Source organism: Carcharodon carcharias, chromosome 9 (assembly GCF_017639515.1).
Source record: "Carcharodon carcharias isolate sCarCar2 chromosome 9, sCarCar2.pri, whole genome shotgun sequence".
Classification (NCBI taxonomy): Eukaryota; Metazoa; Chordata; class Chondrichthyes; order Lamniformes; family Lamnidae; genus Carcharodon; species Carcharodon carcharias.
This window is the reverse complement of record NC_054475.1, coordinates 43,776,480-43,848,568: the sequence shown is the minus strand read 5'-3', so window position 1 is coordinate 43,848,568 and position 72,089 is coordinate 43,776,480. Positions and strand designations below refer to the sequence as shown.

At 44.5% G+C, this 72,089-nt stretch overlaps 1 long non-coding RNA gene across 1 annotated transcript; it reads right to left on the bottom strand.

Annotated features, from left to right (window-relative positions):
• Positions 1-19,181: 19,181 nt before the first annotated feature.
• On the bottom strand, positions 19,182-58,124 carry LOC121282496. Its single transcript, XR_005944051.1, has 3 exons — positions 58,104-58,124; positions 54,622-54,711; positions 19,182-19,488 (listed from the first exon to the last, which is right to left on the bottom strand). It is a non-coding gene; the product is annotated as an uncharacterized LOC121282496 (long non-coding RNA).
• Positions 58,125-72,089: the final 13,965 nt, after the last annotated feature.

The window sequence follows — 72,089 nt, the reverse complement described above, 5'->3', positions numbered from 1 at the left end:
CATGCTGAACACACACCAGCATCACACCCTCTCTGTCAAACAGGCACCAGCGCAGATACCAGCACCTCAGTGGAAGTAAGATTACTGTCTAATAGCTCTGCACATTGGTGAGGTCACTTCACACTCACTTGGGGTGCAGGCGGAGGCAGAGAGCGCGGCAGTCGGAGGACTGCTGGGGACCAGGTCAATGCTCAGCCGAAGGCTGATAATGGTCCTCTGGAGTCATCCATGAGGCAGCAGATGCTGGATGTCCAGCAGGGTGTGCGGGGGGACCTGGCAGAGATACATGAGGGAATACGTGCCATGGTGTGCACAGTGGAGGAGTCCATGTGGATCATGACCACTGTATTGACCCTCATGGCCAAGTGCAATGATCCTCCATGGAGAGAGGGGTGACTCTCATGGAGCGGCTGCTCCAGGGACTCAATCAGAGCTTCCTGGGGATGTGCTCGGACCTGCAAACCCACAAACAGGCAATGACCTCAGCTGGTCATTGTCAGTGTGAGTGATGGATTGGGCACCCAGTATCCCAGCCAGGTGCCCATCCATCAGTGGCGAGCAGGAAGGTGGGGAGCGACCTCACACTGGCACATAAGCTGTTTGTTGTCCATGCGGGTTCCTCTCAGGGCGTTCTGGATGATGCCTGCAGCCCCTCCGCCTCTCTGCCAGTGACTGTGGCATCTGATGAGGCTGCGGCCACTGGGGAGATGCCAGCCATCGAACTGGGCACTACCTCCCAGGCAGGGCCAGCACAGGCTCCACAGGCCAGAGGATGACTGCCAAGGTCATCAAGGACAACAGAACAGCTGAGTGAGCAGGCTGTCTCTAATGCCAGTGCCAGCGAATGGGGAGCACCTAGACATTGCATCCACAAATGTAAATGTAGAGCACTTTAAGCACAAGACAGACTTATCACGGGTGATAATTTGCTTCCCCATTTTGGTTTGAACTTTTTAATGGTGTGATTAGAAACACCGGTTAATGTTCATTTCAGCTATGTTTCACATTCACAATTAAATGAGATGTTATTTTGTGCTATTGGCCTGAGTATGATTCATTTGTTCTGTAGGTGCAGGGTAGGCCATTATGAAATGTTATTGCACAGGCGTGGAGTGTATGTTGGTGGCCAAGGAAATGGCCCTCTCTGGGATTGAGCATGGAGCCTTCAGCCCTGGCATGTGGTGGTTCTTATTTGGTAGGCTAGCTGAAGGAGCATTGGATCAAAGCTTCTTGGGTGTCTCTGCCTCCCTGTAGATTGCCCAGTCAGCATCCATGCCCTCAGCATTCTTCTCACCATGCTTGTCCTCGGACTCACTACTGGAATCATCATCTGTTGCCTGTGCAGCTGCGTCAAGATCTTCTTCCTCCACTGCCAGTGCCAGATTGTGGTGAGTGCAGCATGCAATCACCTTCAGTGACACCCGCTCTGGGGTTATTGGAGTGCGCCCCCTGAATGGTCCAGGCATTGGAAGTGTATCTTGAGAAGACCAATAGTTTTCTCCACCACAGCCCTTGTGGAGGCGTGGCCCCTGTTGTACAGCTGCTTGGCCTCTGTTCTAGGCTGGCGGAGAGGTGTCATGAGCCACCTTATGAGGGGCTAGCCCTTGTCATCCAGCAGCCATCCATCCAGCCAGGCTGGAGCACTGAAGAGCTTCAGCATCTGGGAGTGCCCCAGGATATAAGTGTCATGGGAGCTGCCTGGGTACCTTGCACAGACTTGCTGAATTTGCACCTTGCGATCACACACTATCTGCATGTTCATGGAGTGGAATCCCTTCCTGTTGATGAAGGCTCCTGGCTCACCTGCTGGTGCCTTGAAGGCCACATGTATGCAGTCGATTGCACCCTGGATGCTGGGGAAGCCAGCAATCACTGCATAGCCTCTGGCTTGCTCTACCTGGCTGGCCTCGTCTGTACGGTAATGAACAAAAGTCAATACACAACTGAACAGAGCGTCTGTCACCAGCTTGATGCAACTGTGGACAGCTGATTGGGAGACTCCTCAGAGATCACCCACTGACCCCCGGAAAGAGCTGGAGGGATATAAGTTGAGGGCCATTGTGATTTTCAGTGCTACTGGCATGGGGTGTCCACCCACAGTCAGAGCTGATCTCAGGCCCGATCCTCTGACAGATGGAGGTCACCCTCTCCCTTGAGAGACAGAGCCTGCTTTGGCATTGCACCTCAGACATATCGAGGTAGCTGCATCACCGCCGGTAAACCCTGGCGGCAGGATAGTGATGTCTTCTGCGGCCCCTTCTGCCTTGGACTTCCTGCTGGCCCTGCGCCCCTTGTGCCTGCGCCTCTCCTCCCACAGGTCGCTCCCCTGGAAGTTGCATTGGGACACCTGACCTCCTCACCCTTCTGCCCATCTCTTCCTCAGAGGAGGAGGTGCCTCCAGCAGAGACCACAATCTCCATTCCCAGTGTTATGGAAGGCTGTCTGACACCTGGAAGGGCCCATGTGATCTGAATCCTCCAGGGACTGGAAGACAACAATGAGTCCAGAAATGAAGCCTAGAAATGCTCCGAATGCAGCTCTGAAGCAAGATGAAGTCGTCCAGTTCACAGAAGCAACCAGCAGCAAGTTTGATCCAAAACTTCTCACTTCTCACGTTGACAATGCCATTGACCCTTCTTATTCCACCCGTTGATGAGCTTTTGCAAAATGTGGGCTGCCCGACTGCCTGTTTTGCCCATGTGACGTCCGAAAGATTGCACGGGCTACGCAAAGTCAGAGACAATTGGTGTGTCAAGGGCCTTAACTGGCTTCTTAATTAATGGCAGGCGCGCCTCCGTCTCCATCTCCATCGCATGCCTGCCTAGCGAAATATCGCGCAAGTGCGCGTTAATGTCGGCACACTCGGCCGGCGTCATTGCGCATTATTTCACGCTTGAGTGGGTTGGGCGCACGAGTGCAGCCACCAAGCGGAACATTCTGCCCCATGTTTCTACTGATTACAGACTCTCATTCAAGTGGTTAGACGTTTATGAGGTTAAGTTGCCAACGTCAGGCGCTGCTATAGAAAAAGCTTCCAAAGCTTTTCTATCCATGGGTTGCCAGAAGTAATTGTCTCAGCTAATGGTACTGCATTTACTAGCACTGAATTTCAAAGATTTGTCAGCCTACATGGTATCAACCACGTGAAGACTGCACCGTATCATCCATTATCTAACAGGCTGGCGGGAAAAGCAGTACAAACTTTTAAGGTGGTAATGAAAAAGTTAACAAGTGAATCGTTGGAAACCAAACTTGCTTGTTTCTTATTTCACTACAGAACACCACCCCGCGCCCCCCCCACCCCCCACCCCCCCCACCCCCCGACACTACGACAGGTGCGACACTTGCAGAATTACCGATAAGGCGTCGTCTTCAAACAAGCCTGAGCCTGATACTTCCCAATTTGGAGGGGAAGGTGAAGAAAAGTCAAGGGAACCAAAAAACGACTTATGATTGTATAGTCATGAGCAACAATTTACTGTCGGAGAAGCAGCATATGTAAGGAATTTCAGTGCAGGACCAAAGTGGTTACCTAGCAAAGTAAGTTCTCTGACCAGACCATTGTCATACCATGTGGCAGTTGAGGGCCGGATCACCCATAAGCACGTGGATCATTTAAGAAGAAGACAGATACCCCAACAAAATGATAATCCACCAGTAACCATTGCTGAACCTGTGGTTCCTGTTGAAGTTGCTCAGCCAAGGAGAGACATGCCCGATGTCTCTGTTGGAGTGGACGCCACTGAACTGCCTGTGCCAAATGAAGTATCTGATATTCATGCTGTTGCTAAAGAATCAAAAGTTACGGAGCTACGACATTCCACACGGATCAGGAAACCGCCTGAAAGACTGAACTTGTAATTTCATGACCTGTGTAAATATTGTAATGTCATGAGATGGATATCCTTGTAAATGCAAAATATACAGAAAAGTTAAAGCGGGGGGGGGGGGTGGGGAAATGTAGTAATTATAGTTCTGATAATCGTAGAACTGTAGCTTTAAGAATAATCCTATGTTGTAAGATCACATGACCTGTGTAAACCAATGAGTTAGCAGTATGGGGAACCTATAGGAGAGAGTTCTTTTTTAGTTATAGAGATGGATGCACACATGTAGCTGCTGCTGCTGTCTTGTAAGTAAAGTTCAATGGTTCTACCAAGAAAAGTTGCCTGGAAAATCAAGTCTACAACAATTCCTTTGAGTTTAGGCAGTGGAAGGGAGGTCTAATCCAGGCATTTAAACTGATGAAGGGATTTCATAAGCTAGATACAGAGAAATGAATTCGACTGGTTGTGGGGGGTGGGGGGAAGGGTAGAATCCACGATAAGGGTATCAAGAGATATGAAGCAAAGACTGGAAAATGGAATTGAGGTACAGATTAGCCATGATACAACTGAAGGATGGGAAAGGGCTGAGAGGTTGAATGGCCTACATGTGCTCCTGAACACAATGCGTGTGATCAATCTGTGGGGCATTTTTGGTTGAACCGCCATGTGGGTCACTATTGTGCAGCAGCAAAACTTTCATACCATCCATCATCCCAATGGATACAAAGTGCCCCATTCATTTGCAAAATATCATCAATACTTTCACAGAATCACAGAGCTTTAATGGCACAGAAGGAGGCCATTCGGCCCATCATGTCTGTACCAGCTCTCCAAATGAACATTATGACCTAGTGCCATTTCCCTGTACCCCTACACATTGTTTCCATTCAAATAATCATCTAATGCTTTCTTGAATGCCTCGATTGAACCTTCCTCCACCACACTTCCAGGCAATACACTCCAGACCTGAACCACTCGTTGTGTAAAAAAGTTTCCCCTCACATCACATTTGCTTCTTTTGCAAATCATTTAAATCTGTGCCCTCTCATTCTTGATCCTTTTACAAGCAGGAACAGCTTCTCCTTATCTACTCTGTCCAGCCCCCTCATGATTTTGAATGTCTCTATCAAATCTCCTCTTAGTCTTCTCTCCAAGGAGAACAGTCCCAACCTCTCCAATCTATCCTCATAGCTGAAGTCTCTCATCCCTGGAACCATTCTTGTAAACCTCTTCTGTACTCACTCCAATGTGTTCACATCCTTCCTATAATGTGGTGCCCAGAACTATACATAATATTCCAGCTGAGGTCTAATAAATTCAGCATAACCTTGCTGCTCTTGTACTCTATGCCCCTATTAATAAAGCCCAGGATAGTATATGCTTTATTAACTGCTCTCTCCACTGTCCTGCCACGTTAGTGATCTATGCACAAATACAGCCAAGTCTTTCTGCTCCTGCACATCCTTCAAAATTTCACCCCCTATTTTAAACTGTCTGCCCATGTCCTTTCTACTAAATTGCATCACCTCACACTTCTCCGCATTGAACTTCACCTTCCACCTACCTGCCCACTCCACCAACATGTCTATGTCCTCTTGAAGCTCCACACCATCCCCCTTGCAGTTCACAACACTCCCAAGTTTCATATTGCCCCCTGAACACCAAGATCTAGATCATTAATATATATAAGCAAGGGTCCCAATACTAACCACTGGGGAACTCCACTACAAACCTTCCTCTAGCCCAAAAAATATCCTCCGCTTCCTATTTTTCAGCCAATTTTGTATCCATGTTGCTACTGTCCCTTTTATTCCATGAACATTAACTTTTTTCCCAAGTCTGTTGTGTATTGTATCAAATGCCTTTTGAAAGTCCATGTACACCACATCAACAACATTACCCTCATCAACTTTTTCTGTTACCTCTTCAAAAAGCTCCAGCAAGTTAGTTAAATATGATTTCCCCTTTAGAAATCCATGCTGGCTCTTCCTTATTAACACATATTTTTCCATGTGACTACTAATTCTATCCCAAATAATTGTTTCTAGAACCTTGCCCACCACTGAAGTTAAACTGACTGGTTTGTAGTTGCTGGACTTATCTTTACAATCTTTTTTGAACAAGAGCGTAATGTTTGCAATTCTCCAGTCCTCTGGCACCTCCCCTGAGTCTAGGGAAAACTGAAAAATTATGGCCAGTGCCCCTGCAATTTCTACTGTCATTCCGTTCAATATCCTTGGATGCATCTCATCCGGTCCCAGTACCTTGTCAACTTTAGGTACTGACAGTCTATTCAACACTTCCTCCTTAGCAATTTTGAACCCTTCTAGTGTTTCCTCATCTGTCACCAAGGCGTGGGTAGCAAATACTTCCTTGGTAAAGACTGATGCAAAGTATTCACTTAATATCTCAGCCATGGCCTTTGTCCATGTGTAAAATCCCTTTTTGGTTCCTAATCGGCCCTACTCCTCCTTTTACCACACTTTTAGTATTTATATGCCTATAGAAGACTTTGGGATTCCCCTTTATGTTGGCTGCCAGTCTTTTCTCATAATCCCTCTTCATTTCTCTAATCTGCTTTTTCACCTCCCCTCTGAACCTTCTGTATTCCTCTTGGTTCTCAATTGTATTTTCTACCTGATACCTGCTATAAGCGCACTTTTTCTTCTTTATCTTAATTTCAATCTCCTTTTTCATCCAGTGAGCTCTGGACTTGTTTGCCCTACTTTTCCCTTTTGATGGAATATACCTTGACTGTGCCCAAACCAATTCTTTTTTAAAGGTAGCCCATTGTTCAGCTACACTTTTTCCTGCCAATCTTTTGTTCCAGTCCTGCTCCGTTCTTGTCCCATTGAAGTTGTCTCTTGTCCAGTTAATTATTCTTACTCTGGATTCCCTATCGTCCTTTTCCATCATCATCCTAAAAAATACAATACAATGATCACTGTCTCCTAAATGTTCCTCCAATGACACTTGATCTACTTGGCCCACCTAATTTCCAAGAACCAGGCCCAACTGTGCATCTTTTCTTGTTGTATTTGAAACATACTGCAGTAGAAAATCCTCCTGAAGCCAATCTAGGAGCTTTTGCCCCTCTCCGCCATTTACAGCACCACTGTCCCAGTCTACATTCAGGTAATTAAAGTCACCCATGATAACTACTCCATAATGCTTGCATCCCTCTGTAGTTTCCCTGTTGGTTTGTTCTTCTACGTCCTTCTCACTACAGACTACTCCGAGCAATGTAATTGCACCTTTTTTTGTTCCTTAGCCCTAGCCAAATTGATTCTGACCTTGAACCCTCTGGGATATCCTCTTTCTCCAGCACTGCCATGCTCTTCTTAACCAATACCGCCACCCTTCCTCCTTTCCTTCCTTTCCTATCTTTTTTGAACATCATGTACCTGGGAATATTTAACACCCAGCTCTGCCCTTCCTTGAACCAGGTCTGTGTTATTGCCACAATATCATATTTCCACATAGCAATCTGCGCCAATAGCTCCCCAATCTTATTTACTATACTCCATGCATTCGCATACATGCATAATAACCCTGATTTAGATTTTGTTACTTTCTCCCTTTCCCGGCTTTACCTAAACTATCGGTCCCTCCCAGTATTTTCTAAGTAACATGGGCAAAACCAAATTATATGCAAGTGCTCAAGCTGCCACAATACAAATTCACTGTGTTAGGCCAAACTAAAAAACCTTGCCAATGTCTACAATGAAGGGGGGAATGGGAAAGCATTAAAAACAACCTTGGTCATACAAGCAAGCTTCGCTATTAATCCATTGCAACATGGTCAGCAGTGAGGGACAGGAGGATGTGACTGTCAATGAGGCAGGTAATGGGGCTGAGCAGACAATAGTGCAAGAGCCTCAGACTTTGCAATTGTCAAACAAGTTTGAGGTGCTCACAACCTGTGTGGATGAAAGCGAAGTCTGCAAGGTGGATGAGCTGGCTGGCCATGGCATTGTGGTACAGGAAGTCGCTCAAGTGGGGGGAGCAAAAAGGAATGTAATGGTAGCAGGGGGTAGCATAGTGAGGGGGATTTACACTGTTCTCTGCAGTGAAGAGCAAGAGTCCAGACGGCTGTGTTGCCTGCCTGGTGCTAGGGTTTGGGATATTTGCTCAAGGCTGGAGACAAACTTGCAGTGAGAGGGGGAGGATCTAATTATTGTGGTCCATGTGGGTACCAATGACATAGGTAGAACTAAGATAGACGTTCTGCAAAGTCAGTATAAGGAGCTAGGCACCAAATTAAGAAGCAGAACCTCAAAGGTAATAACCTCTGGATTGCGTGGCTCAAAGACCGGTATGGGAGAAGTGGGTTCTGGTTTATGGGGCACTGGCATCAGAACTGGGGAAAGTGGGGGCTGTACTGTTGGGACTGTTTACACCTGAACCATGCTGGGATGAGTGTCCTTGCAAATTGCATAACTAGGGAAGTAGAGAGGGCTTTAAACTAAACAAGAGGGTGAGGGATCAAGCTTGGGTAGAGGTAGCAATTCAAGGTGTACAGTCAAGACAGGGGAGCAAAATATTAATATGAGAAATAATGGTCAGAGAATGGCAGGAAGGGACAGAGAGAAAAAAACCAAGACTAGATGTTACAAAGGTAACAAAAAGACAAAACTGAAGGCTGTCTATCTGAATGCGCATAGTGTTCATAACAAAGTAAATGAATTGATGGCCCACATGGAAGTAAATAAGTATGATCTAATAACAATTACAGAGACGTGGCTGCAGGATGACAAAGATTGAGTCCTTAATATTGAGGGGTACATGACATTCAAGAAGAATAGGAAGCTCGGTAAAAGTGGAGGGGTTGCACTGTTAATCAGAGAGGACATTGGTGCAATAGTTAGACCTCGGTTCAGGGGATCAAGATGTAGAATCGGTTTGGGTGGTGGTGAGTAGGGGGAAAAAATCATCAGTGGGAGTAGCCTACAGGCCCCCTAACAGCCACAGTGTAGGATAAAGTATTCAAGAGAAAATATTGTGTACTTGTGTGATAAAGGGATGGCAATAATCATGGGTCATTTTAATCTACGCATAAACTGGAAAAATCAGATTGGCAGTAACAGCCTGGATGATGAGTTCTTAGAATGCTTTCAAGATAGTTTCTTAGAGCAGCATGTTCTGGGACCAACCAGACAGCAGGTTATATTAAACTTGGTATTGTGTAACGTGACAAGATTAATTAATGACCTCAAAGTAAAGGCACCCCTAGGTAGCAGCAATGACAATATGATTGAATTTTACATCCAGTTTGAAAGGGAGAGGAGTGGGTCTAAGACTAGTATCTTAAACTTAAATAACAACAACTATGTGGGGATGAAAGCTGAGCTAGATGAAGTGAACTGGAAAACTAGGCTAGAAAATGGATCAATAGATAAGCAGTGGCAGACATTTAAGGGGATGTTTCAGAGTATTCAGAATAAGTACATTCCTACTATAAAGAAAAATTCTAAGGGGAGGATCACCATCCGTAGTTAACTAAAGAAGTTAAGAAAAGCATCAAACTGAAGGAAAAAGCAAACAACTTTGCAAAAATGAGTGGCAGGACAGATGATTAGGCAGGATATAAAGAACGGCAGAGAATGGCTAAAAGGTTAATCAGGAGAAAGAAATTAGACCATGAAAGGAAGCTAGCTAGAAATGTAAAAATGGAGAGAAAGAGTTTCTCCAGATACTTAAAAAGGAAAAGAGTAAATAAAGTGACTGCCGGTCTTCTAGAGAGTGAGAATGGGGAGTTAACAGTAGATAATAAGGAAATGGCAGAAGAAATGAACAAATATTTTGCTTCTGTATTCACTATAGAGGATACAAAAAACATTCCAGTAATAGCTGAAAACCAGGAGGTGAACGGAAGAAAGGAACTCAGTGAAATGGAAATCACTAGGGAAATGGTACTGAGCAAATTGGTGTTGCTGCGGGCTGGCAAGTTTCCGGGTTCTGATGGACTACATCCTAGGGTTTTAAAAGAGGTGGCTAATGAGGTAGTTGATGCGCTGGTGTTAATTTTCCAAAATTCGCTAGATTCTGGAGAGGTTCGATTAAATTGGAAAGTGGCAAATATAACCCCTCTATTCAAGAAGGGAGGGAGGCAGAAAACAGGAAACTATAGGCCAGTTAGCTTGACGACTATTGTGGAGAAGTTATTAGAATCGATTATTAAGGAGGTTATAGCTGGGTATTTAGAAGAGCTCAAGGCAATAGGGATGAGACAGCATGATTTTTGTGAAAGGAAAATCATGTTTAACCAATTTTTTGAAGTTTTTTGAAGGAGTAACATGCACAGTGGATAAAGAGGAGCATGTAGACATAGAAGGCATTTAATAAGTTGCCACATCACAGATTATTACAGAAAATAAAAGTGCAAGGTATAGGGAGTAACACATTAGCATGGATAGAAAATTGGTTGGCTGGCAGAAAGCAGCAAGTATGCATAAATGGGTCTTTTTCTTATTGGCAGGATGTGACGAGCAGAGTCCCACAGGTGTCTGTACAGGGGCCTCAACTTTTTATGATTTACATAAATGGCTTAGATGAGGGGAGCGAATACGTGGTAGCTAAATTTGCAGATGACACAAAGATAGGTAGGAAAGTATGTTGCAAGGAGGTTGCAGATGGATACAGATAGGTTGAGTGAATGGGTAAAAACCTGGCAAAATGAGTTTAATGTGGGAAAATGTGAATTTGCTCTCTTTGGCAGGAAGAACAAAAAAGTAGAGTATTACTTAAATGGAGAGCGGCTGCATTTTTCTGAGGTGCAGAAGGATTTAGGTGTTCCAGTACATGAGTCACTAAATGTTAGTATGCAGGTACAGCAAATAATTAAGAAGGCTAATGAAACGCTATCCTTTATTATGAGAGGGATTGAACATAAAAGTAAGGATATTATACAGTCCACTGGTGAGACTGCACCTCGAATACTGTGTGCAGTTTTGATCTCCTTATTTAAGGAAGCAGGTAAATGCATTGGAAGCGGTTCAAAGGAGGTTTACTAGATTGACACCTAGGATGATTGGGTTGTCTTATGAGGAAAGGTTGGGCAGACTGGGCTTGTTTCTACTTGTTTAGAAGAGTGAGGGGTGATTTGATTGAAGCATACAAGATCCTGAACGGCCTTGACAAGGTGAACGTGGAAAGGATGATTCCTCTTTTGGGTGAGTCCAGAACTAGAGGGCACTGTTTTAAAATTAGGGGTTGCCCTTTTAGGACAGAGATGAGGAGAGGGTTTTTCTCAGAGGGTTGTGTAACTTTAGAACTCTCTGCCTCAGAAGGCAGAGGCGGAGTCATTAAATAGTTTTAAGGCAGGGGTAGATAGATTCTTGATGTGCAAGGGAATCAAAAGTTATCGGGGTTAGATGGGAACGTGGAAATTTAACACAAGATCAGATATGATCTTATTGAATGGCGAAGCAGGCTCGCTGGGCCGAAAAGTCTACTCCTGTTCCCATTTCTTATGCTCTATTGAATTGAAGTGCTCTATAGGTGCAGATCTGTCATATTAATTTAATTTTTTCTCAAGCAGATGTTTCAGAGAAATCACTGGAACTGCAGACTCCACTACTCATTTATCACTTCAATTTCTGTTTTCAAATTCTAATAATGCAGCCTTCCTGATTATCTACATTGTATGGAGGCGGGAGGGTGAGAATTGCACAACCTCTCTTGAGAGCTGGTGTCAACTTAAATCAGTTCCATGTCATGAATCTGAGTGACAGGATCACTGAGCAAAAAATTAGGAACTTTCCCAAGTGATGAGTCTGAGAAGAAAAATAAAAGTCAGAATGTAGATAAATAAAAACAGTAACTCAAGGGAACTGGACTTAATTTCTCAATTCGCATAGCAACACTAAACAAAATTACCCTAAACATAGCAATGATCTCCAAGGAAGTTTAAACATTCTGCCTGTATCCTCACCAGTATAAAATGATAAAACAATGCCAGGGCTACTTCTCTTTGTTTGTTAGTTGACTTCTATGCTCGTCAAGCATATTAGAGCAGGGAACTAGAACAATTGACTATTTCAGACACTCAGGGGAGAATTTGAATTGGCCATGCCTGGAGGAAGCCAGGCAGAACTCAAGATAAAGCCCAAGCACTCCACTTATCCTCACTTGGCTTTGACAGGAGCCTCAGGAATGCCTTAAAATTGAGATCCAATAATGTACTTAGGGCACCAGAGCTACTTTAATGGATATTGGGAATAGTGTCTGCTGTAGACATGCTTTTCAGTAAAAGCTGGCAGGTAAGATTGTTACGATCGCCATAGAGACTGATAACTTGTAAAAAGAGACTTCCAGTTACTAGCTAAAAGAATGACACAGCAAGATTTCACATTTTAAAACCTTTATTGTAACAAATGATTAAAAGCACTATTAACTAAACACTATTTTCTTTTTATTGGCAACTTATCATTTAAACTACGGAGAGGAACATTCTCCTATTATGCTTATCACACTTCACACTCTTTACCGAATTACAGTTCTTTTATCAAACAGTTCAGCTGTTGTTTCCAGCTTTCAAAGGGTTCCCGTAGCCACGCTTCGCTGAGCAGTAACTTTGAGTGACTGTCTCCAGGTGTTTCCTCAGTTTTCAGAGAGTTCTTTAAACCCACCACCAGCTGTGAAGCCTGTTCTGATGATTTTTCTTCCCCTGGCCATGTCAGGATGAACCTCCCCAAGTCCTTAGATGGCTACATCTCTTAGATTAGAGACCATCTCCCTCCAGCATCCATCTGTGGTAGCTTGCAAAGTCAAATAGCCACTTCTGTCCGCTGACCACACCAAACCTCTGCAGTGTGTCTGTGTTATTTGTGGATTTGAAAGAAACCTTGTAAAATTATTTATAAAATGGCTTCCTCTCCCCTCTTCCCTATGGCACTGTAAAACATAATGACCTTGCATTCAGGTAGAATTGCTAATTAGTTTTCGTTGACCCCAACTTTCTTTCATCTCAGAAGTAAATAGACAATTGAAAGCACAACTATTTACAACCTGGTACTTTTCAACACCTTTCTGGGACTTTGGGAGACTCAAAGTATGCTTATTGTAAACTCAGAAACTGTTGCCATTGTCTCCAATCATAAATATCTTGCACCTTCTTCTCAGTAAAACAATTTCAGTCTTCCTTTGATTGCTCAATCCAATTGCTCAATTGCTGAATCAATCCACTTAGTCTTACTGTCAGGCAGATTGCAGAACCTGTCACATGATACCCTCATTTCCTCTAGATTTAAAGCTACATTCCCAATTATAATAAACCTTTAACCTCATAATTATATTAAGTTGAAGATGCTATTGCTAGTAGGTTTTTTTTTGACGAGGCCACACACAAAAAGAAAGTGAGAGCCACATCCACTCTGGGCTCCCCTCCCTTCTGTATTTTCAAACCCTTCTTGATCCGCCTCCTACCGCACAACAATTTACCCGGGTATCAGTAAACTCAGCCTCCAGACTGCATGATATTCATCAGCCAGAATGACAAGATGTCTCTGGACACCTATTTCAGGCTGCATCTTGGTAAATGAGGCTCAGCCATTAAAACCGGGGGACTGGGCCTTTTACAGCACCTCCTAGTCTTACAGGTCAATGCTTTCCATTGGCTAACCACCTGGGAGTTATAGTTCCTTCTGCAGCATCAGCAAGCACAGCTGAAGTTAGGTACAGTGTTATCATACACAAAGTAAACCTCTTTCTTCATCCTGTTCGAAGAAACACCTCCTCATGCATCATGTGTCACATTTTTCCCCTTCTCACACCAGTCATGCTGTGGCCTCTCTATGGGGGATCACCAATCTAGTGTCAGCTGGGAGTTGGAGGCACTAGGATCAGGCCTGAATCAGCTCATACTCATTTCATAGCGAGCTACGACAAACAAAGGCGAATAAATCCATGCTGGAATCATACCAGTGTCCCAGTGATGAAATGTCAATGGCCGATCCATTGTGCCATCTATAGTCCTTGCACATTCCACATTATCATTGTAGACACCATTCAGAATTTAAAAACTGCCTCATTGAGTGCCTGAGAAACTATCAAAAATTGTCTCCCGTGTAGTGGCTGATTACAAATTTGACATTATAAAATCAAGTTTAAAATAGCAGTATAAAACTAATTGTATAAGCTAGCCTGCAGTGTACACATGCTGTGTGTTAAGAGCAAGCACAGATTTTTTTTTTTTGGTTTGAAAACTCCTTTTGTCGTTTCTTAATGCCTGAATGCTCAGAGCTGCACTCAAAGGTAAGATGAGCATAAATGATGTATGACCTGCAGAAATCTCTAACTTCCATTTAACCTTTATTTCAACATCAGTGTATGAGCTGAAAACTATTAACGGTAATAAACTAAGGTAACAGGCGGAGCTGTGCAATATTAACCCTATGCACCCAAAATAATTTACCTTCCCTCTTCCAGTTTGTTTCATTTCCATTATAAAATATACTTTATACCATATTGGCTCTTCATTTTAATCATATTGCTTAACTTGCTTCTAGGGCCAGTGTCAATTTTTAGAAGTGGCCTTTCATTTAGTTGGAATGCTAACTCAAAGAACTTTTGTTTTACCAGCCACTCTGACATCTAAGGATTGGGAAGATCTCATCACAAAAAGGATTTTCTGTACAATATCCACATTATATTGTATGGGGAGACAGTGGCATGGTGGTGATGCCACTAACCTAGTAATCACCCAGGCTAATGGTCTGTGGACATGGGTCCCACTACAGCAGCTGGTAGAATTTAAATTCAATTAATAAATCTGGAATAGAAAAAAATAGTTTCAGTAATGGTGACCATGAGACCATCACCCACTGTTGTTAAAAACCCATCTGGTTCACTAACGTTCCTTATAGAAGGAAAGTTGTCGTCCTTAGCTGGTCTGGCCTACATGTGACTCCAGACCCACAGCAATGTGGTTGACTCTTAACTGTCCTCTGAAAAGACCTAGCAAGCTACTCAGTTCAAGAGCAATTAGGGATGGGCAGCAAATGCTGGCCTTGGCAGTGATGCCCACATGCAAGGCATCCCATATGATTCACAGAGGTTAGAGGAATAAATGGAGACTGAGCCCCCAAAAAGGAGATATCAGGAGTGGGGGAGGGGGAAGACCAAAAGCTTGATCAAAAGAGATGGGTTTTAAGGAAACTCCTAAAAAAAGAGAGGAGGTGCAGAGGTTTAGGGAAGCAATACCGAGATGTGAAACATGGATGGCTGAAGGTGTGGGCTCCAATAGTGGGACAATGGGAAGATTGCTGCACAAGAGCCCAAAGTCAAAGAAATGGAAAGTCTGGATGAAAAGTGGGGGTATTGGAGTACTGGAGGAGGTTACAAAGATAGGAGGTGCAAAGAGCAACTTATGCATGAAGATAGGAACTTTAGTTTCGAGGCTTTGGAGGACCAAGAGTCAAAGGGCGAAATTAATTCAGCCTGTCATGATGGGAAACATGGTTGCTGGGTCCACTTAATCATGGGAGGAGCCACGTACCAATCCCCTGGTGGTGGGAAAACCTCCCACGATTGTGTTGAAGGCAGAAATTGGCCCATGCAGAGCCGGCAGGTGGGATTTCTTTCATCCAACTGGAATTTAGTGGCAGCCCTGCGAATAAATGGGAGTCGCTTGGCTTTCCCTTGCCTCCTGGAGGCCAGTCAGCAGACTCTGTGCCTGATCTAGGGACCAGGCATCGGGAAGGGAGGGCCACTGAAAGCCACTGCCCTACCCTTGCCTCTGAACCTCCTTTTCCCTCTCTCCTGAGATGCTGCCCCATGACCCCTATCCTGTCCTCACTCACCAGAGTCCAGGGATCCAGCGAAGATCCCTGGTGAAGTCCCTGGAGCACTATCGGCAGATAGAAGCAGCCCCTATTGGCGGGCAGTGGATCTCTGCACCCAGGTTCTAAATCCTGATGAAGGCCTGATGCTGACCTGTTAAATACCTGAGGGGCACTTAATTTGGCTGGGCCTCCCCCTACGGAAGCAATTCGGGCTTCCTACCAGTTCTCCAACTGGTGGCTGGGACCCTTGTCAGGAACATTAAATCCAGCCCAATGTGTCAGTTCGGAAAAAGGATGGTGGGTGAGTAGGACTTGACACCGGATGGGACAAAAGCAACAGGATTCTGGATGAGCTGACACTGTCAGAGCGTAGAAGGATATAAGCCCAGTTAGAAGAACTTGAAGGTGACAAAAGATAAAGAGTAGATTTTCAGCAGAACATGAACCAAGATAGGCACAAAGGTGGGATTTGCTACAGAGGAGGAAGTAGACCAGATTCTGATGAAGAGGAAGTAGGATCAAGAGCTCAGTGCGAGGCTGGCTAAAGTACCAAGGTTGTGAACAATAAAAAAAAAATCCTAAATAGAGAAAAAATAATATAAATGGACAGTAATTTGATGAACAAGCTACAAAATTTCTTAAATATGAATAAAGGTGTGCTCAAAACATTAACATTTACTTCAACCTCCATCCACAAGAAGAAGTTTTGTATGTGCAACTTCATCTAATTGTGGTCTTATTTAAAGTAACTGTGTACTGGGACAATCATAAGGGGATCAGGAGGGGCTCTTACTCCACCGTTCCCCAAGCCCAGCACTCTCAGGATTGCTGTCGTATGTTAATCCAATACTGCATTAAGTCCGACACAGTCCAAACAAACAAGAACCTAACTCTCTTTGATTTGTGTTGATCATCAGTGCTCCAATAGTGAGTTGATAAAATTGTTCTGTTACATGCCCATTAAGTGAAATCCCCATGAGCAATGTTCTCATTAACTGCCAACCAATAACACATTAACTGCCTATCTTTTCTGTTCGCTATACTCTACTAAAGGCTGGTAAGTGGTTGGTGCATTTACTCTTAATGTACATCTCTTTATATTTAAACGGTCTTGCAATTTTCTTTTCCTTAGAAAATCTCACTTGTGGTAATAATATCGCATTGAGGGATACTGTTGAAATAGAGAGATTTGTGAGGCAAATATCATAGGCTGGATTTACAGTGAGTCGGGATGACTCAGCTGCCCTTTAAAAACGGCAACTGGGATCCGCCCCCAGGATTCTCAACCCCATTCCCGGGGTTTCTGATTTTCAGGAATGCCTGCACTCTGTACTCTCGACTTGACCGCTCCATTACAAGGATAGACATGCCCTAGTCCTCTACAATTTTCATGGAGTCCTTCCAGCTTTTCAAAAAGTCATGGTTCATGGCTCCACAGGGGTGTCATGAACCATGGTCTGCATGAAGCAACTCTTTGAAAAGTTCAAAAGGTCCTCCTCATGCCCCCCACACCAAGGTATGCCCCTCACCTCCTCCCTAAGGCCCCTGATTCCTCCCCATGTCAAGGCATGGCCCCCACCCACCCCTATGGCCCCTCATGCCAAGGTATGCCCCCCAAACAATACCATGGCCCCATTTGCCCCCAGTGACAAACTATTGCACTTCCATGCTCATTCACCCAGTATACACTGTCTTAAACCAAAAATAGATTTCTGGGCTCTCACCCAAGAATACAGAATGAGGCTTGGCTTTCATTCCAGAAATCTAGTAGTCTGTTGAAACACCTTAGCCCCAGCTCTGGCTCTCTGATCTCTTCTGTCAATTTTACAATGTTTATTTACGCAAGATAAAAAAGATTTCAAGTGGTTACGTTTTCAGCTTATAATACTTTAAAGGGTCTGGATGATTGACACTTTTATTGGCCTGTAGTAAAACAGTTTTTTTTAAAGAAAGTGGAAAGTTATTAATAAATGACTTTTTTAAAAGCTTTTTTTACACATACTACTGTCACTTAAGCCTTCATTGTATAGGTCACATTGCATTCACAGTATATGGTGGGTGAATGGGCATGGAAGTATCATAGCTTGGTATGAGGGGCATGAGGGGCCTTAGAGGTTGGGTGAGGATATGGGGAGTGTGGGGGGGTTGGGGGGGTGGTGGATGATGTGAGGGTGTTGTAAGGGCTGAGGGCTGGAAGGCCTTTCTATTTTTGATATAATTGGGATGAAGTCCCACAACACTGAAGTGTGCCTTTTAAACAGCCCGCCTCCACAGCTGACAGCCCCAATGGCTGCCTACCAACATTTTCCTGGGTCAGATGTCCAATTGCAGCCTGCAGCCACCCTGGCAATGAAAATCCCGTCGTTATGGGCACTTTCTCCCGAGGTAGGCAGCTCGGCCAGGAATTTTCCCGACTCCTACTGCCTGTCTTGAGGATTAAAATCCAGCTCTATCTTCCCATAGTTATGTCTCAAAGCACATGTGTACTCTTAATGAACTCATCAATGCCGCTGAGGAATCAGGTCTGAGCGGAGCTTTAGGAAAACACTGAAGTTTGTATTTTGGTCAATTAAATCTTGTCACTTTATAAATAGTTTTGAAATGTATTGCATGAAGCTGTATGTTAAACTTCAAAGCATCACACAGGTAAAGAAAGTCCTCATCACAATTCCAAAGTCCTTCAGAGTGAACTGATAGCAAATTAGATGGTTAATTAGCCTGAACTATAGTCAGGTGCAAAACAATATCCAGTCATGTGCCACCAATTAAACAAAACCAAACACTCTAAATAAAAACTCAGATCTCCCGATCGCCAATCGTTGGAGAGTGGATGTACCGCGGAAGATGAGCAACAAATGAGCTTGGATGTCCCAACCCACTGACCTTGTGGGAATTGTCTGGGAAATCTGAACTTCCAATGGGCAACTCTCCTGTTCCATGGGGCCCTCCTAAAAGGCCTCCAACTTTCAGTCAGAGTTGGAGATTTCGGATAGTTTCGAAAAGTTACCCAGGCAATGTTAGACAGATTAAGACCTAGTTTAACACTTGGGTAGCTACATAACTGACCCCCCAATCTCTTACACTGACCCCGCTGCCCGTCCATGCCGCTTGACTCCCTGCCTCCTCCCTGACCCCAAGACTACTCCCAACCCCACCTGACAAGCCCCCACTATTCAACTACCCCCTGACCCCCTGACACCCCTTGACCCAACTCCACACCCAACAGTCCCCCAGAATCCCCGACTCCCCCTGACCTGACCTGAATCCACCACCTGACTCAGCTCCCTTGACCCCTCTCAACTGCCCCGTAACCTGACCTGACTACCCCCCCTACCTGACAGCCCCCCCGACCCAACCCAACTACCCTGATCCACCTACCACCTCATCCACCTGCCACCCTACCCCCTTACCCACTTGCATCACCTACTCTACCCCCTTAACCACCCTACCCCCTCACACCCACTACCCCCTTACTTCCCTTCTCTCTGCAGCTTTCTGAAGAAGCTTTGGGACATGTGAACTCTTTACTTACCAGATAACAGAAGCTATTGCTGTAAAAATAGAATCTGCCTTGCCTTGCTCCGATGATCCAGCACTACGAAGAAGCAGTTATATTTTAGGTACGGTCTGTATTTCTGCAGAAACTGGGACCAGAAATCCCAGCCAGAAATGCGGAGCAGAAAAGCAAGAGCAGAGTGGTAATCCGGTGGTGATCGGAAGATTCAAGCCATTGTCTTGACATCTGTAAGGATCTTAATAGTTCCTGTTGACAAATTGTGAGCCAGAGAGAGATGCATTATCTGAGTTGTAGTTTGGATCTTGCTCCCATGTAACCACTTGGCTGAGAATCCACCATGTCAACCTGTGCCAAATGACAACTAGGGAAAAAAAGTAGTCTATAAATAACAGTTAGACATGAACAGTGGTGATGAAGATCAAAAATGACTGGGATTTTCCAGCCACGCTGTGGTGGGATGCGGCGGCCCAGCCAAAAGTCCACTGACTTTCAGCAGGACCGGACAATCCCAGCAGCAGACGAGGTCAGAAAATCCCACCCAATGTTTATCCTTTTCTGAGTTTCATGCAAATTGTGTTTGATTTAAAACTTAAGCTGTTTGGGACTGTTTTGTGCATTACTAGGGGATATGGATGTCTGCCTTAGAGATGAAGAGGGATTTTCATTTTAATTGGCTGCTTTGAGGCAGAGTTCAGAGACGGAGTGAGGCCATTGGGACTGCAGCGGTTCAAGAAAGCAGCTCACCATCACCTACACAAGGGCAATAAATGCCGTCCCAGCCTGCGATGCCCACGTCCCCATAACTAAATAAAAAAAAACCTGAGACCATGAGCTGGATTTACTGGGAGTTGGGAAAAGTCCTGGCTCAGTGTGCCACCTTGGGAGAAAGTGCCGGCAAAGGTGAGATTTTCATTCCAGGGGGTGGGTACTAACAGGAACCAGGCCAGCTACCGCCAGAGACTGTTCAGAGTCAACCATAGGGGCTGCCGAGGGCCTAGGCAAGCTGGTTAAAAAGCCTGCATTGGTAATCTGGGTTGGTACCCCATCCATAAACATTCACTCCCTCTGCCACCGATGCACAGTGGCAGAAGGGTGTATCGTCTACAAGATGCACTGCAAGAACTCACCAAACCTCCTCAGACAGCTCCTTCCAAACTCACGAACATTACCATCTAGAAGGACCAGGGCAGCAGATAGATGTGAATACCACCACCTGGAAGTTCCCCTCCAAGACACTCATCATCCTGACTGGGAAATATATCACCCGTTCCTTCACTGTTGCTGGGTCAAAATCCTGGAACTTCCTTCCTAACAGCACTGTGGGTGTACCTTCAACACATGGACTGCAGCGGTTCAAGAAGGCAGCTCACCACCACCTTCTCGAGGGAAATTAGGGATGGGCAATAAATGCTGGCCCAGGCAGCAAAGCCCACATCCTGTGAATGAATAAAAAAAAAGGAAAAAACAGTCCGACATCCCCCATGGAATTTCCTGCTGGGATGACAACTCCACAGTTCTCACACAGAATGGGCGATTTTGAATCAGTGATGTGCCATTCCCAACAGCGAAACCAGAGAAGTATGCCATGCAACTTTTGTGTCAGGAACCAGTGCCTACGCAATTCATATGAAAATTTAAAGGGCCAGTAGTGAGCAGGTGAAACATGTACAAATGTGTGGCAAGGCAGGGTGGGGTGGTTGTTTCCATTCCAGGATGACAGCAGGTCCAAGTGGGCTATTAAAAAGAAGAGCCACCTGGACAAGCATGTTCTGCATCAAGCTCCATTCATTCTGCAGTTTGGTCAATTTGTTTTTGCAACCCTTCAGCCCCCATCCAACTCATGTCCCCATCATTTCTCCCCTCATTAAAATCTAATGAACTGGGAATTCCACCCACCAGCCCCCCTCACACCCAAGCCCTTTACTAGTATATTTAGATATGTCTTAACAAATATATAGGGCGCTGCACACACTCCATTTTATGCAGCCTTGAGGTGATTACCTGAGATTATGTTGCTCCTCCTTTTTGTTCTGATGCAAGTGCTCACTGTGTTGCATGGCCACATCATGCAGTGCACAACATATCACGACTATCCATGAAACACTGTGCAGTGCACACTCAGAGCCTATCTGAACCTGTCAAGGCAGTGGAAGCACATTTTTAACATGCTAGTTGGATGATGGCTCTAGTGGAGCTGTGGGCTTTGAGATGGGCTCTGAGGGGCCTTGGATGTCTCAGGAAGCTGTGAGTTACACAAGATGTACAAGTCATAAGAGCTCCCTTAGAAACAGAAACAGACTTGCATGTTCTTTATCTGTAGTCACAAATTAGTTGGATGTTTAGGGAGTGGAATCCTTGTAGTTCACAGAGGCCACTGGCTGTTCGCCGGGAGCTCCAATGGCAACATGAGTGCAGTCAATCACCTTTGCACTTTAGGGAAATGAGTGATAGCTGGGAAACCCATTGCCTTGGCCACTTAGCTGTTAAATCTGGTAAATCTGATGAACTCATTGGCATAATGGAAGAGAGCATTGGTCACCTCTTTCAAGTATCTATGTGTGTCAGCCTGCAAGATGTCACACGTCACCCATGGAGCTCTGGAAGAAGCCGGTGGCAAAAAAATTGAGTGCAGCAGTCACTTGAAGGGCCACTGGCATTGTGTTGCCGCCAAATCCTTGTGGTTGCGGGTCTTGCTGCAGGACATGGCAAATTTCAGTGACCACTTCCCAGAATATCTTCAAAAATCTCTGGAATTGCTTCTCGGACATCTGAAGGTAGTTTGTTCATGTCCTGAAGATGCGCCAATGCCTTCCCTGAATGCCTGCCTTCCGACTACCTTCCCCCTCTGGTGCTGCCTGCTGCTGGCCTTGCAGCCTCAGTTGTTGACGAGCAAAAGCCCACCTTTGTCGCATCCTCTCCTTCTGCTGCCAAAGTTGTAAGAAGATTGGGTGTCTGTGACCCATAGCTATTCCACCAAGTGAACTGCATGAAAAAGTCAGTGATATGAGAACCTGTGTGTCCATGGGTTTTGTCCCTATAGCTGCTGAACAGTGAGATTTTCTATTCCACCCAAAACTCCACCCACCCCACACAGGCCCCCTCCCACTTGGAGCTGCACTCTTGGCAGCTACCAGTGAGTTATTGAAAATAGCTAGCTACAGTATGCAAGTGACGCTTGCTTTGCAACCTGTGACCCTGTACCTTCCCCTGTGTTCATCTTTGTCTCTATCACCCTTGATCTTGCCTACATTACTGTATACCTTCTCTCTGTACCTCTTGAACCTCCCCCCATTGCCCTGGACCCCTGTCATTGTGGTATCTGAGATGTCATCTCTCAGCCGAACCTACTCCCATCCCTGTCGAGATTCCTCCTCTGTTCCTAGATCCTCCCCGCATCATCCTTAGAGTTTCCATTAGATCCCATGACTTGCCCTACAAGACCTTTAACCATCCCTAACTCAGAGTGGACCTGCCCCCCCCAACCAAATCAAACTCGTCGTGACTATGAATGATCCCCCTGTCGGCCCGCAGCTTGAGTTTAACCCACACATGGACAGTACTGACCTCACCCTTAGACCCCTTACTTTGTTTATCTACACTGATTGCATCCACTCACCCCACTGTGCTCAAGGCAGCAGGCTCTTCCCATTGCACACTTCCTTGTCCCAACCCACCCTCTGTCCTCCCTTGGAGCCCTCTTCCACTCCTCCAAGCCCCCGCCTGAACTCCCCACTCCCCTGACTTCCCCAAGCAACCTGCCATTCTCCTATCCCCCTTCCTTGTGTTGCGGAATTCAAGAAAGAAAACCACTCACCTCAGACACAACTGCACAAACCTGACTGTTGCATGTCACCTTTAAATGAATGTAAATCGGGTGCTACGAGGTTCCCAGGCGCCGCTGACTTAATCTTGAAGGTGGGACTTAACTTCAAATAGCTTTAATATAATGAATATTCATGGGATGCAAAGTTTGTACAAGTAGGAACTCGCCACAGGATGGTATGATGCCCAATCCATCACTGCCATGCACCAACTTAATTTTTCATTCTGACCCCGTCATCATGATTCCAACATTTTGGTTCCCCCTGATTAATTCTGCCTGCCCGCCACGTTTCCCACTCCCAGAATCATCATTAAATTCCACCCTTGATTCTGTTCTTCTGCTATTTCAGTTGTGTCAGCATTACAGACTAACACCCGCATTCTGCCAACATTGTCACTGTTCAAGGTAAAGAGGCTTGTTTTCCTGGCATGTTGTTCCAAGGAGCTGATGACACATTTCCACTGTGTAAATGTGGTCCCTTAGAACTGGAATCAAGATTTTATAGTATAGGAAAGATAAAACTGTACCACATAATTAGGAAAGGAATGAGCAAGTTCCCTAGTTCAGAGTGTTAAGATACAGAGATATTTACACTGGAGAGATAAATCTTTCAGTTTTATGTTGAGTAAAGCATAGCTAAGAATTATGGTACAATGACACCAAAGATATCAAATAACATCAGAATTAAAGCAAAAAAAAATTACTGCTTTGTGTCATGACAACGGATCACAGCCTGAATTACTTATGGACATATTGAACTTTTTAAGGAAGACATGTTTTTTTAAAAAAGACATACAAGCAAAAGCTCACTGAGAATGTAAAGTAACCACTTAGTGGAAATTCCTATGTGGATTATATTTGACCAACTAGTCCAGAGAGACCATGGAAAGTCGAACCTAAAGATGTGTCAAGGCCTACTTCAGACAGAGACACTTGAAAGGGAGAGATGCAATGCAAAAGACTGAACTTTAATCTCTGTGGCTGCAGAGACAGTGGAGACTGATTACCACATCCTAGCAGAAACCATCTCCTGTTGAGTTATATCTCAGAATATGGAAATGGTCAGTGTTGAAAGAAAGAAGGTTCTGGATGAAAGACATGCTTGTTTTTTCCCTTTCCAGGAATACCCAAGAAAAAGGGTTAAAAAGCCAGCTGCAAACCTGATTGGTGTGTTCTAGTTCTGGTGTGCGAGTGTGTGCTGTGAAGGTCACAGCAGAAAAACAGCAACTAGGCATCTCTGCAGCTTGCAGGAAAAAATCTTCTCTCTCTGTGGCTAGAGGTACTTCAGCAAAGCCACAGTCAAAAAGGGAAACAAGACAGCTCCTTCAGCTAACCTGCAGAACCCCATATCTCTAAACCAACTGCTCAACTGCCAAAGTCAGCTCGGAATCACCCAATTTAACAGCTGCAAGATTTCGCCATCTATTCCTCACATAACAAGCCAAAGACTGATTCATATATCTTTTCTAACTTTTATTTTTGGACTCAACTTCTCATTTCTGATCTGTGTGTATGCATGTTGTGTTTTTATTATTTTCTTGTTTAAGTAACTTATAAACTTACTCTTCCTTTGATTCAAGAAAGCCTGGTTAAATTGGCTTCTTCTAAAACATAAATACATTTGGACTGGGAAAAGATATCCACGAGGGAAGGGATCATTTTTAAATTAACTTTGTTGCGACTAACCAACGGGGTTGAGTAAAGAGGGGAAACCAGCTCATTCTTCCTCAACCGGGAGGATAATAAAATTGGGGTCCCGTTCAGGAAGTTAACAATTTGGGGTATCTTGTCCGGGATCATAACAAACTGGTCATAACAAATGGCGCTCCCCAACTCAGTACTGGAGTAAACTAAAACAGGAAAATACTTGTCACTCGGAAAGCTCAATTCCCCTAAGCCCCCAGACAGTAAGAAGTGTCAATAAATTAGGTAAAATAACAGGGGAGGAGGAAAGGAAAGAAAGACAAAACTCTTGGAATAATTTTAAAGGGATATGTAAAATGAGAAGGCCTAAGAGGTTAAGAGGAACTAAGACATAGAGAACATCCGTGTGAAGTAGATAGAGTACAAAGCGGTTCCGTCAAAAATTATCTAAATGAAATAATACCCAAAAGAAAATAAACAGAAGGGAAGACAAAAGGAAATAGCCATGATGGCTTGTGCATGATTGCTTCTTGATCCAGTGTGTCAAAGACACCGTCCAAGGGAATGCTCATCCTAATCTGCTTGTGTTAAGTGAACCAGAAAATGTAGAAGAAATCAAACTTGTAGCACCCTGTGGGGGAGTAACCATGGAATGATAAAGATTAGCATGGTTGGAGCATCAGAAATATCCAAGTCTAGAAGCTGGATATATAGCTCTAAAAGAGCTAAAATCATGGAAATGAGGGAATAAAACAGACAAAGGTCATTCAATAACACTGCATTAAAAGGCAAACAGAACATCTTTATAAGTACATGATGAGCATGTAGAATAAATCAGTTCCCAAAAACCAGCAAGCTGAGACTAAACAAATATGACCTCATGTTCTTATGTTCAAATAGAGCAGCAAACAAATTAATAGTGAGGAAAATGGTGTGTGCAAAACCTGCAGAAAATGGAGAAGGCGTTTGCTGAGATAAGTACAAGAAATTGCAAAAATGATCAGAGAGAAAAGCACAAAAGTAAATCAAATTCTCTCAGTACCATTAGTAAGAGACAGGTGAAAGGGAAATTGGTCAATAAGCTGTGGTCTTCGCCCCACTGGTATTCACACAATAAAACTATTTTGGCGAGACAAGGCCCTGACTCTGCGTGTTTTTTTGGCTCTTTGCTGTCCAATTTTGAACAGGATCCAGCCCAACAGGTTGTCTATAAGGATAGTGGTTCTTTTGTACTTGTAGGTGGTCCATTGAAAGTTCTCCCATGAATTCCTGATGTGGTTGGGTATGAAACTCTACATATTTAAGAGGGTTCCCCAACATGCCTGGCTTTCTCCCTTTTTTTCATTCTTTTCTGAAAGTGGATACAATACTCTGGGCACTGGCAGGGCACAGCAGACTTGTTCTTCCTACGCTGCCAGGAGAGTGACACAATAGGAATGTGGAGGCCATCATAACCTAGCCCATACCTTGTCATGATACAATTTCCAGCAGGAGATGACACCCAGAAGCAAGAATTCACTTCAACTTTCCTCTTTAACTGCCCAGGAATACCAAGACTAGTTGAATGGTTGATTACCCTGCAAACTAAGAATAGGCAACTTAACAAATACTTGTGATCAAAACTAAGACCTTTCTAACCTATGTGGTAAAACACAACCCCTTTTTTTTATTTGTTCATGGGACATAGGCATCACTGGCTAGGGTCAGCATTTATTTCCCCTTGTTCAGAAATCATTTAAGAGTCAACCACTTTGCTGTGGGTCTGGAGACCAAATTTTCTTCCCTGAAGGGCATTAGTGAACCAGGTGGCAATCAGCAATGGTTTTGTGGTATTTATCAGATTTTTATTGAATTCAAGTTTCACTACATGGTGGGATTTGAACCTGGGTCCTCAGAGCATTACCCTGAGCCTCTAAAATCCTAGTCCAGTAACAATACCACTACACCATCACCTCCCCCTCTGTGATGCATTATCTATTAAATAAACTTACAAGAGGTGATGGAAAGGGGTTTTAGGTGCATTTATATTAAGATAAATATATTGAAAATGCTGTCAATGGTATAACATTGATAAGAGATGGAAGGGAGCAAAAAGAAGGAAGGCAATGAGAACAATAATTTAATAAATGGGTGATCATCTGTTGCATTTCTCACAGCAAGCTAGAGGATGCAGTTGTAAGAAATTGGGGTCTTTAATAAATGGGTATTTTCTGTATTTTATGGGATTAGCTAAACAGCATTAATTTTCCCTCTGGAAAGAGGATTTCCAAACACTTTGACCTCGAAACAGCCTTAGTTCAGGCTGCCATGTTGACATTCTTAATCAGAAAGCCATTTTGTGCACTCCCTTATCTATGCAGGTGTTTAGAAAGGGCCAAGATATGAGCCTCAGCGTGATGTGAACTAAAAAGCTGACCTCGAGCAAAGAGACGAACAAGACGGGTGGTAACCACCTGATGTTTTGTGTACCTGTCCTATATCCATTGATCGAATTATTAAATAGATGACTGACACTGGGTAAGCTACCAGCCCTAAAGAAAGGGTATATAGATTGGTGTCATACTGGTGGTAGGGGCTGAGGTGCTGGTGAGGTGCCCATGCTCATTGGGTAGCTGCCTTCTTCATGTGGAAAATAAACCAGAGGAGGAGGATGACAATCAAGAAATCGAGGGAAAAGTTTCCTAACACTTCAACTAGAGGGCGGAATGCTATTATCACAAGTTGTTATGTGTCTTATACTTTTTATGTCTAATTAGTTAATATATCATATCTAAACTGTTGTTTCTTAAGCAACTTAATAAACCATCTTGAAATTACTTATGGCTAGTCGACTGCCTATTTAGGTACCAAGGCCCTGAACCCCAAAATCTTACACACTGATTTATAAGAAGACACTAATGTAATATTCTGCAGCAACACTGAAGCTGTCTATTATATGGCCCGACTCTAAAAGCCTGGAAGATCCAAGCTCTGTAAACAAAGACATCATATATCAATTAGCAGTAATTGTTTTGCATTAGAATGGTGGCTGCTTGTAAGCCCTTGGTTGCTCCAATGTCAGGAAAAAAATTATTAGCCTTATTCCTTTTATGACAGAAAAGCATCTTGTGTTTACAATAATGTGGGGCAGGGATTTTAGGTCCGGCCAGGGGGGCGGAAACAGAGGCGGGCACTGAAATAGCTGCGCCAGCCAGCATGCTAGTTTCCTGTTCCTGCCGACTAGTTTTATCAGGGTGGGGTAAGGCTCAACCCGAGACCATGGCCAATTCACAATTAAGCCCAGTCAAGCTAATTAAAGAACTCATTGAAAGCTGGTGGAAGGCCAGCTTGACATTTTGGTGCAGATGTGAAGGCTACACTCTGAGTCAGGGGCAGACAAGGAGCATGGAGACAGCAGCACATTGCGGAGCCAATCATGGCTGCCCAAAGATATTAGGTGGGCCCCGTGAAAGGGGAAACAGCTGAGAGGGGCAAAGAGCCATTGGCACATAGGTTGTGGGGAATGTTGACTAACCTGCCTGGACAGTGTAGGGGTAATCACCATCCTGGTATTGCAGGAGTATAAGAGGAGGGGGCAAGGCTCTTGTGCCTTGTGGTGGTCTGCTGTGCTCTCCGTAACATGGTCGTCCAGAGAGGCGTGGATCTTTAAGAGGGTGAAATACTAGATCCACACAACTCATCAGAGGAAGAGGAGGAGCAGGAGGTGAAAAGCAGGAAGATACAAAACGGAAAGGTGCCCCAGTTATCCAGGGAGGTGGCCAGGCCCAGTGCACTACTCAAGGCTCTCATCAGGATGCCGTCAACATCAGGGATCATCTAATATAGGAATCTTTCCACTGACCCCTTCTAACCCAAGGGGACGGCATGGTCTGGAACTCACTTTGAGATACCTGTGGGAACATTTCCATTGTTGAAAAATAGAAAGTGCACATTTATAGATGAAACAAACCCCAGTGATGCACTCCATGCTCTGCTCAGTGAGGTAGCTACCACTCTCAGCAACTTCTACATAGTGCTCCCCTTGTGGTCTCGGAGGAAATAGAGGCAGCCAGCTCACATCTCTGCTTGTGGCTGAGATGCATATGGCAGTTGTCCTCGGTGTGGAGGTGCCCCCATTGGCACTGGCATCATTGCAGTGGCAGCCTCCATCATTGGGCCTTGCTGCACAGGTGCTCCCTATGTCATAGGGGCTAAGGAAGCAAGTGATTGTGATGGTGCTCAGTGAGAGGTGGTACTCTCATCCTCCTTGGTGACTGCCTCAGCCCATGGTTGGTGATCTGGATAGCTGGAGGCGAATATCAGTTGGGATTCTACTGGCACCCCCTCCAAACATCTGTGTGCCACTGACTGATCCATGCTACAGAGTGCAGCATGTGTTCTGTGAGTTCAGTGTACTGCTCCTGCATCCACGCCAAGCGTTGCCACATATGCCTTGCCACGTGCTTGTCCATTCTTATAATGTGGATGTTCATGCGTTCAAAGGTCTAAGCCATGGTGACACACAGAAACTGACTGGGCTCCTCCCTTCTCAGATCATAACCCTGCACTGTCTCAGAGATCTGTTGACATGTGGGAACATATCTGTCACTGCTGGTCTAGGCGGAGACTCCTTTTCTGGGACTCATGAGGCTCTGTATCTGTGCCCAATTGAGCATGGCTGTGTCTGTCCTCTGTCCTCCCATGGGGGCCACCTCTGCCACCTTCTCCTGCTCACTCATGATGTGCTCATCACCCACTTTATCTAATCGCACATGAGAACCCATCAAGGTGAATATATCTACGCTGGTGGAGGGTATGCTTGTTAAGATGTGGTAGTGCTTGGACTGACATCTCTGCTGGCAGCTCTTGCCCCAGTGAAGAGACAGGAAACTGTCCATCCCCCAATGATGTTTGAATCTCTTGCAGACAGCTGGATAGTACATTAGGATTAGCTTTGGAGAGCTGAGGCTTCCCAGTGCAGCTGAGTCTTTGGCACATTTTCAGATGAGGTGCAGTCCCTGCACTCACTTCATCTACGCATTGCAGTACCTATTCACCCTTGCTACCATCTTACCTTCCCTGACTTTCTCATGGTCAGCAACCCTGGCAGTTTCCATTGCTCCCTCCTCCATCACAGTCACAGTGTAGGTTGGGCATCCCTCCTGTGGTCTGCACCCTTTTGCAAGCATTATGTGCCCTTTTGTCCTGCAAGGGCAGAAGAGAGACAGAGAGAGAAGAGACTGCTGTCCTCTCTGGCCAATGTCAATAGCTCATTGACATAAGAATCTGTGTGTCTCAGTGTTGGCAGGTCCTCAGCAGCGCAAGAGTTCTGATCCCTGCTGAGGGGGCCAGTGAGTACCCTGTACACATTCCTTCCATGTTCAGGTGCAGCTTGTAGGTTCCCCCGCTGGAGTGTCTGCTGGAGGCTGAATGCCCAGAACCCTGTTAACATGAGGGTATGGGTTTGCACTCACTTCACCAGAGTGAGTAAGCTCATTGAGCCTTTTCCTGTATTGTACCCAGGACCTGCTGATCACACTTCATCTGCTGATGTTCTCAGTTACCTCTAACCGGACCTGTTTGGTTTGGGAGGATGGCCTTCTCCTGTCATCCTGCCCCTCAATGTCTCAAGGAGGACCTCCAGGTCATTGTTTGAGAAGCAAGGTGAACCCAGCTCTGTCCTGGGTTCCAGCCTTCTGTGCCTTTCCTGTTCTATGACTGTTAACGCAATTTAATGAATAAAACAACAGCCTCGGTAATGGCTACTGTGGTCTGTTTGCATCCAGTCACTCAGTCCCACCTCCATTCCCTCTCCCATGACCATTAATTGGTTGTCCGACCTACCCTCCAGCCAATTAACAAACTGCCTTCATGAAAATTGGGTGTTTGACTGCTTGTCTCCTGTATGTACATTTGAAAGGCAAAATATGGCCCCTTCCATTTAGTCTGAAATTGCTTCCAACCTATGGATGAAAGTGCTTGAATATAACCCAGCTAAGTAGAAAGAAAGAAATGGGATTTGGAAATGCACTAGTGGAATTCAGCATTGGAAGATGAAAGACAGTTAATGTTTTAGGTGGAACTTTTGTCCTAACTGGTATGATCTATGGAACAGCTCTTTCATAGGAGTGAACAAAATAAAGAGTGAAGGAAAAATAAGAGTTGGAGTAGTACAGATAACGGGATTAGCTCAAGGGTAGCAATTTCACCTTGGATGCAAGTCCAGAGACCTGAGCATGTTGGCCTAGATTTCTCTTCATGGGAACAATCCAGAATATAGACCCAAAAATGCACTCAATGTCAAATACTGCCCAAATATCCCTCCCATCCTGAATATGTCCAAACTTAAAATGAACATAAGTCAGCATAAATAATTGGAGACCAAGGAAATACTGAACCCACACCAACGTATTTCCCCTTTAAGTGGGACAATTTAAGTTTCATCTCATTTAACCACCACTCATACTTATCAAGCACAGCAGGATTAGAAACCTGCAATCACGGAAGCTTTTCAATTTTTAATGTGACTTATACATAAAAATCCATTCAAAGGAACAGAACTTATTGAGCAAGGCTAAGGGAGAATAAATTAAGAAGTGTACTTTCTTAATGCACGTTAAGATTTGGTTGCAATGTTAAGTGATCCCAGACGGATTGAGTGCAATTGGAGGAGTGCACTTATGTCAGAAGCATATACCATTTTATATGTGGAGGTTCATTTGGATGATGGGTTTAATTGACAAATGTTAAAGGTTGAGGACACTGGAGGATATTGGAGTTACACGCATAACTCACTTAAGCTCAAATTCCACAATCATTTAAGCCACGTAATGCTTTGATATCTGGGTTACATGACTTTCTGGGTGTAGGTGCAGAGAATACCCCAGGCCATAATCCAGGCTGATGCTTCAATGCATTACTGAGGAAGTGCCGCACTGTCAGAGGAACCAACTTCTGAATGGAGCATTAAAGCAAGGCTCTGTCTGTCCTCTCGGGCGGATTGTCAGGAAGATATAATAATGTTATTGGAATTTGTAGGTAAACATGGGGAAGTTTAGAATGTAAGATGTAAAAGGACATCTGCATTTTTAAATAAACTAGACTAGATTGTTTTCAAAGGAGGGATGAAATGTGTCACCTAACCAGGTGAAGTTCAAAAACTGTCTGTTTATTTTCCCCAAAGATTAATGGTAAAATTAGTACTATGAGAGACTTTTATGATTAGGGAAGTAAAGTCCAAAATAGTGAAACAATGGGAATTTGCATTCAAAGGGGAAATATGCATAAAGGAGCAAATACTGTGTGTAAGCGTAGCTGTTTTAAGATCTAACAAGTGTGAAAAGCTTTCAGCATCTACACCTCAAGCTGCTGTCTACAATGAACTAAAGTTAAGAAAACTCACTTTGAATTGGGTTGTTCAGGGTATCTCATTTCTTTGCCTGGGTGTTTTAAAATCAATGTTTCTTACTTTTGCCTTAATAGAGGTGTCACTGGGAGTTAGATTAATTAAGGGTTTTAAAAGTTATTAAAGTAGTAATTTGTAGACAATTGTATGTGCATAAAATCAATTCTCTTATTAATAAATGTTTAATCAAGTTTTGTAAAAACCACAAGGCTTGGTGGACTTATTACTATTGAATTCAAAGTCCGCACCTCGAAACATACAAATTGAAACATTAGTTTTGGTAGTTGTTTCAAATGTCCCTCTGGGATTTGAACAACTCAGCATTTACCATTGGCTGTGCCATAACATGGATGTAAAGTACTCATGAGAGTATTCAAAAGAAAGCAGGGGATTCTCACCAGTGTCCTGGCCAGTTTTTATCTCTCACCCAATATACCAAAAATATTTTCTGGTCTTTTATTTCATTGTTGATTGTATGATCTTGCTGTGAACAAATGGCTGCCATGTTTTCTACATTACAACAGTGACTACATTTCAAAAGTACTTCATTGGCTGTAAAGCACTTTGGGTTATCCAGAGGTTGTGAAAGGTTCTATAAAATGCAACTTTTTTCTTTCTGTATATATGCTAAATATTTTCTGAAAAGGAACTTTAAGGCTTTGAGGTGACTTTTTGTATTTCCAAGTCTAAAGTCTAGATTAAGTTTACTGGGCAACGTCAAGCACTATCTCCGAGAAAATTCAATTTGCAGTAATTATTGCAGTGAAATATTCTGCAGGGCTATGGCAACAAGTGGAATCACTTTGTTTGATGTTTGAAGTCTAAACTGGACACAAAGGGCATTAGGTATGAATAGATCAGTTCAAGGTTGACTGCATCATTTGTGTGAGGTATTGCATTTGGGATGGGCAAACAAAGCATGGGAATACTCAATAAATGAGAGGGTGTTGAGACAAGTTGAGGAAGTGAGAGATCTTGGATTGCATGTCCACAGGTCCCTGAAGGTGGCAGGACAGCTGAATAAGGTGGTATAGAAATCATTTAGAATGCTTTCCTTTATTGTTCGAGGTAGTGAATACAAAAATAGGGATGTAATGACAGAATTGTATAAAATGCTACTTAGACCACAGCTAGAATTTTGTGTACCGTTCTGGTCACCACATTACAGGAAGGACATAATTGCTCTGGAGAGAGTACAGAGGAGATTTCTAAGAATGTTGCCAGGGCCTGAAAATTGCAGCAATGACAAAAGACTGCGTAGGCTAGAGTTGTTTTCCCTAGAGCAGAGGAGGCTGAGGGGTGACCTAATTGAGGTGTAAAAAATTATGAGGGGCCTAAATAGGGTAGACAGGAAAAACCTGTTTCCCCTAGCTGAAGGGTCAATTACTAGGGGCTTTAGATTTAAGACGTTTGGTAAAAGGATTTGAGGGGACATGAGGGAAAATGTTTTCACCCTGAGCTGAACTGCCTCCTTCTGCACCGTAACTTTTCTGTTGTTCTACGGTTCTATGGAATTTCCTGTGAATGAGTAGATATTTTCTGTGTTATGTGAATGATTGTGTGCCAAGCTGTATACACAAAAATGCAATTCAGTTAGAGGTTAATTGTGTAAGATTGCACTAATGCTCTGACCTAATTGGTCAATAAATCTGCTTCACAATGAATTATGGGAAGGCTGGCTCTGAATCATTTGGAATAGCTTTGGTAAGTGGAAGAACAGCTTTGAGCAGCGTTGTGAGGAAGAAAATGACCTCAAATGCAAGTACCAGGCAACTGTTTGTCGCAAGACTGCTCAACCCACTTCAGAATTATGTGGCCATCTTCCCAATTAGTGTCCAAGGAGATGGCTAAGTATCTGTTTTAGGAAGGAGCTTGTATGAAAGGGACTATATATTTTCTCCTTATAGCCCATGCTTGTCTGCCCCTCTATAGGCTGGTGAGAGGTGATTCTAATGCAGGATAGCAGTTGTTCCACACAGAACCCAACCAATAGCCTATTTCTTAGCAGTACCTGGTCCTTCAGAAGACATCTAAGCCCTTGGTATTGACAAATTGCTTTGGTCTCAGCACAGAGACATCCGAGGTCAATGAGTCAAGGCAGCAACAAGGCCAACTTAGATATTTTATGAACAGTAGATGAACTGATTATGCCAAGTAACATTCCATCTCAAACTCAGTGGGAAGTATGGTAAAAACAGAGGAAGTGCTGGAACAACTCAGCATGTCTGGCAGCATTCTTGGAGAGAAAAACAGAGTTAACGTTTTGAGTCCATATGGCTCATCTTCGGAACTGAAGAGAGGTCAAAATGTGATGTTTTTGTGTTGTTCAAAATGGGGGGAGGATCAGCGGAACAAAAGGGAAGGTCAGGGATAGGTTAGAGGGCAGGGGAATAAATACCAAAGATATCATGAAACAAAAGGCAAAGGGAGTGGTATTGGTAGTAGTAAAGGACCACAGCATTGGTACAGAGTAGGTGCTAATGGCAAAATAAAGGTTAGCTCTGATTGAAAGCAAAAACATGAAAACAGGATACAAACTGGCACTTGGGGAGAAAAAAAATCAGTGGTATGTATGTTGGAATAAACCAGTTTACAAACGAAATGATACATTGCCTACTGTAAATGAGATCCACTTTCAGGCAGATTAAAGATGCACATGAGCTTAAGATATAGAGATCCATTCCAGAAAAAGGGGGCTTTTGCTTGATAGCTCGATAATGTGGTATCTTGTACCACACTACAAGGTATAGTGCAGTAGGAGTCAGCTTTCATAAGAGTGCTGGCAAGCAGATTGCTTGATGGAGTGACTGGTACCAATGAAACTGAATAAATACCTAGAACAGACTCAACTTTCCATCCTTCAACAATTTTTTTATGAATTAAGGAAATAGAAAGTATGGGTGCATGAGGAGTGGGGATTTTGAGATTTTGGAGTTTTGATTCGGGGAATAGTCTTGCCAGCCAGAGCTGAAATTAATCAAGAAACAAAGAGGTAAGTTTTGGGTTAAAGTTTTACCACTTCTTAGAAAGCTATTTTATTGCACAAGAGTTAGCAGCTTGTGTAGAAGAGAGGTCACCTCATTAAAGTCATATCATAATAGTAACTGCTTTCAGTTAATAATTTTTGTTCAAATTGGAACACATTCTCATTGTACAAAGTATTCCCAGGTCCCATTTGGGATGATTAAGTAAAACTAAGAAGGAAACAAAAATAGAAAATGCTGGAAAAACTCAGCAGGTCTAACAGCACCTGTGGAGAAAAAAAAGAGTTAACGTTTGAATCCTTATGAGTCTTCTTCAGAGCTAAAGAGAAGTGAAATGTAATGAAATGTTTAAGGGGAGGGGGGGGGGGGGGGGGGGTGCGGTGGGGGGAGGTGGAACAGGTGAAGCTGGATAGAAAGCCAGTGATAGGTGGAGGCAAAGAAGAGACTACCAGTGTTGTCATGGACAAAAGGACAAAGGGGTGTTAATAATAGTGGTACTGGCTAGAGGAGGTGCTGATGGTGGCATTAAGGTTGGAGAGCAGAATCTGGTAATAGCAGGACAAGGGTAAGCATTCTGGAAAGAACAACATGAACAAGTGACAGATGGCCCTTGTGGGGGTGGGGTTGGGGAGGGGATGGTGGTGGGAAAAAAGATTGAAAATAGGATAAAACAATGAATAAAAGTGAATTTAAATAAAAATAGAGATACAAATAAGTGGATAAAAATTAAAATTAAAACATTAAGAAATGAGAATGAATATTGAAACAAGGGAATACAAAGGGGGTGAGGATAGAGGAGACAGTTCATTGTCTGAAGTTTTTGAACTCAATTTTAAGTCTGGAAGGCTGTAAAGTACCTAATCGGAAGACGAGGTGCTGTTCCTCCAGTTTACATTGGGCTTCACTGGAACATTGCAGCAGGCCAAGGATGGACAAGTGGGCATGAGAGCAGGATGGTGTGAAAAAATGACAAGCAACAGGAAGGTCTGGGTCATGCTTGTGGACAGACTGAAGGTGTTCCGCAAAGTGGTCACCCAGTTTGCGTTTGGTCTCTCCAATGTAGAGGAGACTGCATTGGGAGCAGTGAATGCAGTAGACCAAATTGAAGGAGGTGCAAGTGAAATGCTGCTCCACCTGAAAGGAGTGTTTGGGCCCTTGGATGTGAGAAGGGAGGAGATAAAGGGGTAGGTGTTGCACTTTCTGCGATTGCAAAGGAAGGTGCCGTGGGGGAGGGTTGAGGTGTAGGGGGTGATGGAGGAGTAGACCAGGGTGTTCCAGAGGGAATGGTCCCTATGGAATGCCGATGGTGGCGGGGGGGAGGGGTGAAGGGAAGATGTGTTTGGTGGTGGCATCATGCTGTAGTTGGCAGAAATGGTGGAGGATGTTCCAGTCTTGTATTGATATTATGCCTGCTGCAAGCAGGGGAGATGGTGATGTAGTTGTTTTGTCACTGGGCTAGTAATCCAGGGGCCCAGGCTAATGTTCTTGGGATGTAGTTTCAAATCCCACCATGGCTGAATTTGGAATGAAAACCTTGTCTCAGTAATGGTGACCATCAAGTTATTATTTTTGCCATGTGGTCAAATCTCAAGTGCCCTCTGAAATGGCTGAGCAAGCTGCTCAGTTCAAGGACAATTAGACATAGAGTTTCCCCTGGTCAGGGAGTCTAGAACCAGCGAACACAATTTCAAAATAAGGGAGAAGCCATTTAGGACTGAGGTGAGGAGAAATTTCTTCACTCTGAGGGTAGTGAATCTTTGGAATTCTCTACCCCAGAGGGCTGTGGAAGCTTAGTCATTGAGTATGTTTAAGGTAGAGATCGATGGATTTCTGATTTACAATAATGTAAAGGGTTAAGGGGATAGTGTGGGTAAAAGGCATTGAAGTGTTCGATCAGCCATGATCATATTGAATGGTGGAGCAGGCTCGACGGCTGAATGGCCTTCTACTGTTCCTATGTTCCTAGATAAGCAACAAGTGCTGGCCTTACCAGTGACACCCACGTCCTATGAAAGAATTAAAAAACAACTTAATACATCCCAAAGTGCTTCACAGCCAATAAACTACTTTTGAAGTGTACTCATTGCTGTAGGAAATACAGCAATTCATTCGTGCATGGCAAGCTCCCACAACCAAGCATGAGATCATGACCAGATAATCTGCATTAATAATCTTCAACGATGTTGATGGAGGACTATGTGGATCAGAGCTCTTTGATTGTAAAATTTACAGGAGGCTGAAGAATGGGAGGCTTGCCAGGAGAAACCTGCAGGATTGGGTCTTCCTGCATAACTGTCACCGTAGCCCCCACCAGTTCGCCTCACCCCACCCCACCGCCCCTGCATCACCATCAACCCCAACCTGCCCAAACACACTGCTTGAAGTGAGCGGAGAATAAAAAACCAGGTGGAGTGAAGATCTAGTGTCCTACCTGTTTCCTATCTGGCAGATTATCCCTGTTGAGTAAGGACCTGATAAAGGCATGCATAAGGCTTTCAAAAACTCCATAATTAAAAAGGATAAATTTTAATGAAATAAAAAGTACTTAAGCAGCAATTGTTCTTTCTCCCATATATTTTAGTTTTGTCAAGTATAGAAAATATACCAGAATTTTTTTTCTTCAATCCTTCCAATTAGGTTTCTGCCCCTGCCACGGTATTGAAGTGACCCCATTTGTAACATGGTGCATGAGAAACTATGGGTGGAATCGTGCCAGGTTTGCACTAAATGCGGGGTAGCGGCAGGAAAACAATATTTTACCTATTGGCTGCAATGGCGGCTTCTCACGTTGTATTGTCCAATTCCCTCTGCTTTAGTTATGCATTCCCAGGAAGCACGCCATTTCGATGGCAGACGGGCTCTTACTTGCCCACCACAGCATCATCTCACTGCTTCCTGACGCTGGGCGCCATATTAAAGTGCAGCTATGCGCACATGTCTCAGTTCTTTCAACCCAAGACTGCTGCACGAAAGACATGGCCCCAAAAGGCAAGAAGAGACATCCATCGAGCGCATTTTGGACACCGTGGAGGCCTGCTGTGATGACCTCTACCCCTGCTCTGACCGCAGGATGGGCAGCAACATCACCAATCCAGCATGGGAGAAGGTGGCAGTGGTGGTCAGCACCGATGCCCTGCAAAAGAGAACAGCCACCCAGTGCCACTACAGGAAGCACGGTCTCATCTGTTCCGCCAGGGTAAGTTACTCTTCTCATCACTTTCAACTTACACACTCACAAGCCCACCACACATCCACAGGGATCTCACACCTCAAGAGACAGCACCACTAACTTTCACACACACCTTCACATCTTCCTTAGATTATCCTCTGGAGCTCGCGTTCTTGTTGCATCCATGTCTCCGCTCACCATAAAAACATTCCACACAGTGCCATGTGTCCTGCTCACACTCTCTCCATCTGTTTTCATGCAGGAGAAGCTTGCTCACATCAGCAGGGAGAGGTCCCAGACCAGGGGTGGAGTGGCCCACAATAGATCCCTCGCTCATTTTGAGGAGTGTGTGATCGCACTGACTAGTGAGGATGTAGACCATGCCCGTGATGACAGTGAGGTCAGTGGCGAACACCCCTGTGAGGATCCTGCATCACATCATCCCTATCTCAATGCAACTGTGAGTGCTCTCTCTCCCACTTTTGACTCTGCTGCCACGCACTAATTATCTCTACTTTGGTTCACAGGGAGCTCTGCCAAGCGACCAACACCCTCAGCCAGCCAGTCTCTCAGCTCCATCCATGCCCTCACCTCCAGACAAGGGGTCTCCTCCTCCATTGAAGAGCTGGAAATAAACAGTCTAGAAGACCTGTCACAGAGCTTACCCACACCCTCCATCAGTGCAGAGGCACACACTTCGGTGGCACCTAGAAATAGAGCAGGCTTGAGTTCACAATCTAGTAGTCACCGCACGGACATGTGTCCGCAGCAGGGGGAGGCAGGTTCAGTCGAACTTGCTGGAAGGTGGAGGACTGCTGGGGAAGAGGCATCTGTGAGGTCCAAGTCAGATGATGAACCTCTGGATTCGGCCTCCCAACTCACCCTGGAGAGTCAGCAGAAGGCGGGAGAACATCAGTCGGAGCTGTTGGAAGCCCTCAATGGAGTGGCACATGAGCTGGAGGAGTGTGTCCACCTGCTTTCTGATGAAGTGGTTCCCACACGTGCATGTATGGAGGTCTCTGTGGGAAGGATGGTGGACGCCATGGAGACCCTGGTCCAGCAGAACACGGAGATGTGCGCAGACCTGCACTCCATAGCGGGAGCCATGGATGAGCTCCTGCAGCAGCAATGTGAGAGGGAAATGGAGCATCCCAACGTCTCTCCAGGTGCTCCTTCCCCTCAAGGAGTCAGACCGGGGCCCCTGGGCACCTGAAGGCAGGAGGACCGTCAGCTGGACACCCCTGGGTCATCCACTCAGGAATTTCAGAGGCTGTCCTTTCCCTCCTAGTCCCCTTTGCCTATGACCTCCTCAACTTTGTCCTCAGTCACCTCAGAGGGAGCAACTAGCCTACAGGAGGACAGCCAAAGCAAGCCAGGGGCCCCAAGGGCTTGGCTTTCCAGAGGACCCATGCCAAAGTCATCAGCGCCAACAGGGCCAACCATTGCACAGCTGTCTCCACCCTTACTGTGGATGTCAGGGCAGCAACTCATAGTCTAAGGCGTTCAAAAGTTAACAAATTCTGATGACAGTTGGTTCCATGGGTGCACACATTTTGTCAATTTACAATCTGGAATTACATTCACTTTCACTGAATAATATATAATGGTGTCTTTCAGCTTCATTTATAGGATTTGCAAGTCCTCCCCCTGCATTACCCCCACCCGCCATCCCACCAGCCATTTAGCAGCACAAAGCTGGCCCACAAGTGATTCTGGAGAGAGAAGAGTGTGTGTGTGTATGGGGCAGGGCCTTTCAGAGCCTCATGCTAGCACTCTCCCACACACACAGATCCTTCCCATATCACACTCACCTTACTGTCCTGAGCATTTTCAATGCTGCCTATTCTCTTTCAGTTGTCCATCTGAGCTGACCTGCATCTCTGCCCACCCACTGATCACACTCCCATGCAGCACCTGATCTTGCCCACCACGAGTGTCATTTCACTTTTGATTTAACCAGCATGGTGGTGATACAGTTTTCCTTTCAGTCCCCCACCCTCTCTCCTCCCCCAGTCACCCATTTCCTTTCCCCCATCACTGTTGACCACTCTCGCATCATCTTCCACCTCCCTCTGTGATCTACCAGCCACAACCCTTTTCTGTCTGGGATGTCTAGGTGAACGTGTACATTCCCTTCCTTCCCAAAAATCCCACTCCAACCTACATTCACCTCCCCGACATCCTCCTTCCCACCCCCAGGGTCCTGTCTGCCTCCAACTCCAAACCAACCATCCTCGCCGTCCCTTCTACCGATCCCATCGCACCCTCACCCTCCCACCCTGCCACCTTGCTCTGTGTTCGATCATTCTCACCATCCCCTCATACCATGCCCACCCTCAGTTCACTCCCCAGGAGGCAGTCATGGACTCATCACAGCCCTCTCTTGCACGTTCACCTGGACATCTCCCCCTCTGGACTCCTTCCCCCCTTGGAACTCCTTTCCCCGCTCCTTTCCCACCTCCCCCCGAGCTCCCCCTACTTAGTCCATCCCCCACCCTGGACACACCCGTCCCCCCCCAGTCCTTCCACCTTCCTGATTCCTTCCTCCACCCTTACTTGTTCCCCCACCCTTTCTCCCTCCCTCTCTGCACTCCTTGCTCCCGGACTCCTTCCTCCCTGGCCCCTTCCCCTCTCCTCACTCCTACCTCCCCCCCTCCCAGACTCCCTCCCCCGGACTCCCGCCCTCCCCGCACTCCTTCCCACCTCTGAACTCCTTCCCTGACACCTTGCGCCCCTCTTACACCTACCTTCCTCATTGCTGCCTTCTCCCCCATTACCTCCTCCTCCGCCTGTAGTCCTTTCCCCCCCAACCTCCCCCACAGCAACTTTGTTTCTCCCCTCCCAACCTCACCCCCCTGACACCAAGATTCCCTCCTCCCAATGTCAGCCCCCTACACCTTCATTCCCCCGCCCCAACCTCACCCCCCGATACCATCATTCCCTCTTCCCAACATCACCCCCCTACACCTTCGATCCCCCTCACAAACCTCACCTCCCCCCGACACCATCATTTCCTCCTCCCAACCTCACCCCTGACACCATCATTCCCTCCTCCCAACGTCAGTCCCCTACACCTTCATTCCCCCGCCCCAACCTCACCCCCTGACACCATCATTCCCTCTTCCCAATATCACCCCCCTACACCTTCGATCCCCCTCACAAACCTCACCTCCCCCCGACACCATCATTTCCTCCTCCCAACCTCACCCCCGATACTTTCATTCTGCCCTCCCAACCTCACTCCCCGACACCATCATTTCCTCCTTCCAATGTCACCCCTCTACACCTTCATTCCCCCCTCCCAACCTCAACCCCCGAGACCATCATTCCCTCCTCCCAACCTCACCCCTCTACACCTTCATTCCCCCCTCCCAACCTCAACCCCCGACACCATCATTCCCTCCTCCCAACCTCACCCCCCGACACCATCATTCCCTCCTCCCAATGTCACCCCTCTACACCTTCATTCCCCACTCCCAACCTCACCCCCCGACACCATCATTCCCTCCTCCCAACCTCACCCCCCGACACCATCATTCCCTCCTCCCAATGTCACCCCTCTACACCTTCATTCCCCACTCCCAACCTCACCCCCCGACACCATCATTCCCTCCTCCGAACCTCACCCCCCTACACCATCGTTCCCCCTCCCAACCTCACCCCCCTGACACCATCATTTCCTTCTCCCAACCTCACCCCCGACACCTTCATTCCCCCTTCCCAACTACACCCTCACCTGACAGCTTCATTCTCCCTATCCCAACCTCACCCCCAGTGACATTTCTTCCTCTCCCAGTCGATCTTAGACCCTCCTCTCCCAAACACAGCTGGGCCTTCCTCTCCACCATCATTTGTTGTGAGACACTCAACAGTGACTTTCCACCTTCCATGAGCTGCTTCATGGTGGAGCCATGTCCATGAGAATCCACCCACCATGTCATGGACGCTCCTCAAGGGGCTCGTTGCTGTCAGTCTCCAGATCTTTTGCTCTTCGGGCGTCCATGGTGTGAGCAAGACCCTGATGGTACATCCCGACTTCAGCACGTCACACTTGTCAAGATATGTTTGCACCGTTTTGTTTTCCTGCCAATGTGGTCGGACAATCCAGCTTGGGGTCATGAATTCTGATGGGCTGGCCTTATAATGATATGCAGATGTATTACAATGAGGTTCCCGATGTCCAACGGTGGGAAACGCAGCCCACCATTTACGGGCTGAGTGGAAAATCACAAACTGGTTTCATGACATCGTAAGACCGATTTCTGGCCTTCTCACCATATTGCCTGCTTACGGCGCCAAACACGCCTGATGCCAGCAGGCACAGAAAACTCCACCCTATGTTTCCTCATCCAAAGGCATTGGGCCCCATTTTAACTCACTCAAAACCTACTTGCTTGCACAGAATTAAAATCAGGCCCAACGCTGGGCCGAATTTTTAGACCCCGACGAGGGTGGAAATGAAGGCAGACATGGCCCAAAACTACTGATGCTGGCTGGCATGCCAGTTTCTCAACCCCATTTCTGGTGCCCGCTATTTTTGCCTTAGTGGATTGGGGGCCAGCAGGTTTATTGGACCCCAGAAAGTTGGAAGCCAATTAGGTTCATTAAGAGCCTTGTTAACCACACTTAAAAAAAGTTGACTGGAATTTTCCATTTGGTCCCCAGTTTCCCGGCCCAGTTTAACTGGAGGAGGAGGGCACTTAGCAACAAACCAGGGGTCCAGCACTCTAGACAGGATTAGAGATTCTCCTTGTCTGCCTGGTGTGGTTGCAGCCTAAGGCCACCCCCTGGAGATGATCCCCTTGTCCCCAATTCAGCAGCTTTCATGGTGTGACATAAAGCTTTGAACAAGCCAAAAGTTTCCCCAGCTTAAGATGGGATGCTTATTTAGTTTTGGTCTTTAAATACAATGAGTGGGCTAGATTATAAAATGTACTGAATGCAGGGGGATGCACTCTAACTTCAAGTGACAGCCACAAACATTACCTTGAGTAATCCCAGGTTAGGTCAGTCACAAATTTGAATAGATGATGAAGCTCCCCTTTAATTAAACACATGGGCTGGATTTTACAGGGCACCGTATTGCCTGGTCCCCCTCCCAAGCAAACAGTCGCCTATCAATCCACCCTCCTAAAACCCGCATGCCCCACACGGATGCTACGCTGTGAGCAGTCTTAGTTGGTCCGAATGAGACTTCCACCCCCATCTGGGAGGAAGTCCCGCCCTAAAGAGCTGCTGGCCAATCTGATTGCCTGGCAGGTCTGTGGTCCCAGCAGCGCCAGGATCGAGTGGTGGCCATCGCTGGGACCACAGCTAGTCCCCAAGGAAGAGATGCCATTTAGCCCAGGCTTCAAAGTAACTCTGGGATTTTGGATGGGCCACAGATGCCATTGGTGGAGGGAGGGGGTGTGCAGTGGATGGGGGGAGATGGTTTGAGAGGCTGGGGGATGGGTTAAGGGGATGGGTATGATCTGTGGGGGTAGGGGGTGCATTCAATAGGCACAGGGGACCTCCAAAGGAGGTATCTTCTCTTCCTGCCTGACAGTAGTCCATGCAGTGAAAGCTTCTGGGCTACCAGCCTTCCCTCTGCCTTCCCTTGCTGTACATAAAAAGCAGCAGAGGCATTAATTTGCCACCTAAAGGCCTCAATAGGCATAAGGGTTGGCAGGCTGCCTGACGTCTTCCCCACCCACTGTAATATGGGTGACATGTTGGGAATGGGCAGGAAGGTGGGTGTGAAAGCCTCCTGCTTTATTTTACAAGCACCACCCCCACAATTGTCAAGTACACTAGCTGGGGTGGTGTAAAATCCAGCCCATGGGTAAGTTCCATGTTTACAATAAGAAAATAGGCTGTCAACTAAAACTTGGCGTGACAAGCCCATTTAACTGGGCTTTATTCAATTCAATTTTACAGCAAGTAAGTTGGCAGACAGCCACTCCTCCTACACCCTCATTATAAACAGAGCTCCAATACATTAGAGCTGATTGTAGACAGGCTCTAATTCTTAACTGTGCAACATTTTACAATTACAAGAAATTGTTGCCATATGCTTGATTTTAGGAAATGCATGTAACAAATATGCTCCTCAAATTATATTCACCTGAAAAGTATTTGTACAGCACAACTCTACCAGCTAACAGAAGGATATAGTTAAATATAAAAATCATAAAACAAGTCAACTCATAGCTGAGGGAACCAATTTATGCTTCTGATCTACTGTGCATATGAGAAGGTTAGGCTGTAAAAAGCTTAGTCAGGATTTTGCAGCATGACAGGCCATGCTTTCCAATGGATGTGAAGAGATTTTGTATAAAGCTTTCAAATTCTTTTTGGGGATTATAAAGAGGTTTCTCCTCCACACAGAATGTTTCTATGGCAATCTGGTAACAGGCAATCCATCTTGTTTGATATTTTTGATTTCATACCTATGAATCCCCTCAACATCAAAGTAGCATATCCATTATGTCAAAATACCTTTTCGAGATCAGAAGAATAGAGCTTTCCATGCTGATTTTAAATTACATCTACTCTTTGCAACACTAAGTGTAACACATTGCCTTACACATGTACCTGCATGTGCTCACGGCACAGAATGGAAGTCTTGAAGGACCAATCAATAGAACAATCTTGCCAGTATAAAAGCAGGTATCATCCACAGCTCCACACTTCACCCCTCTTCAAAATCAACAGATTCACTTTACGCAAATATTAAGGATCATCTGTAAACATTAATTGTTTCTGAACATTTCTTATTTTGACTGACAGAATATATGGTTCAGACAACACAGAGTAGCCCACTGCCTCCAGGAGACAACCTGTTTGTTACCTCGTTCACAATCAGAGGAATTTATGTTTCACGAGTGTCTGCTTTGGCTGATTGATGCCACTTTCATCCCAAAGTCTCTCAGAAGGTCAAGGGTTCAAATGTCACTCCAGAGATTTAAACACAATCTCACTAGGCACTTCAGTGCACTAATGAAGGAAAGCTGCACAGCCAAAGGTGCTGTCTCTTGGATGAAGTGATCAGCAAGGGCCATGTATGTCCTCTCAGTTGAACATAAAGGATCCACAGCAATTTTGCAAGGAGAGCAGAGGAGCTGTCCTGGTGTCCTGGCTATGTTTATCCCTCAGTCAGCACCTACACATTTGCCAGTTAAGGTTGTTGAGTGACTAATTATCAGTAACTTTCATACCACACTGCAATTTAGTCAGTGTCATATAGGTTCCCCGCTGTGTCAGCACCTGGGGGGGTGGTGGGAAACTGCAAAGTGGGAGGTCAAAGCTGCATTCCTGCTGAAGGAAATCTAAATGTTACTGCCAGAAAATGGTAAGACAGCCCTGTCATTGAGTGTGGAATTCCTGGAGACAGATGCCTCCAACTGTGATGGGCCTCATCAGATCTTAGCTGCTCCTCTGATACTGATGGTGGGTCGACAGTTTTCCTGCAATTCTTGTTGCTTCGGCCTCAGTAGTGCTCACATTGGTCACACAGTGAGGGCTGCCAGCCTCCCTTGCAGTGGACTGCAGTGCCCTGTGGAACTCGCCCGCCATCTCTAATTGGATAGTAAATGTGGAAGAGATTGACTGGCTGCCTGCTGTAAAATCCAGCCAAAAGGCCTGCTGCCACCTTAAGTGTAACAAAAACAAAAATAGCTAGAAAAACTCAGTAGGTCTGTTAGCATCTGCAGAGAGGAACACAGTTAACGTCTCGAGTCTGTATGACTCTTCCATCAGAACTAAGGTAAAATAGAAATGAGGTGAAATATAAGCTGGTTGAGGGGGGTGGGACAGGTAGAGCTGAATAGAGTGATAAGTGGAGGCAAAGAAGGGATTGCCAAAGATGTAGTAAACACCCTGTCAAACACCAGGAGAGAAATGGAAAGCAATGAAGGTGAACAGAGCAAAAGAGACAAGTGGAAATCCTGTCGGAGAGAAGAGCAGTACTTCTTCAAGGTAGGCATTCCTGGAAGAGAAGTGGCAGTCAATTAAACACTAGGATAAAAGCAAAATACTGCGGATGCTGGAAATCTGAAACAAAAACAAAAATAGCTGGAAAAACTCAGCAGGTCTGAGAGCATCTACGGAGAGGAACACAGTTAACATTTCGAGTCTGTATGACTCTTCATCATAAGTGTGTTCACAATGCGGAAATTACCCCAGTGTCGAGTTCCTGATGCTTGTGGCAAAATTCAGCCCATACTCTATCCAATCCAGCATCTTGTACAATAAATGCATGTCTGTGAACAACCCCTATTACATAAGTAACCCTGCATGGAATCATGAACCAAACTTAGCATGGCCAGTTAACCTCTGCACAATAATGACCAGCTATCCATTAACTCTGCTCCTTCACCTATGATTGGGGTTTGACAAGGTTGCACTTGGCCCAAGTGCTGGGTTGCTGAAGAGGTTGGCTTTGTGACAATATCATAGTGTCAATTTTCCACTTCCTGAGAAAATTTGACATGGAGGGCAGAATCTTCCAGCCCCACCAGCAGTGGGGATTGTGGCCGGCGGGGTCACTTAATTTGCCAGGCGGCAAAAATCTGTTTCCTGATGGCGGGATAAACTGTTCGAATTTTGTTCTTCTGACTTTCAAGGTGGGTTAAAGACAGGTCGAGCTTCCTGACAAACAATGTCAGGAACTCCTTTTGCATATATTAGCATCTGTGGCCAGGATTTTCTCCTTGGCGATTTGGGCGTGGGGCCTGCTCGCCGAGGGGAAAATGACATGGGATGACGTTGGGAGGAATCCCTGACATCATCCTGGTCCCTTTAAATTTTAAGGAAGGCGGGCAGACAGCGAAATCAGCTGTCCACCTGCCAACCTGTCAATGGCCAATTCAGGCCATTGACAGGCTAATTAAGATAACTAAAGACCTGCCCGTCCAACCTTAAGGCTGGCGGGCAAGCCAGGAGCCCCAGCGGGCTTCTGATTATTGATGAAACTTCATCCACTGGCGGGATGAAGTTTCATGTCCGTTTTTTAAAAATGTAATAAATTTTAAGTGTTTATTATTAACATGTCCCACCTCGTGTGACATTGTCACATGAGGGGGACATGTTAATAACTTTAATATTTTTCTATTTTTAGACTTTACTTACCTGTCACGAATCTCCCTGAGACAGTACTTTGCCTCAGGGAGCAGTGCGCTCTTTAGCGCACATGTGCGAGAAAGAGCACTTTGACAGCTGGGGATTCCCTCCCCCTCCTGCACAGGAAGTGCATAGCACTTCCTAAACAAAAACAGAATTACCTGGAAAAACTCAGCAGGTCTGGCAGCATCGGCGGAGAAGAAAAGAGTTGACGTTTCGAGTCCTCATGACCCTTCGACAGAACTTGACAGTTCTGTTGAAGGGTCATGAGGACTCGAAACGTCAACTCTTTTCTTCTCCGCCGATGCTGCCAGACCTGCTGAGTTTTTCCAGGTAATTCTGTTTTTGTTTTGGATTTCCAGCATCCGCAGTTTTTTTGTTTTTATCTCATAGCACTTCCTGTCAGGCAGGCCACTGGGCGGGCCTTAATTGGCTCATCCACTCAAAATGCGGCGGGCCCAGTTTCAGTGACAGGGGTCGGCTGTCCGCCTGCCGCCAAGCCGATGGGGCCCGCACGCCATCCGAGGGCAAAATTCTGCCCTGTATGTCGATTAAAAGGCTACCTAGCTGGAATTAATTTTCTCCTCCAAATTAAGTTCCCTGCCAGCGAGAATTCAGAACGTACAGTTTTATGACTGTATATAAGTGGCGTGCACCTGGCAAGTTTCACTTCTTCCACAACTTTGAGGTCACTAGATACTGCTTTCATCTTCTTGGAAGTCTCAGCCAACGTCACTCATATCAAGTGCTGGAAGTATAAGGCTGGACACGGGAGGCAGGTGAAGGCTGGAAGGGTGGGTCAGGTGGAGCAGAGGCTGGTCAGGGGAGGCAAGCTAAGTGGGGAAGTGAAGGCAGAAGAGTGTCCGGGGAAAGGGTGGAGAGCTTCTCTTCAAGGAAGGGGCCAGTGTTGTTGACAGTGGTGTCCTGGGGGTTGAACTCAGGGCACTAATATTAAGAGGGAGCAGTCACATTCAGAGGGTGGAATGGAATTGGTGGGCCAGTAGGCCCAGGGTGATAGTTTGGCAGGTGAAGGTCTCATAGCTGGGGGTGGGGGACATGGAGGAGGATTAGACAGATGACTTGGATAATGGGAGGGGGCAGGGCCAGGATGGGCATGGGCACTGTCATGGGCATCGACTCTGAGGGGATGTAAAGCGTGTAGAGCTGGATCATGATAGGGCCCAGGGTAACAGGGGGAGGTTCAAGGGTGACAGAGGAGAGAATAGTGATGATATTGGGTGGGTCAAGGATGATTTGGGGAAATTGGTGGGTGACGGGGGAGGGTATAAGGTGGTGTACCAAATTTGGAATGTGATGTGCGTCATTTTTCAAATCTGATCTTGACCAGTTAGTCAGTCAGTGATATCCCTTGAAATGAGAGGAGGGTCTTTTCAGGTAGGTAGAGTTCAAGGTCAACACAAGTGGCTGACTAAAGGTGCACCCTAATAATTATCAGGCAACTGGATGTCAGCCATGCTCAGTTGTGATCTGCTCTCTATGGTGAAGCCCACATTGAGCAGGTTTGTTCCCGACTCGTGGATCTCATAACATCGAGATCCCAATAAAGTGTGGAGCTGCCATTTATTCTGTGCCATTTGCCACCTGCTGCTGTAAGGGGCAGGGATGAAGGGAGGGATGAAGGTGGAATGCTCCAAGGGGCACAGCTGGTCGAGGACAGCCAACTCGCAACTCCAAACTTCCATCCCCCCAGGTCAGCCACGGCTAATCACAAGTGCTCATGCAGTCAGTCTTTCTATGGTCCCTCTGTAGAGGGTGATAGAGACAAGCTGAATAGTATCAAAAGGAGGCTTCTCACACATGGCTCTCATTACCCTGGTCAAAGAGAAATGTCTCCATGTGCAGTCATGTATGAACGGGAGGAACACCCATATCTGGTTCTCCATGATGTTCTTCACCTGGATGGGTGGGGTCGCAGTGCTATATCTAGATGGAAGCTAGGTGAAGGGTTGCCTTTGAGATTGAAGGGAAACATGTAGAGGACATGTTCACATGTTGCATCACTTCAATTTGTTCACAGATCCGCTGAGGTGAAAAAGGTGCAGGCTGCAGGCAACCTTGCTTCAGTACTGGCTCACATCCAGATGAGGAGTGCTCATTGCTAGTTGGCACAAGGCCAGGAGGAGCAATAGCTTGAGCAGCAAGAGACAACTGGGCCTCAGGAAGGCCAAGATGTTGGAGAACAGCGTCCACTGCAACAGCGACCATTGGACTGACCATGGGCATATTGCAGGCTGTGTTCTTATGAAATGAGTGAAAGGCAATGCCGGAGGTGTCTTTGTATGTCCCGGGATGTGGTTGCTCACTTCTATGAACTTCTCCAGGATGAACTGTGGCTGCAAGGACTCTGGAGGAGTAATGTGAAGTTCTTGGCCTGCAATGAGTGAATAGTTGTCCGGGTGCCATTTAAGTATGGCGGCAGGACCCTCGACACCATGAGGTAACAGCAGGAGGGTGACTTCCTGCCCACCCCACCATGAGATTCACCGAGCTCCTCAAGGATGCATAATTAATGAGCTGAATAGCAGAAGATCGCACGTATTTGGCTGTCCTGCCGCCCAATAGGAATCACTCCGACTACCCTGCCTATCACTGGATTTAGACTCCAGAATGGAAAATTCAGCACAGAATGTGTACATATTCATGGTTCTCCATATTGTTAATGTAATGTTACAGCAGCCACACAAATCCAAAACATGTTCTTCCTCAACTGTCTTTTTGCAGGAGAAACTCTTCATCATCCTTCAGTTTCCTTCTTGAGCTGTCTGAACCTATTCTTGTCTTACTGTCATGGTTTAACTTGAAGTCGATCTTCATATTTATCCTTCTGTATCGTTTATTATCTTCTATACTTCACAGTATCACAGTATCTTTACAGTGCAGAAGGAGGCCATTTGGCCCATCGAGTCTGCACTGGCTCTCTGAAAGAGCATTCCACCTAGTCCCACTCCCTGCCTTTTCCCCATAACCTTACACATTCTCTCTTTTCAGGTAGCATCGAATTTCCATTTGAATAACTTGATCGAACCTCCCTCCAACCGCCCTTTCAGGAAGTTTGTTCCAGGCTCCAGCCGCCCTCTGGGTGAAAAAAATTTTCCTCACATCACATTTATTCCTTTTGCCAATTATACTGAATCTGTGCCCTCTAGCTCTTGATCTACTCTTGAATTGGAACAGTTTCTCCCTATTTACCCTGTCCATACTCTTCAGGATCATGAATACCTTTATCAAGTCTCCTCTCAGCCTTCTTTTCTCCAAGGAAAATAGTCCCACCTCTCCAATCTATCCTCATAGCTACATAGTTCTTTATCCCTGGAATCATTCTTGTGAATCGCCTCCATCCTCTCTCCAATGCCTTCACATCCTTCCTCAAGTATGACACCCAGAAACTGGACTCAGTACTCCAGGTGAGGCCTAATTAGTATCTTATACAAATTCAACATGACCTCCTTACTCTTGTACTCAATACTCTTATTAATAAAGCCTAAGATACTAGGCTTAATTGCCCTCTCAAAATGCCCTGCATCTTCAATGACCTATATACGTATACACCAAGGTCCCTCTGTTCCTGCACCTTCTTTAGAAGCTCTCCCTGTATTTTATGCTGTCTCACCATTTTTTTCTTCCCGAAATGAATCAGCTCACACTTCTCTAAGTTGAAGTTCATCTGCCACTTGTCTGCCCAATCCACCAACATGTTTATGTCTTTTTGAAGTTTAAGAATATCCCCATCACAACTGACAACATTTTCAATCTTCATATCATCTGCAAATTTTGAAATCGTGCCCTGAGCACCACTATCTAGGCCATATTAGGAAGAGCAAGGGTCCCAACACTGACCCCTGGGGAACTCCACTATAAACCTTCCTCCAATCTGAAAAACAACCATTTATCACTCTCTGTTTCTTATCACTACTTTGTTTCCTGTCACTCAGCCAATTTCTTATCCAAGTGCCTACTTTCCCTTTCAATCCATGGCCTAGAATTTTGCGCACATGTCTGTTGTGTGGCACTGTATCAAATGCCTTTTGAAAATCCATATACACCACATCAACAGTGTTTCCCTTATCAACCTTCTCTGTTACCTTCTCAAAAAAATCCAGCAACTTAGTCAAACATGATTTTCCCTTAATGAAACCATGCTGGCTTTCCATAATTATCCTGCATTTGTCTACGTGACTATTGATTTTATCCCATACTATAGTTCCCAGAAGTTTCCCTACCACTGAGGTTAAACTGACGGGTCTGTAGTTGTCAGCTTTATCCTTGCACCCCTTTTTGAGCAAGCGTGTAACATTCACAATTCTACAGTCCTCTGGCACCTCCCCTGTGTCTAAGGAAGACTGAAAGATTATCACTAGTGCCTCTGCAATTTCCACTCTCACTTCCCTCAGCACACTTGGACACATCTCAGCCGGTCCTGGTACCTTATCTATTTTAAGTAAAGATAGCCTTTCCAACACCTCCTTCCTCTCAATTGTAAGTTCTTCTAGTGTAACAGTTACCTCCTCTCTCACCTTGGCCTAGGTGGGATCCTCTTCCTTTGTAAAGACAGATGCAATTACTAGTTCAACACCTGCACTATTTCTCTAGCCTCCACGTGTAAGTCATCTTTTTTGTCCTTAATTAGCACTACTTTTTCTTTTACCACCCTTTTATTATTTACATATTTATAGAAGACATCGGGATTCCCTCTTATGTTTGCTGCCAGCCTCTTTTCACGCTCCTTCCTTGCTTTTCTTATTAGTTTTTTCACTTCCCCTCTGGTCCTTCTTTATTCAGCCTGATTCTCCATTGTATTTTCTATATGATATCTGTCGTAAGCGCACTTCTTCCTTTTCATATTTACCTTTATCTCTCTCGACATCCAGGGTGCTCTGGATTTATTTGTCCTATCTTTCCCCTTCAAGGGAATATACCTTGACATTGCCTGCATTAATTTTTCTTTGAAAGTGTCCCACTGTTCGGCCACTGTCTTTTCTGCCAACGTTTGATTCCATCTCACTCGACTCAGATGAATTCTCATCCCATCAGTGTTAGCTTTCCCCAATTAATTATCCTGCTCTGGACTGTTCCGTCCTTTTCCATGATTAACCTAAACTTTATGATACAATGGTCACTGTTCCCTAGAGGGTCTCCCATTGATATTTGATCCACTTGGGCCAACTCATTTTTCAGAACCAGGTCCAAAAGTGCGTGTTCTCTCTTTGGACTGGAAACACACTGCTGCAGAAAATTATCTTGAACGCATTCCAGGAACTCTCGCCCCATTTGCCCTTTTGTACTATTCCATCCTAGTCTATATTTAGATAATTAAGTCCTCCATTATGATTATTCTATAATTCTTGCACCTCTCCGTAATTTCTTTGCAAGTTTGTTTCCCCACATCCCTTCCACTAGTTGGTGGTCTATATACCACAGAATCAATGTTACTGCACCCTTTTCATTCCTTACCTCTAGCCAGAGAGATTCTGTCCTTGACCCTTCTGGAACATGCTCTCTCTCCAGTACTGTAATGCCATCTTTAATCAATACTGCCACTCCTCCCCCCCCCCCACACTATCCTTCCTTCCCTGTCTGTCCTAAACACCTTGTACCCAGGAATATTTAATGCCCAGTCCAGCCCTTCTTTGAGCCAGGTCTCTGTTATAGCATTAATATCATAATTCCATTCATCAACTTGTGCCTGCAGTTCACCAATCTTATTAGCTACACTCCGTGCTTTCACATACATGCACATTAGTCCTGATTTAAGCTTTTTTACATTCCCCCTTATTCTGGTCCCACTAATGACTTCCTGTTGCCTACTCTAATTCTATCAAACTTTCCAAGTATTCTGTCTACCTTGATACTACTCTTTGATATATCCTCATTATCAGTTGATACTTCACTAGTTCCCACTGCTAGTTTTTCTCCTGTCCTCTTTGAATTTCCCCTTGGGTTGCCATCCCCCTGCCAATCTAGTTTAAACCCTCCCCAACAGCATTAGCAAACCTCCCCGTGAGGACATTAGTCTCAGTCCTGTTAAGGTGTAACCCGTCCTTCTTGTACAGATCCCACCTGCCCCAAAAGCAATCCTAATGCCTTGGAAATCTAAAGCCCTGCCTTCTACTCCATTTCTCCAGCCACGTGCTCAATCTTCCTATTCCTATGCTCACTAGCATGTGGTACTGGGAGTAATCCTGAGATTACTGCTCTTGAGTTCCTGCTTTTTAACTGCCTTCCTAACTCCCTAAAATCTGCTTTCAGGACCTCATCCCTTTTCCTATCTATGTCATTGGTCCCAATGTGCACCACAACCACTGGCTGTTCACTCTCCCGCAAAAGAAATTTTCTGTAATTTTCTTCAAAGGCCTATGGCCACAGTTTCACAGCTCCACCGAAATGGGGATATTATCTTGGTGGTTGTCCTCTGCAACACTTTCAAGGTTTAAGTGACTCAGTGATTAAAACAGAATATAATCCTCCGAAGTGCAATCTGATCAAAGCACTTTTCAGATTTGCGTTCACCAACATGAATGCTATGATTTGATAATATAGATCAGCATTCCATTTGTTGCTTCTCTGCAGTGACAGGGATCTTATACCAGAAATCGAAAGGGAACATCGGGAGACTTTGTTGGGAGACTTTGTGTACTCAACACTAACTGTTTCTGCATTATTCACCTAGCATGTATACTACTTATTTTTTTTCTTCTGTGCAGTAATTAACACTTAAAATTTCAGCTGGTATTGTTTTGCCAGCTTTTAATCCCTGGTTGACTCCTTGAAGTTCCTATATAGTTTGCATCTTTATGGACTTGTTTAAATGTTTACATAAATTTGAAACATTGGGGATCCCAATCCCGAGGCTGCCAGCACTCCACTCAGTACATTATCCCCCAAAAGGTACCCACTATTTCTTTTCCTTTGACAATCTCTTATCCACATTCAGCGTCTTGCCTTGGATTACCGCTACACTGAGTTCACAGGAGCTGTTTTCTGGAAGGCTTCAAGCACATATTATCACAGTCCACTTGGGATGTCACAACCTCAAAAAGCAAATGAAAGCTAAGTGACAGTGAAATCCCTGTGTAGCATTGCTGGCAATAATTCACCTGTAGCTCTTTTTTTCCCAATTGGACATCACCTTTACATATTCCAACAATGTGGCAGATTAAAAAGACTGCCCTGGCATCCATTGCCATTGCTTCTGATGCCAGCTTGCGGCTCTGCTTAACCTCTCAATGAAAGGGCATTTCCTCCCACCTTCATACTATCTACAACAATCTGAATTGCAACAACAAAGTGGGCCTTTCTATGCATTTTCCCTCCATTATTGCTCTAATTTGTGTAACCAACTACAGATTTCCTGCGTTGTCATAAGCACTTACCATTGTGGAATTGCAATCCAGTGTCATCATTGTAGACATTATCCAAATTGCCTGCTCAGTTTTGTAGCCAATCTGAGCTTCAAGGACATACTGTGAGCAAAAAGTATGTTGTTGCACATAAAAAGCAAAGGCAAAAAAAAACTGAATTCCTTCAATCACAATCACTGCTCTTGAGACAAATTAAAAGCCTTTAGTTTGGACACGACCTACGTAATAACACAAAGAATCTCTCAATGTGTTCAGATAGATCCCTTACTAAATGACACTATTTATGGGTTACTTCTTCCATTTAGCCAGTAAAAAAGGTTACAAATCATCATAGACAACAGGAGGGGCAATTTTAGAAAATGGAAGGGTTCTCAATAATCCATCTTATCTTGTACATCATTTGATTCTTGTTTCACATTTTGATTGCTTACAGAGATTTAACAGCATGGTAACAATTATTCACTGCCAATGGTTTCCTTTAGTGACATAGGGCAGAATTTAATGCTCCCATCTGTGGTGAGTTTGATAGCGGGAGGATTTAATTGGGCGGGAGGGTGGTGGGTGGGGATCCTGCCACTTTCCACCTCTATCCTGATTAAGTCTGTGGTGGAAAGTCTGGTGGACAACCTTCACACCCCAGCATAAATTGAAGACCTTAAGTGGGCAATTACTGCCTACGTAAGGGCCTCATCCTGCTACTGCTAGTATTCACCATGCAGAATCCCAAAATGTAAACCTTGTTGGGGTTGCTTGTGGGCTTCTAGGGGGCAGGACTCCCTCGTTCAAAATCAGTTAGTGCCTGATCAAGGGACCTGGCATCAGGAAGAGGGAGGCCCTCTGAGATCCAACCCCTGACCTTGCTGCTGACTCCACATTCCTGTGACCCCATCACTCATCTCTGTCTGAGTCCATCAGTGAACATGGGCCTTGGGTGGGTGTAGCACCAGCAGCAGCCATTGCCTCCACGGTGGCCTGCTGAGCGATGAATCATTGGTTGGCAGCTCTTGGTCGGTGGGACTTTGTCCCTGGGGTCCTTGTTCCCGGGAAGGACATACCACTGCTTAGTTAAAGCCTGAGTGGCAAATTTGGTGGGCCTTCCTAAAAAGAGGGGGTCTCCAGCTAATAGGTGAGAGCTCCATCGCTTTCATTAAATACCACCCATAGAAATCTGACTCAGCTTCAAGAGCAAATCTTGGGCTTCTTCTTGCATGAAGCTCAGTTCCATTCAATTGCCAAAGCTCATATCTTCTGGAAACATATGTTTATATTTGTGCATATTTAAATTGTCCAAAGCCTGGAGCAGGTACAGAGTTTCACCTTCAGAAATATTGGGAAACCTTGAAGACAGCATTACATAGACCAGGCAGGAGAACAAATAGCAAATTAAGAAACAATTGATTAATTCAGAACGTTGAATATTGAAGTAGAAAAAGTATTTGCAGCATCAGAGGAACTGGAACAGTGAGTAATAGAGATGGTGATATTCATTAGCTATGTAATAAAGGCAAAAACAATACTTGCATTTGTATAGCATCTTTCATGACCTCAGAATGCCCCAAAGTACTTTACAGCCAATGAAGTACTTTTTGAAGCACAATTACTGTTTTAATGAAGGAAAATAGGATGAATAGTGGCTTCATCGTGGGCTAGCATAAATTCAATTTGAAGTATATCATGTATACAGATTTTCAGAAACATACACATAATTTGAATATTTTTGCAATAGAATGGATGTAGAACATTGCTTTACTCAAATGTCACTGAAGCAGTTTTAATTGCAGTAAGCAAATGTGATAAGTGCTTCCAGGCAGCCTTACAGTCAAATAATAGGAGCATTCTAATCTCGACCAGAATGCTCCCAAGTTGGGACTCTTGACCAGTTTGACTTTCAAAGTCACTTACTTAGGCTAATGAATTGTATTATTTCCTGCTTCAGCTACACAGTGATGAGCTGTTTCATATAAAAGAAATCAACTTAAATAAACTCTCACCATTAGAATTACACCTCTGACCCACAAGGGAAGTGGAGGTCATTTGTTGAAAGATTAAATTTATTCTAGTTAGAAGACAATTTTTGCTAAGACTTTCACTCTTGGATTTCCTTGGCCCCATAAATGCAATTAATTATACCATGGAGGGTATATCCCACACAACAAACACCTGGAAGGTCTTCTTGTGCCTTCTTGAGGAAGGTGTGTTATCTTTTGACTGAATTTGGATGGCTGACCAAGTTGCTAGGAAATATGTCAGTTTCACTTAGATAGGGGTTTTGCATTGGCCTTGGCAACATTTACTACAATTATACTTAAACAACTTCTTTATTGTACTATTTGGGTCGGCATTCTATTTAATCATCTGTTTAGGTGATGCAAAATTTAAATTGGCATCAAGGGGATCTACAGTTGAAATTCAAACTGTGTTAATATTCATAAGTCATGTTGAGCAACTGAATAAGTTATTTTAAAATTAAGTTATTCATATTCACAGAAGCATTGGATGACATCAGACTGAAAATTCATTGTTTAAAATTATACAAAATGTTAACAGCTTTCAAAGTAAAGCATTTATTTTACAAATGCATCATTTGCAAAGAAAATGTTCAAAATTGTTTTCTTTTGACTCATTTGATATTTGGGGTTGGTGAGGGAATCCAACATTCAAAGCTGAGGTCTGTTCCACAGGATAAAGGTGTATTGCTGTGTAATATCCAAGGCCTACAACAACGCAGCTCCTGACATGACTGACAAATGGTCATGCAATTCCTCACCAAATAAAATGTATTGTTTAGTTACCATATAAAAGAGAGACAGTTTTGGCCAATTGCAAATAGGAAAAAGCTGCAGTTAAACTATGATTAGAGAAATAATTGGGCTGCATTTCAGCTTCACGCTTAAGACCCAGACTTCCAAGTCATTTACTGTTAATTTTAGCAAAGCCTGTTTAAACTGATGTAATAGACTGGAAGCTCACTCCCACCAGCATTCACGGTGATATGTAGAATAATTAACTTATAAATTATAAGGCAGATTGTCAAATGGTTTTCAACTCCACTGTGCTATTTATAATTTGTGTAATGCAGTTGGTCCAAACAACCATGCAATATTTTCAGTCTTTGAAAGGGGAATTTGAAACCATAAGGGGAATTTGCTGTAGAGATCAGTTTATTGCATTTCTGGTAATTCTACTGGAAATTTCCTGTCTGCGATTTTTACAGAAGAATTAGCCCATATAAATTTTTTAAAAGTCTGAAAGAAAGAGCTTATACAAATGTAAAGATTCTTTGGACCAGGGGACAGAAATAAAGAACGACAAAGGGATACTAAAAGTAGTAAGGGCTGCAAAAACAGATTTAAAAAGTGTGTTATTTTGAACACTAAAGGTTTTTACAAGTATATGAAGGGAAAGAAAATGGTTAAAAGTAATGAGGGCACATTAAAGAAGAAGGTGATACTGTAACTGAAAATCAAGAATTGGCAAACTTATTAAGAACTTACCTTGTATTGGTCTTCACAGAGGTGTATAAAGCACTAGAGATACAAGGAAAAGCAAAATACAAGTTAAGGTAAGGAAATTAGTAGATTTAACATAAGACTAAAGATAGACAGATCTCCAGAGGCTGACAGTTTCCACCTCAGATTATTAACCAAAGGAGGAGAATTCTTGATTCAGGAATTGTCCCCATAGATTGGCAATTTTCCATTGTTATTCCACAACTTAAGAAGGGTAAGATAGATAAACTAGGAGAGTATAGGCTTAGTGAATCTAACATCTGCGTGGTGAAGTTACCAGACTATTATTAGGACAGAGTGAATGAACACTTTGAGCAACATGAACTGATCAACAAGCCAATTAGCCAGACATCTGTTGTGGGAAAAATGCTGACATCCATTATTAAGGAAATAGCTAAGAACACTTAAAAAATCACATAATTTGGCAGTCAGCATGGTAGTATCAAAGGCAAATAATGTTTGACAAACGTATTTTTTATTTGAAGATGCAGCTAATAGAGTAGTGTAGTAATTATGGTTGTATTTAATTTGCAATGTACCTTTAAGAATAATACTTGTTAAGGAAGATCATATGATCTGTAGTAACCAATAGGAGAGTAGTGTGGGCTACATCAGCAGTCAGTGAAGACATGGAGTTGAAAGCACATGTGTAGTTGCTGCTGAGCATATTGTAAGTAAGCTTAAAGTTTTCACACAAGAAGTGTCTGCTGATCAACTCTATCATTAATAGTACAGCTTGGCCACCCATAACAAACTGGCAATGAGGATAAAACAGGATTGAACAGAAAAAATCGAGTTAGAAAGAAATTGGCACTGTCCCTCGCCCAGCGATTGTGAGTGTTTAAGATAGTTAAAAAGAAAGGAAGATATACTCACCAGGTACACTGTTGCTTTAAGTTAAAGAAAAAGCAGGCCACAATCTAAATAGCTGAGAAATCTCCCGGAGCACTCCCGACATTTAAAAAAATACCAGAATTGCATGACCCCTGAGTGCAAATCCACAAGATGGGTGAGCAAGACAAAAAAATAAGGAAATCTGTACTTACATTGTAAAGTAGGCGGTAGCACTGTAGACTCAGTGGGTTAGAGAAGCTGGCACAATAAATTTAAACATAAAAAATGGCCCGATTAGACCACGAGGCCACTGGGCCTTCCAAAGTGCGAGACACCCAACATCAAAAGAACCTGAGGAGTTTAAAAAAACCCCTGCAGAATCGCCCAGAAAAGGGAGAAGAAATTGCTGCTGTATTATTTTTCTGAACAGGAATGAAGTTTTACAAAGTTAAAAGAGAAGAAGGTCCACGATTGTGGAGATCCCACCAAAACTCAAAGTGCAGGAAACACAGCATAGAGAAGCCGACGGCTGCAGAGACAGCCCGAATTTAAAAAAAAGTGACTGCTCTTAAAGCGGAGATACATTTAAAGTGGAAAATACAAGAAGAATGACTATAGACAGAAAATTAGAAGATGCCCCAGAGAGAGGGCCACTCTGCAGAAGGGAACAAGAGACCCCAGAGAGAAGGCAACTCTGGGGAAGGCAATAAGAGACCCCAGAGGGATGGCAACAAAAAATTAAACAGTTGAAAGAACAGTTGATTGCCCTTCAAGATCAAATGCAAAAGGAATTTGTAACCACTTAGCATCATGAAGAAATGAGGCCCTTTCAAACAGTAGAATGGAAGCACAGCAGAAGAAATGTGAAGGGGGCTCAGGTGAAACCTCGTGATCGAAGAACATAAGAAATAGGAGCAGAAGTAGGCCATTCGGTTGCTCAAGCCTGCCCTGCCATTCAATAAGATCATGGCTGAACTGCCCCAGGCCTCAACTCTTCTCTCATACTAGTTCCCCATAGCCCTCAACTCCCCGATATTTCAAAAATCTATCTACCTCCTCTTTAAATACTTTCAGTGATCTAGCCTCCACAACTCTCTTGGTAGAGAATTCCAGATATTCACTGCCCTTTGAGAGAAGAAATTCCTTCACATCTCAGTTCTAAATGAGTATCCCCTAGTTATGTAACTATGTCCCCTAGTTCGAGATTCCCCTACTAGTGGAAACATCTTTTCAACATCTATCCTGTCAAGCCCTTGTATGTTTCAATTCGATCACCCCTCATTCTACACTAATGAATAAAGGCCTAGCCTGTTTAGCTATTCTTGATAAGTCAACCCCTTCATCCCAGGAATCAGCCTAGTGAATCTCTTTTGAACTGACTCCAATGCCAGTATATCCTTTCTTAAATACAAGGACTAAAACTGTACACAGTACTCCAGGTTTGGGCTTACCAACACCCCGCACAGGTGTAACAAGACTTCCCTATTTTTAACTCCAACCCCCTAGCAATACAGGTGAAAATCCCATTTACCTTCTTAATTACTTGCTCCACCTGCATGCTAACCTTTTGTGTTTCATGCACAAGAACACCAGGATCCCTCTATACTGCGCTTTTTTGGAGTCTCTCTCCATTTAAATAATAGTCTGCCTTTTGATTCTTCCTACCAAAGTGCATGACCTAACACTTGCCTACATTAAATTCCATCTGCCAAGTTTTTGCCCACTCTCAACCTATCTGCAACCCCTTGCAGATTCCTTATGTCCTCATCACGACATGCCCTCCCACTTATTTTTGTATCATCAGAAAATTTGGATACATTACACTCTGCCTCCTCCTCCAAGTCATTAACAGAGATAGTAAATAATTGAGACCCGAGAACTGATTCTTATGGCATGCCACTAGTTACGTCTTTCCAACCTGAAAGAAGATCCATTAATCCCGATTCTCTAGGCAGGATTTTCCCGGTGGTGAGCAGGGGGCGGGGCTCAATCGCACACGTGTACAAATAACGCGTGGTGACGTCGGGCGGAACTCCATTTACATTTTCCCGTCGGCGGGAAAATCAGCTGTGCACCCGCCAATCTGTCAGTAGCCAAATAAGGCCATTGACAGAGTAATTAAACTAATTAATGGACCTACCTGTCCAACCTTAAGGTTAGCAGGCAGGCCAGGAGCCCCGGCGGGAATTAGAAAAAGCATGAAATCTCATCCACAGGCGGGATGAGGTTTCATGTAGGTTTTTTAAAAACTTAATAAAGTTTTTGTTCAAATTATGGACTTGTCCCAACTCATGTGACAGTGTCACATGAGGGGACATGTCAGGGAAATTTTATTTTTCTATTTTTAGCTTTTTTACATTTAGAGCCGATCTCCCTGAGGCAGCACTTAGCCTCAGAATGTAATTATTCTGAATACTCCGAAATATTCCTTAAATGTCTGCCACTGTTTCTCTATAGATCTGTCCTCTTGTCTAGTGTCCCAGTTCAAGTTAGCTAGCTCAGCTTTCATCCCCACATAGTTGCCATTATTTGAGTTCAAGACACTAGTCTTAGACCCACTTTTCTCCCTTTCAAACTGGGTGTAAAATTCAATCATATTGTGGTCACTGGTACCTAGGGGTGCCTTTACTCTGATGTCATTAATTAATCCTGTCACATTACACAATACCAAGTCTAATATAACCTGCCCTCTGGTTGGTTCCAGAACATGCTGCTCTAAGAAACTACCTCAAAAGCATTCTATGAACTCCTCATCCAGGCTACTGCCAATCTGATTTTTCCAGTTTATGTGTAGATTAATATCACCCATGATTATTGCCATCCCTTTATCACAAGCACACAATATTTTCTCTTGAATACTTCATCTTACACTGTGGTTACTGTTAGGGGGCCTGTTGACCATTCCCTCTAATGACTTTTTTCCCCTACTATTCCTCATATCCACCCAAACCGATTCTACATCCTGATCTCCTGAAGCAAGGTCATCTCTAACTATTGCACCAATGCCCTCTTTGATTAACAGTTCTACCCCTCCACCTTTACCTAGCTTCCTATTCTTCTTGAAAGTCATGTACCCCTCAATATAAGTGACCCAATCTTTGTCGTCCTGCAGCCACATCTCTGTAATTGCTATCATATCATATTTATTTACTTCAATGTGGGCCACCAATACATTTACTTTGTTATGAATGCTATGCGCATTCAGACAGAAAGCCTTCAGTTTTGTCTTTTTGTTATCTTCATAACATCTAGTCTTGGCTGTTAGATTTTTTCTCTCTGTCCCTTCCTGCCATCCTCTGACCCTCATTTCTCATGTTACTATTTTGCTCTCCTGTCTTGACTCCACATCTTGAATTGCTACCTCTACCCAAGCTTGATCCCTCACCCGTCTTGTTTAGTTTAAAGCCCTCTTTATGTGGAAAGAGGTTACGTCCCTATCAAAAAGAAAACCAGGTCACTTCCTAACAAAAGTAAGATCAGAAGCAATGTTATGAGCGAGATGCCCATCGGTTGGATATTGAGGAAGGTCTTGCTCTTCTATAAGGTTACATGGATGAAATTTACCAGAAAGATCACCTATTGGATGTTTATGAGGCATAGTCAGACTTTGATAGATTTCAAAAGATGGACACTCATTCCATGGTGGAATATATCATGGACTTTTAACAGGCTGCATAAAAGATTGCCAAAATTCAATTTGGATATCATTATGTGCTTGCACTTAAATTACTAGATTGTGTTAAGGTATTGCTTGTGGACAGGCTCCTAGTCTTAACTGGTTTGGTTCTCGGGGGTGGGGGGAGGAATTCCTTTTAGAGTAGATGCCTGCTGCCTTGAAAAAATTCCTGGGGAAGTAACCTTTTCCAACAGCCTTGATAGCACAAATGGGACATTCTACAGTGTGACAAAAGATGGAGGACTCATGATTTCAACATTTCAAGATTGTCCAGAAAGTGGACACAGGCACCAGTACAAAAGAAATTACTTTTATCCTTATTCCTTTTGCATTTTTGTTTAGCAGATCTGGATACCACAGCAAAGATAGGATTGGAACAATTGGGTGAATGAACCCCAGGAATCCTGAGGGGAACAGTTAACAGGTAATTCAGGTGTGACTCAAAATATTATGCAATGAATTGCCCAATGTGGCTCTGCCAGGTTCTTAAAGTGACACATGACACGGAGAATTCAAAGGCTAAAAATGATGATAATGATCACTCTAAAGGAATTGTACTAGTCACAAGAAGCTTTAGTCTGGTGATGAGTGAGTAAGTTATGTGCGGATTCACCTAACTGTGCAATGTTAGATAGTGGGTGCAACTCACCAGTGTATGGAACAGATTGTCTAAAATATCTGGATTCACCAGTAGTAAGGATCAGCATATGGTCAGGAAGTATGAAAGTTCTACTTGTTTTAGGTTCTGGGATGACAACAATTTGAGGTCACTGAAAAGAGTGGTGATGCTGTGTAAAATGGCAGGGATAAGTCACTGTATTAATACTGATGTGGTCGCCAGTGCAATATCTTTGCCATTAAGTAGGCCTTCCATGAAATGCACACAAATTGAATTGCACATGGAGGATGATAATGCAATTATTTTTGGAAAGTCAGTGGATTTGCAGTTTACCCAGTCAGGGCATTATTGTATCCCCTTAACAAAGCCTGATGTTTCACATCAGAATGTTAGGGAAGTATTAATCGTATCAGATAATAAGGATCTGAAAGGGTAAAAAAGCAAATTGCCTTTTAGCTGCACAATTTGCTCACCCTTTTTATGATAGATTAAAACTTCTGCTAAAGGATGCAGGTGTGGTTGATGAGGAAGGTACATGTCTCATCAAAGAGATTAAAGCAAAACATGAAATATATAAGAAGTATTGGAGGATGCTGCAATGTCCTTTTGTAAGCCTGCCATTGGCGTGTGACTTTAATGAGGTAGACCTCATTACAGCCTTAGTCCAAACATGGACAAAAGAGCTGAGAGATGAGGTGAAAGTCACTGCCCTTGACATCAAGGCAGCATTTGAATGAGTGTGGCATCAAGGAGCTCTAGCAAAACTGGAGTCAATGGGAATCTGGGGGAAAATTCTCCACTGGCTGAAGTATTACCTGGTGCAAAGTAAGATGGTCATTCAGCTCATTCTCAGTATATTACTGCAGAGGTTCCTCAGGGTAATGTACTAGGGCCGACCATTTCCAGCTGCTTCATCAATGACCTGCCTTCCATCTAAAGGTCAGAAGTGGGGATGTTTGCTGATGGTTTCACAATGTTCAGCACCATTCGCAGCTCCTCAGGTACTGAAGCAGTCCACATCCAAATGCAGCAAGACCTGGACAACATTCAGGCTTGGGCTGACAAGTGGCAAGTAACATTCACACCACCCAAGTGTCAGGCAATCGTCACCTCCAACAAGAGAAAATCTAACCATCATCCCTTGACATTTGATGGCATTATTATAGCTGAATGTCACTATCAACATCCTGGCAGTTACCATTGACCAGAAACTGAACTGGACCACCCATAGAAGTAATGTGGCTACAACAGCAGTTCAGAGGCTGGAAAATTCTGTGGTGAGTAACTCACCTTCTGACTCTCTAAAGCCTGCCCACTGTCTAGAAGGTACAGGTTAGGAGTGTGATGGAATACTTTCCACTTGCCTGGGTGAATGCAGCTCCAACAACACTCAAAGCTCAATACCAACCGAAACAAAGGAGCCCGCTTGATTGGCACCCTATCCACCACCTTCAACATCCACTCCTTCTACCACCGATGCACAGTGGCAGTAGTGTGCAGCAACTCACCAAGCTCCTTATACAGCACCCTCCAAATCTGTGACCCCTACCACCCAGAAGGAGAAGGGCAGCAAATACATGGGAACACCACCACCTGAAAGTTCTCCTCCAAGTCACTTGTCATCCTGACTTGGAAATATGTCACTGTTCCTTCACTGTCGCTGGGTCAAAATCCTGGAACTGCCTCCCTAACTGTACTATTGGTGTACCCACACAACATGGACTGCAGCGGTTCAAGAAGACAGCTTCTCAAGGGCAATAAATGCTGACCCAGCCAGCGACGCCCACATCCTGTGAAAGAATGAAATATTTGCCATAGATCTAAAGGTATTGGACAAAGACAGAAACATTTTCATTTTACACTTTATATACATGGCAGCCAAATTTAGTCTTTCTACAGTAATATATGGCAAGGGCAAAAGGGTGACTGTAGATAAAGTCATAGGGAAGTGGATAGAGAATGGACATGAGGCAGCGGCTAAGTTTCTGACAGATTAAGGAGTGGAATTTGTTAATGGTGAGTTTAGAAATGTGTGTAAACATGAACATTGTGGTCATGAGTACTGCAGCTGAATGTCCTTTTTAGCAATGGATTTTGTGAAAGGAATCATGAGGTAATCAATGAAGTGCTCCATAAAATCTTAGCAGATTAACCAAACTGCAAGTTGACGATTACAATGGCATGGGCATTTCATGCAAAGAATTCACTTCAGATGGCTTGAGGGTATAGTCCCTATCAATTGGTCTATGGGGAAAATCTCAAATTACCTTCTATGCTGGACGATAGATCACCTACCTTGGAGTGAACTACAATTAGTTCCATTTTCTCCGTACATATGAATGCTTTATATGCAGAGAGAAGGACATGAAGACTGTTGTCTTGGAGAATATTCAGAGAGCTCTAAAGCTTCATTTAAGACTGTCAAAGATATACTTTAACTCTGGCCATATGGGGCAGAATCTTCAGCTCAGTGAGTGGGGGCGGGGCCCACACGCCGAGGCGTAGAATGACGCAGGGTGATGTCAGGCATGTGTCCCGATGTCACCATGTGTCATTTAGATTTTCAGTTCGGCGGGCGCACAGCCAACTCGGCTGTGCACCCACTGAACTGTCAAAGGCCTGTTAAAAAGCAATTCAGGCAATCAGCTGAGCTGCCCATCCAACCTTAAGGTTGGCGGGCAGGTGAAGAGCACAGGCAGCCTTCACATTTTCATGGAACATCATCCACGGGTGGAATGAGGTTTCATAAATGATTTAAAGTTTTCAGAAAAATTTTTCTTAAAATTAATGCACATGTCCCAGCTCATGTGACAGTTTCACATGAGGGGACATGTCATAAAAATTTTTACAACACTTTATTAGACTGTTTAGACTTAAAACTAATCTCCCTGAGGCACCTCTGTGCCTCAAGGGGATTTCTGCGCTCAAAGAATGCACTCCCGACTCAGGCAACACCCCCTCCGCCTGCACAGGGAGTGCTCAGCGCTTCTGGGCACGTGTCACGCTGGGTGGGCCTTAATTGGCCTGCTCACGCAAAATGGCGGCGCCCAGCCGATTGAGGTTGCCGATTGGCTCTGCGCCCGCCCTGCACAACCCCCCCCCAAACGGGGAGAAAATCCTTCCCATGGTGTACTACAAAAGAGAGGGGCATAAGGAATGGAAAGGTCTTGATAAGGTAACAAGACGTGGTGGTAAGACGGTGGTTATCCAACATGGTAATCATGCTGTTAAGATTCATTCAGGTTCATGGTTAATCTGGATTGATTAGAAAATCTCAGGATCTGAGCAGCTGATAGAAGGTGATGAGGCGCCCTGTACCTCTCATATTCATGTATTTTATGATGATAGCCCTGAGGAACAGAATACAATAGACCAGGGGCTAGTTAGTGGTAGGCTGAGTGTTCATGATGCATAGGACAGGGCTATCACATCCAAAAGCCAATTGACTAAAGTGGGTACACTCAGGTAATATATTTTCCAGATGGATCCATTGTATGGAGGGATGTGACAATTGTGGAATGTGCAGGAAAAGCTACTGGCATACTTAAGTATTTGTTGAATGTTGGATAAATATTCAAGATGATGGCCAAGAAGTGAGATCCATGGACTGACAGAACGGAGTAAAAAATGGAAAATAAGAAAGTCCAGTGTGAATTCTAATAGTGGATCTGAGAGTGACTCTTGCATGAAAAAACAATCAGGTACCAGAGGTTCTCCAACCATGCAACAGAGATCTTACAGTATTTGTCTCGAAAGACATCAAAGTGCAAGGAGAGGCTGCAGCTTGATGAGATTACACAATTGAAAGGAGGGCTACTGAGAGAGGAATAGAAGTAGGATTCCTCATGACCATGAAGATCTGGTGGCTGCCAATAGACAAGAGGATAAACTAACCAGAGAGGCAAAGCAAAAGGAGTTTACTAGTTGGAAGGAATTTGGAGCTTATTCTGAATTAGTAAACAGGAGACAGCCAGCCTTATTGCATAGATGGATTTGTACAGAAAAGGTTCCTGCTGATGGGATTTATAAGGCTAAAGTGAGGCTAGTTGTTTGGCATTTTGAAGAGTGGCTGGGTGATACAGGTATTAGAGAAGACCCTCCCACTGTGGGAAAGGTAATCCTGAAAGTCATTTTAGATCTTTTGGCCACATATTCATGGGGGTGTATGTCAATTGACATAAAAGCCCTGTTTCTACAGGGTGGAAAATTTTGGAGAGAATTGTTTCTGAACTGCCTGAAGAAGTAAATGATGCTGAAGGGAAACTATGGAATCTGAACAAATGCATTTATGGCCTGAATGATGTCTCGAGGGTGATCCAAGCAGCTTAAGCATTGTTTCAGCAGGGATCTGCTCTGTCTCATATCACGTAGCAGCATATCTCTCATTGTATTCATGCTGCACATGCCTGCATAGGTTGCACACCGGAGCCTTGAGCCATGTGGTCAGGTAATAGCCCTTGTCACCCAGGAGTCACTCTGTGGTTTGGCGTGGTTGTTCAAATGCAACTGGCAGAGTGGATTACTACAGAGTGGAATGAAGGCATGGCCTAGAACCTCCGATCTCCGGTCTTACGCAGGAGGTACCCCAGGAGCTCCCCCACAAGGACGGCATGGAATTGCCCGGGAAGTTTAAACTTCCGCGGGCAATTACCCTGCATCTAGAACCCTTCGAAACTCCGATTTAAATTGGAGACTTCAGATGGTTCCAACTCTCTTAGCAGAATAGTTACCCGGGAAAAGTTAGAATGGTTAAAACCACTTCTAACTTCTGGGTAACTATGGTACTGACACCCACCCAGCCTTAGATTTACCCCCCCACCCAACCATGCAACTACCTTCCTGACCAACCCTGCCCCCTCTGACCAACTGACTAGCCAGCAAACCTCCCAACTACCCCTCACACCCCTGACTACCCACCCAAACCTCTCCCCTGACTAATACCCCGCCCTGCCCCATGCCCCCACCTCTCTGACCACCTGATTTCCCTCCCACCCCTGATCCATCCTACCCCTCTCCTGTACAATTCTACCCACCACCCCCATCCTACCTACTTACCTTACACACTTACTTTCTCCCAGGCTTCTCAAAGTACTGGGACCCTTAAACTTACCTACTTTACAGCTGCTAGTGCTGTAAAAAGTGGGCATGGCTTCACTTCCCTTAATGCTACTGCTCTGTACTGAAGGCATTTAGGAACCCACTGCGCTGCACATTTCTCCCCAGGCCTGAGTTAGAAGAGCGGGTGAAAAATGTGCAGCTCCCGACTAAGGCAAGTTAAAAAGGGGTGGAGTGGTAATTTGACTGTGATTGCCACTCCTCAGAAATTCTGGCCCATCGTGACTGCTGCCAGGATACCGAGTATGAACCTACATGAATCTCTGCTTAGGGTCAGACACCAACTGGGTGCTGAGGGAGTGGAATCCCTTTTAGCTCTGGTACAGGGTAGAGTTGGCACACACCAACTGCAAAACGTTGTGTGTGCAGTCAATGGGAGCCTACAACTGTAGCGAAACTGTATTCTCGCTCTGCCTGCTGGTCTCTGACAAGAAAGAATGAATTGTGGTTAGCTCTCTTTGAGCAGAAGGAGCTTGTGACCTCCTTTATTCAACAGTGGACAGCAAACTGCGAGATGCTGCAAATAACTCCAGCTTCAGCCTTGAAGAATTCTGACACATAAAAAGATCATGTGCAGTTCCACTTTCACAGCCACTGGCAATGCTGTCTTCACCCTGCTTCTAGGTCGGAGTTGTGCCTGCAGTAAATGGCAGATTTCAGTGGGGTCATCCTTACTGAAGTTCAGATGTGTCAAAGATAGCTCACTGAGGTTCCGGCAGTAGAATTACTCCCTGAGCCTTAGGTGGATATGGCTGAGACCCCTTCTCCCCTTCCTCCAAGAGTCTTGTTCTGGTGTGTGTGCCTTCTTCTCATTCTTTCAGTGATACTGTATTATTAGTTACTCTTTCATGGGATGTGGGCATCCCTGACAAGGCCAGCATTGGTTTCCCATCTCTAATTGCCCTTGAACTGAGTGGCTTGCTAGGCCATTTCAGAGGGCAGTTAACTGTCAACCAGATTGCTGTGAGTCTGGTGCCACAGGTAGGCCAGACCAGGTAAAGATGACAGATTTGTATCCTCAAAGGGACGTTAGTGAACCAGATGGGTTTTTACAACAAATGATGATCATCTAATGGTGACCATGAAACTAACTTTCAATTCCAGATTTTTAAAATCAATTAATTGAACTTAAATTCCACCAGCTAAAGTTCCCAGGACAGTAGCATGGGCCTCTGGATAATTAGTCCCATGATATTACCACCGTCTTCCCCTGAGGAGTCGCGAATGTGCTGAACATTGTGCAATATCAGCGAACATCCCACTTCTGACCTTATGATGGAAGGTAGGTCATTGACAAAACAGCTGAAGATGGTTGGGCCTAGGACACTACCCTGAAGAATTCCTGCCGTGATGTCCTGGAACTGAGATGATTGCCCTCCAACAACCACAACCATCTTCCTTTGTGTTAGGTATGACTCCAACCAGCTGAGAGTTTCCCCCCGATTCCCATTGACTCTAGTTTTGCTAGGGCTCCTTGATGCCACACTCAGTCAAATGCTGTCTTGATGTCAAGGGCAGTCATTCTCACCTCACCTCTGGAGTCTACCACCATTCACAGCTTGATGCAACAGGACTGCAGAGCTTAGATCTGATCCATTGATTGTGGAATCGCTTAGCTCTGTCTATCGCTTGCTGCTTCTGGTGTTTGGCACGCAAGTAATCCTGTGTTGTAGCTTCACCAGGTTGACACATTTTTAGGTATGCCTGGTGCTGCTCCTGGCATGTCCTCTTACACTCCTATTGAACCAGGGTTGATCCTCTGGCTTGGTAGAAATGGTAGATCTCCATTTCTTGCCCTGTCTCACAAGTATCAATAATTAGATTGTTTACTTTTTCTAACAGTCAACAACATGGCAATTTAATTTTCTCAAGGAATGAACTCAAAATAGAATGATGAAAGATGTCTCAGTTTAATATGATTTCTTAACTTTAAAGAACATGAAACAACTGTGCAATAATAGTATCATTTTTCGCCTCTTCGATGCACACATTACAACTTCAACAAAATCTTGTTCCATTTTTTATACACAGACAACTTTTCAATGAGATAAAGTTACTGGAAAAACATGTGGGGAATTTAACCAGCAGCCTGAAATCAGAAACCAGTTACTAACCTGTACGTCAGTGCTTCCCAAATCTTCGCCAGTGTGACCCCACTTTCATGCCCTAGACTTTGCGTGACCCCAGTGAGATAACTGGGGGGGGGGGGGGCGGTGGTGCATGAGAGTTGATTTGGGGGAGGGGGCGATTGCCTCCAGTTGCTGAGTGGGATAGGGGTTGGGGGGTGGTGGAGTGAAATTGAGAGTGGTGGAAAGTGTTTAAACTTCAGGGATTTTTAAAATAAATAAAAACCTACCTCTTCACAGCCTTTTTTTGCAGCAGGAACCAGGCCTCCTGGATCTTTCCATTAGGCCACACCCACCGTTAGAAAAATAATGTGAGGATTTAAAGGGGCCTCGTAGCTGCTAGCATTCAATCCGAGCTCAAGGGCAGCCATTGCTGCCTTGGAACTCACGATCCCAAAATCTCATCTTGTAACCCCACTGAGGGTCATGACTCACAGTTTGGGAAGTCCTGCTGCAAGTACTGTATGTTCCCTTAAAATATTGCTGGTAGGGGTCCTTCCTGCCAGTTAGTGCCGCATGTTGCTAGGCGAGTTCTGCATTTGGCAGGCGTTGAGCTGAGGCAGACCAAAGTCAAAAATGTGTTCTACAGTTAATTTAAATAATCTGCTGTTTGCATTCTCCAGACTTATGTTCCAGGCATCTACCTGCACTAATGGACGGGTGGCAAACCTCTGGCTGGAAAAACACATGCATTTCCTGATCGTTATGTGAGTTGACTATCTTGCGCCAAATAAACTGTCTTTGTGTGGCTGAATTTCTAGGCTTGAATGTCATGGAGTTCTGCTGTGAATGTTGTTTCTGTATTCCACACCAGCCGGTTGCACACTGGCATTAACATAGCCGACAGTGAGACCTTGCAGGCACTCACCAATCTCTCTCGGTCAGAGTTTCAAGAGACGTTTAAGTGTGCTTAACAGGACTAAGCAAATGGATGTATTTTTCCCTTAAGCAGCTAAGTCATTGGTTGACCCAAATAGTGCCTATAAAATGTTAAATGCTGAGAAGATTAAAATTCTCTGTTTAATTTGCATAGGAGATAATGTGCTTTTAATTTAGTATGGTGTTCAAAACTAGCCTGACAGCCATTGTAACCATGCTCTGGAGATATTCTGCCATGTTACACAAAATAGATTCAGATGACAGCAATGTCCATGGAGACACTTATATTAAATCACATCCTCACACAGAAAGATATTTCACCTCAAAGTCAGGCAACTAACTGAGGAAATCCAGCAGTGCATGACATTCAGACCATTCGTCTTCTATAAAACCTCATATAGTCAATGGAAATTAAATTAATGGAGATTAATACTGCTTGCCAGCATCAGAAGGTCAGAAAGATAATGTAAAAGTGCAGTTCCTCTAGATACAGAGATTAACAAATGATGGATGGTGTTCTATCGCTCACCGTGCATTAGTGGTCTAATGATATCCATTAGTATTTTTACAGTTAAAAAATTCAGACCTACGGCAGTAATTTCTTGTACCTTTCATTCTTGGGAACATTTCACCAGACCAAAGTATGGTGTTCATATTGACCAATAGTTACAAAATCAACTAAACACTCTTCTTTACCCCACTCCCCTCCCCATACAAGAAAT